Raw genomic sequence first — 60,000 nt, forward strand, 5'->3', positions numbered from 1 at the left:
GGCCCAAGGGGAGAGAGGGCCCTTGAAAAGTGGAATATGTTTTATTTTACCTGGGTTGAGGAACATGGGGGCCCGTCAGGACTGCCTATGCAGGGGCCCAGGGTCTTGTGCTACGCCCCTCCCAGTAGCATCATATCATTGAGCGTTTCGTGAGAGCGTTTCAGGTGAAACAGGGAGCTGAAGAGGGCTTGCTTGCATGGTGTCTCTAACGTGTGGCTTCCTATGCACCCTTGAATGCAATCTGAGGTTAATGGAATGGTTACATGGCTACCAATGGCAAAAATGAATCAATTATAGACTTCAGAGAGCATACACCTCATCTCCCTGTCTATCTGTGTGAGTGTGTGTGTGTGTATTTTGCATTGCATTGTGTGTGTGTGTGTGTGTGTGTGTGTGTGTGTGTGTGTGTGTGTGTGTGTGTGTGTGTGTGTGTGTGTGTGTGTGTATGAGTGAGCATTTATGTGTGTGTGTGTGTGTGTGTGTTTGTTTGTGTGCATTTATGTGTGTGTGTGTGTGTGTGTGTGTGTCTGTGCCATGTCAAGTTGGCTTTTCCCTAGCTGTTCCTGCAGCAGTTAATGTTTGGTTCAGCGAAACATCCAGTAAACCTGAGATTACACCCTGTGAGAAATGACAGACTCTCATTAGCTCAGCTCCGGCTCTCACTGGCAAAGCCAAGAACATTACAGCAAGAATGCGGCCAAATTACAGCTCCGGCTGGGGGGGTGGGGGGGGGGGCAAGACGACTCGTAACCCGGTTCTACATGCTCCAAATTACAGCACCCGCGCGCAGAACAACCCATAACCTCCTTCTGCATGCTCCCGCCAATTTACGAGCTGCCTGTTCTGGAGAGAGAACATGTTTCTCTGCTGTCTGAATTGTGTCGATTCTCCAGTGGGAACGGCCTTTCTCTCTTCAATTCCCATATGCTTTCTGTTTCTCATCATTTTACACCTCTCCCTATCCACCTCTCTCCCTCTCTCCCTATCCACCTCTCTCTCTCTCCCTATCCACCTCTCTCCCTCTCTCCCTTTCTCCACCTCTCTCTCCTCCTCTCTCCACCTCTCTCTCCTCCTCTCTCTCTCTCTCTCTCCCCCTTCGCTCTGACAGTGATAAATTGCTTCTCTCCATCTAGGTAATCTGTCTTCTAAAACCCCCAACCCGACTGCTTTGGTCTAAAAATGGTCTCCTTTATTTTTCCATTCCTCGTTCCTGAGACTCTCTCCACCTCAAGGTGACTGCGGCGGCTCAGGCTAGCCGGCAGCTAATTACCAGCAGCTACACGCTAGCGGGAGAGAGAGATAGCCTAGCAGGAGACTGGGTGGGTGGTCTGGATTTAAGGCAGGAATGAAGGTGTATTGAGGGGGGATCTGAAGGCACACTGAAGGGCTTCCTGAAAAGAGACTCAGCCCCCTCTTCTCCTTTCCATTAGATCTACGCTTAATCTCGGGCAGTTCACCTGAAGGAGCAGCGGTCCACTATTATAAATCTTTTCATCCATTCGTGATTGGGTTACTGAGAGATAGAGATTGCACACGCTACGCACGGAGGCCTTTTCAGCGCCTCTGATGGGTCCGAGCCTGCGGATGAAACATCGCCTTTCATCTTTTCAGGCTTTTATAGGAACTGGGCTGGGACAAAATTCATTTCATATATTTAACACACCACATATGTATGTACTGCTTTGCTGCATTACACACACATATTTCAAACGGTGCTTGTCACAACCACCACATACACTTCTGGTTAATGTTATCACCTGGTTAGCAGGTTATCTGCGGTCGTGTATCAGTGGGTTTGCTAATATCATCTTCAGCAGGCTGTATTATCTGCTGCCTGCCTGTCTTTGGTATAATGTTCAGGTAGAGTAGCTTCATATTCCTCTGTGCTTTAGTGCCCCATACACCATCTAGTTAACCTTGAGAAACACCTGCAGGATATAATTGTGTGTGTGTGTGTGTGTGTGTGTGTGTGTGTGTGTGTGTGTGTGTGTGTGTGTGTGTGTGTGTGTGTGTGATGAATGGCATATACTATGTACATGTACATGAATGTATAATTTGTGGGAAATGTGTGTGTGTTGGAACATTCTGCTTGCATATGCATGTGTGTATGCATTTATGCATGCATGTGTGCATCCATACATGGGTGTGTGTGTGTGTGTGTGTGTGTGTGTGTGAATGAGCTCTTTAAAAGCCTGGGCAGATTCCCCCTCCGCAGGCTCAGTGGTGCATGCAGTGGGCTGGGAATGGGGAAGGTGACTTTGCTCTGGTGGAGTCCCACAGAACACACTCTACATCATTCAGCTCTGCACCTGCACACAGCCCCACACACACCAACCTTTACACACACACACACACACACCCACACACACATGCACACACACACACACATGCACGCATGCACACCTACACTCACATACGCACACACACACACACACACACACACACTCATCCACAAGGCCCATATGCTGCAGCACACTTAATCTACTAGGAAGGTGAGCAGTGAGGCAGGTCTTACCTGTGGCCCATGGAGTCCACGTCATCACATGGTGAGGTGTGGTATAAGATGGAGGCAGAGGGTTTGGGGGAAGAGAAGAGAAGAGAAGAGAAGAGAGGAAAAGAGAAGAGGAGAGGAGAAGAAGAGAAGAGAAGAGAAGAGGAGAGAAGAGGAGAGAAGAGGAGAGAAGAGGAGAGAAGAGAAGAGGAGAGAAGAGAGAGAGAAGAGGAGAGAAGAGAAGAGAAGAGGAGAGAAGAGAAGAGGAGAGAAGAGAAGAGAAGAGAAGAGAAGAGGAGAGAAGAGAAAGGAGGAGAAGAGAGGAGAAGAGAGGAAAAGAGAAGAGGAGAGAAGAGAAGAGAAGAGAGAAGAGAAGAGAGGAGAAGAGAGGAAAAGAGAAGAGGAGAGGAGAAGAAGAGAAGAGAGAAGAGAGAAGAGGAGAGAGAAGAGAGAAGAGGAAAAGAACAGAAGAGGAAAGAAGAGAAGAGGAGAGAAGAGAAGGGAAGAGAGAAGAGAAGAGAAGAGAAGAGAAGAGGAGAGAAGAGGAGAGAAGAGGAGAGAAGAGAAAAGAAGGGAAGAGGAGAGAAGAGAAGGGAAGAGGAGAGAAGAGAAGAGGAGAGAAGAGAAGAGAAGAGGAGAGAAGAGGAGAGAAGAGAAGAGAAGGAAGAGGAGAGAAGAGAAGGGAAGAGAGAAGAGAAGAGGAGAGAAGAGAAGAGAAGAGAAGAGAAGAGGAGAGGAGAGGAGAGAAGAGAAGAGAAAAGAAGGGAAGAGGAGAGAAGGGAAGAGGAGAGAAAGAGAAGAGAAGAGAAAAGAAGAGAAAAGAAGGGAAGAGGAGAGAAGGGAAGAGGAGAGAAAAGAAAGGAAGAGGAGAGAAGGAAGAGGAGAGAAAAGAAGGGAAGAGGAGAGAAGGGAAGAGGAGAGAAGAGAAGAGGAGAGGAGAGAAGAGAAGAGAAGAGGAGAGAAGAGAGAAGAGAAGAGAAGAGAAGAGGAGAGAAGAGAAGAGGAGAGAAGAGAAGAGAAGAGAAGAGAAGAGGAGAGAAGAGGAGAGAAGGAAGAGGAGAGAAGAGAAGAGGAGAGGAGAGAAGAGAAGAGAAGAGGAGAGAAGAGAAGAGGAGAGAAGAGAAGAGAGAAGAGGAGAGAAGAGAAGAGAAGGAAGAGGAGAGAAGAGAAGAGAAGAGGAGAGAAGGGAAGAGAAGAGAAGAGAAGAGAAGAGAAAGAAGAGGAGAGAAGAGAAGAGGAGGAGAAGAGAAGAGGAGAGAAGAGAAGAGAAGAGAAGAGAAGAGAAGAGAGGAGAAGAGAGGAAAAGAGAAGAGGAGAGAAGAGAAGAGGAGAGAAGAGGAGAGAAGAGAAGAGAAGAGGAGAGAAGAGAAGAGAAGAGAAGAGAAGGGGAAAAAGACAGAAGACATGTCAGTGAGCTCAAGTGTACCCATGTTTACGTTTATGCATTTGACATATTCTTTTATCCAAGCCGTGTACACGTTACCATGCAGACATTTAATCTATTCTACAACATACACCCAAACCTAATCAAATCTTGAATTTCCCCTTGGGGATCAATAAAGTATCTATCTATCTATCTATCTATCTATCTATCTATCTATCTATCTATCTATCTCATATACAAATCATGTTATACTATAGAGTCAATCAAACACACACACACACACACACACACACACACACACACACACACACACACACACAGTCATGGAGGATGCATGTTGTCCTCGTTTCAAACTCATACCTTGCACTCTCAGAACACACACACACACACACACACACACACACATAATCAGTGAGGAGGGTGTGAGGGTCTGCCAAACACAGAGCTTTATTTGGGAGATGATTAACTCTCCCGCCAAGCCCATTTCCTCGCTCTAATCGATTCTCGTCGTAATGGGAAAGTCTGCCATTAGAGATTAAATAAGGGCGTATGACAGAAAAAAAACTCAATTTTGTCATCTCGCAACAAGAAATTGAAAAACTTTTTGGGAAAGTCGAGTAGCTTGTTGACTGCAGTCACCTCATGTGGCAAGTCATGACAACATTTTCTCTCTGCTCAGGCCAGCCACACTATCCCACTCGCTTTCCCAATGAACTGAACCCCGAAGGGTACAAGGGACAGACGTGTCATATGTCTGTCTGCGGGATTAAGACATTATTGATTAAATTGATGGATTATGGATTACCTTTCACAATATTTAGCCTGGGGTCAGGGGGGACAAACTAACACATCAAATCCCCCCTGCTCACTTTCTGCTGTTAATGTTATGTGTTGGATTTGTAGCTCAAAACATTCAAAAATGACCTAGAAACAGCAACAGAATGTGTACAAATAATAATTGTTGATGTAATGTCACAAACGCCTACGCCCCGTATTGCCCAGATATCCACTGAAGTTAGCACGCTAACTTGCTAGCCTTAGATCGTGCTCTCATGTTGTCTCCCTTTACCTCTAACGGTGCTGTATCAAACACGTGCAAGTCAGTGGACAACTGCCATCAATGGACGTAAAGGTGTGTTCAAGACAACTCAGAACTAAGAACTAACCTCTTTAAAGGACCCTGTATGGAAGCCAAGGGGGGGGGGGGGTTCTCCACAGGCGGGGGCAGGGTCCTGTAAACTCTATATCGGCCCATCTGCCCATCTGTCACGTACCCTGAATGTCCTTTTGTTGCTTCCTGCCGTTCCTCTCTGCCCTGCACTCCTCCCCTCCCCTCCCCTCCGCACACAGACGGTCATTAACCTGGCCTGGCCTGCCCCTCCACTGCATCTGCCGATAGGCCAGTTCTAATGGTTCTGTGTTATATCGGGCCATCTGTGGGCCAGTTCTGATGGTTCTGTAGTAGATCCCTTATAAGTACTAGTTCCAGTGGTTCTGGGTTTACCAAGTCCAGTGGACCAAGTCCAGTAGCTGTCTGGTACTGTGCCACAGTGTGTGTGTATATGTGTGTGTGTGTGTGTGTGTGTGCGTGCGTGCGTGTGTGTGTGTGTGTTTATGCGTGTGTGTGTGTGTGTGTGTGTGTGTGTGTGGTGTGATAGCGCGCGTGTGTGCGCAGGCGTGTGTGTGTGCAGTGCGTGTGCGTGTGTGTGGATGCGATGCGGCGCGCGCGTGGGTGTGTGTGTGTGTGTGTGTGTGTGTGTGTGTGTGTTTATGCGTGTGTGCTTGTGTGTGTGTGTGTGCGTGTGCGTGTGCGTGTGCGTGTGCGTGTGCGTGTGCGTGTGCGTGTGCATGTGCGTGTGTGTGTGTGTGTGTGTGTGCGCGCTCTGAACCCTGCTGATTCAGGGCAGGAATGCACTTAAACGACTCGTAAAACATGGCATTTGGAAGTGAGTGAATGACTCCGTCTGCCGCGCCCCCAACCCCACACACACACACACACACACACTTCCCTCCACTCCTCTACCTTAAAAGGTGTGCTTGTGCCCCTGACCGCACCAGAGTGCGGCACCGAGGTTCCGTTTCAGCTGCGCTCCTCTGGGCAGCCGCCTCGGCCCGAGCGAGATCGCAGCCGAGATTACATTCCTCGCGGCCCGCTCTGTCCACTTTGAGTTTGCAGAAGGAGGCCATTTGGGTCTGATTTATATGGACTTGGCCTCCTCACGTCGGTCTCAGGCAGGACAGGGCAGGACAGCCAGAGCATAAAGGCTCGTAGTGTTGAATTTTAAAGAGCCAGAGTGGAAAATGGCCGACTGCATTCACTTCAGGGAAATCCATGATGTGTCATCATAAATGGGCTCTATAAATACCGGTACTGCCCAGAGATAACACACTGTGGACCTTCCTCTTAGCCAACTGTATTTGGGTCACGCAGCTAGCTATGGCCTAACTAAGGCAAATATTTGTGTTGAACGGATGCAGTATTGATGGTATATCATACATCATACATAAGTCTTACTGATCCTAGCACTCACCAGCCGTTAAACTGACAAGTAACTGTTTAAATACAGCACTCACCGACGCACTTATTCTTACTGTACTCTAATGTGTTTTTTTTAAACTGTCCTAAAATTGTGAGAATTGTTCTAAAACGTACTGTTTACCATGTTGTTAGTCGCTTTGGTTAAAAAAGCGTCAGACAAATGTAATGTAATGTAATGTAATGTAATGTAACATCCCTCACACTGAGTCAATGAGAACCTCATGTTTTGGCAACAAAACACACACACACACACACACACACACACACACACAGACACACACACACACACACACACACACACACACACACACACACACACACACACACACACACACTGTGAGTGTGAGTGTGTGTGTGCCTGTGAAGTGTTGTCCCAATCAGAGCTTGGACAAGGAACATTCCGTCTTGCACTACTTCAAAGCACAGAGGTCTGGAACAACAGGACCCATCCTCAGAGGGATGGCCAATCTGACTGTGTGCTGAGGAGGCAATTACTCAAACAACAGGATCAGCGTGTGTGTGTGTGTGTGTGTGTGTGTGTGTGTGTGTGTGTGTGTGTGTGTGTGTGTGATGAGGAGGCCTGAGAAGAGGTGGCCCCATGAGAGGGTCAGCTAAAAACACACACAGACACACACACACACACAGGAACACACCAGGGAAGAGGTTCAGCTCAAACACACACACACACACACACACACACACACACACACACACACACACGCACACACACACACACACACACAGGAACACACCAGGGAAGATGTTCAGCTCAAACACACACACACACACACACACACAGGAGACCACCAGGGATGAGGTTCAGCTCAAAACACACACACATAGGAGCACATCAGGGAGGAGGTTCGGCTCACACACACACACACACACACACACACAGACACACACACACACACACACACACACACACACACACACACAGGACACCAGGGAGATAAACAGAGGCAGATGCAGAGGAGCCATTACAGTAATCCCCTGCGCTATTACTCTACGGACACACAGGCTGCTTTTTCATAACACTGTGTCTGAAACTCTGAAATCAACACACACATAAGTTACACTCTTATCCTCATTCATGACACACTTCAAACCAAACATGTCCCGACTCCCCCCAAGCCAAATGTGGAGAATTTCTCTTATGTGGAGCTTGTAAAGTGGAACACAGTCATGATCTTACACAATCTGCCATCAAGCACCATTCTAGATCTTTTTGTTTACAGTCCTTTTGTTCTGTTCTAGAATATTCTGCTTGTTCCAGTTGTGTGTGCTCTCTCTCTCTCTATAGCTGCTTTCAGACATAGGGATAAGTAAGGTATACGTATATATATATCATATAACATATCCTGACATTTGGCACTCTGAACTCTTACACTACTCCCCTCCTAGTATTTCCGATGGACATTATGTAAATGAGCTCATGTCTGAACGAAGCGAGGAACAGGAGTTTCTGTTGATGTGCGTATTCAACCACGCAGAGATTCTGTTCATGTGCGTCGGTGTTCACACATGTCCGCATTTTAGCATCATATCTGAATCACCCGAAGGGTCGGACATCCGTTAGACAAAGCTCCGCATGGGGCACGTGTCTGAAAACAGTTTCTGTTGTCTGGAGAAAGTCCTAATCATGGACTACTACAGTATGGAGCCACAGACGGCTGTTAAAGTCTGGCTCAAGTGTTTCCTTACACACTGGAGGATTGAAACCTCATATCAACGAGGTGCTGAAACAAACTCACAGCCAACACCGTACACGACCAATAAGAGGCAAAAACACTTTGTGTCACTTGACCAATAAACATTACTCTATAAATATCAACACAAGCCAAACAGACCCCAAGACAAATACCTGGCTCTTAAACAGACTACATTCATGGGCAAAAAGAGATCTGTTTTCTCACTTAATGAGCAATTAAATAAATTGCTCATGGAAATATGAGGAGCTGCCGTGCCAAAATGAAATTATCCTGATGTATTAATGTGTTGTAATTGTGTAACTTGCGCAACAAGAGCAATAAAAATAACCAGTCTAGGTTGGCCAGCCTCTGAGAACCTATTACATGGCTTACTATGTTCCTTATGTCCCTCCTCTCTTGCTGTATTCTAGTGGCTCTACACTCTACAATACCAGCAGGCATAACTGGCTTGCGAGGTTTGGAGAATCTGCCTGTGCTATTTCATGTGTGTGTGTGTGTGTGTGTGTGTGTGTGTGGATGTTCACGGCAGTCCAGCGTTTGGCCAAGCGGAGCGGAGAGCAAGGTGACCCATCAGTGCCACGGCGCCGCTAGACCTTGAACGCATCTCCTCGTGGCTTTGATCATAAGAGTTCCAATCAGCTGAGGTTCAGCAACCCCCCCCCCACCCACCCACCGTGTCATTGATTCGCCTGCACTCACCAGCACTGCAGAGGAGCCCAACGTTCCCCTCAACATCACACAAGGTCGAGATTATAGCCCTTCACACTCCAAGGGGCCACAACACACACTCGCATGCATGAGCATGTGCACACACACACACACACACACACACACACACACACACACACAACAGCTACATAACATCCTGGACATTGGACCCACAATGGCCGCCTGCACTACTCCACTTGCACACTTGAACACTTGCACACTTGTACACTTTACAACTTGGTGTTGTTGTCCTGAAAACACAACACTTCTGCTGCTCTTACATAACTTGCACCACTATGCCACTTTCTTTATTACTTAGGTCAAACAGAACTACCCAAGCCTTTTATTGGCCTGACTTTGCACTAGTATTTTATTGACTGTCTATGCACAATTTCAACCAAATTTTGCTGCTCTTATTTTTTTCATTATTATATGTGCCCTCTTATTTACTTATTTACTTACTTTTTTGTTTACTTGAATGTTATGTTTGTCTGTGGACTTAAATTGGTAAAATATGTCTTGTCTTCACCGTGGGATAGTGAGAAACGTAATTTCGATCTCTTTGTATGTCTGGAACATGTGAAGAAATTGACAATAAAGCTGACTTTGACTTTGACTTCGATTTTGACACAAACACACGCACACACACACACGCACACACGAGTTGGGAGTGATTACTCTCCAAGAGTCTGAGGTTCCTGTCTGGCCCCAAACACACACTAAACATGAAGCCAGGCGGCATAAAGGGATGAGTGTGGTTAGAGGTTCAGTCTTTAGTTTTACTGGCCGACAGAGGGGACTAAACATGGGGCTCATCTGAGCCTCCTCATCAACCAAAACCTTTACAGAAAACTCCTCGAACAGATGCAATTGAACTCCATACTAAAGGTATTTCAGTCAAATAACAGTCTCGACTTCTCTAATCGGGCTAGAATGTCATCAGCCCTGTCATTCAATCACCCTGCTAATGACATGGTGTCACAATAGTGTGCTTGGAATGCAGCCCCAGAAAATGAGACTCCTGTGATTTGCTGGAGCCTTGACAAAGTGGGAATTATTTCTGCTGCTGTGATCAATATGTAATTTCCTGTATGGTGACATCACATCCTGCCTGTTGATTCCATCTGGTGTCTATAAACGTTGCACCGCACTGCTTAACTTGCCGTGAGTGTCTAAAGACCAGCTGACTCAGAAACAGTTCTGTCCCGCATCCAATCCAGATCTGGTTTTTATTTGATCCAGATCTGGCGCAGTGACAAGCGTTGTGCAGGCACCTCCTCTCCTCTCCTCTCCTCCTCTCCCCTCCTCTATTCTCCTCCCCTCTCCTCTCTTCTCCTCTCCTCTCCTGCCCTCCTCTCCTGGGCTTATCAGAGGGATTCAGGATTTGGGGGCTTTACCGTTACCTGCTGAGAGACTCCTGCAGGCATTACAGACAGGAAAAGAGAAAAGAAAATCAATTTTTTCCTCTAATTCCCCTTTTATTTATTGAACTATCTTGGCTCAGGCAGCGGGGCATGTGAACACTGATGGTGAGGCGAGAGGGAAGTTTTCTCAACAGCAGACAAAGTGACCTGAGAAGAGATGAGTCCGCTCACGGAACAGCTGTTGTGTGTAACACCAATAGTCTGCTCTAATGGAGATTATGAGTCCTGCAACACCTGTAGATTGGAGATGAAATTGCTTATCAGGCACACAAGCCTCATCTGTATCAGTAGTATATAGTACGCAAACACACACACACACACACACACACACACACACACACACACTCACAACCTCACTGTTACTTTCCCTCTCTTCAACACACAAGCCTCATCAGTATCAGTAGCATATGGTACACAAATACACACACACAAACAGACACACACCTAACATGTGTGTACCATATATACCATATAGGGTGAGGTGCTGATACGAGCTGATCAGATGCTGCTCAGGTTGTGTATTTGGATTGTGGGCTTGATGTTATTTTAGATGCGCTCCCCAGATTAAAGAGAACTCTCATTATGCATTCCTGTGCGCCACTTCCTGGCTCTGCCCGAGCTTCCCTTCTCCTACAGTACCTGCAGGCGCTGCCAACATGCCAGCCTGCCGATTTAAGCTGAAAGTGTGTGTGTGTGTGTGTGTGTGTGTGTGTGTGTGTGTGTGTGTGTGTGTGTGTGTGTGTGTGTGCCAGGCAGCCGATTTAACAGCTGACAGTGTGTTTGTGTGTGTGTTTGTGTGTGTGTGTTTGTGTGTGTGTTTGTGTGTGTGTGTGTGTGTGTGTGTGTGTGTGTGTGTGTGTGTGTGTGTGTGTGCCAGGCAGCCGATTTAACAGCTGAAGGTCACCACTGGCCAAATTGGGTTTAACAAGGACACGTCTCGCTGGAGGTCCTCGTGCCGATCACACGTCGAGGCAGTGCGAAGACGACAATAACCACATCTGGGCAGGGTGGGCCTCGGGGCTGCCTGAGCAGAAATCACTCCAAAAATTATCCCCAAAAAATGTGCACTGTACAGATTTAATTTATGTCATGAAACATTAACCGCACACGGAGTTGGAATTCTCCGTGAAAGTAGGTCAAGAAGTTAGTGAACCAAACAAGGATAGTCCGCATTCATTGGCGACAGCATTGGCCATGGGAAGCAGAGCCAACAGCAGAATGGTAATTAGGGGTCTGTTATCAAACATTTGGGCTCGGCCAGTAAACACACGTTTAGCAAAACAACTTTACACTTCATCCTCACGGGCACAAGTGTAACCACAGCGCCAGTCAGATCTGGCACACCACTCGCTGGCTGCCATCCTGATGAAACCAGCAACCATGAAACCAGCCCTGATCACACACACTGGTCACACACACTGGTCACACACTGGACTGGTCAACCATACCATTCTGCTGTAGCGCTAATGCAGATCTGGACCAAGTGTTAAAGGTTGTATCAGCGATGGCGGGGTAACGTCAATTCTGTTGATGTTCAAAGAAAACAGAGAACTAGCTCGCTACTCCCTCCCTCCCCTCCCGTGCAAATTGAAACTCTCCTAAACGCGCATCTTGTCAGTTATTGGTTAGAACACTTTATTTAGCTTTTGAGTGGTTGAAAACACTTGTTGTTAGCAATTGTTTTTGTGTACAGATCTCGGAGCCTAGGCTGTCTACAGAGACACGTTTTTTTAACGGCCTGCTTATGGGGCAGGCAGCTAGCGGATCATTAGGAAAGATTAGATGAATGTGATCATTTATGTTTGGGCCTTTTTTGGGCCTGAAATCGCTGATACAACCTTTAATTCCCAACCTGGCTCATTCAATTTGGCCCCCTGACCATCCCCAGTGTAATTGGCTCATTCATTCATTCATTCCCCAGTGTAATTGACTCATTCATTCATTCATACCCTCACTCTCCATCTCAAGCTGGTGTATAGTGAATGCTCTGGTACTAAACGCATATACAGTATCCTATAGAATACCAAAACTGTGTACTTTAAATTGTAATACCTATACCGCTGAAATTCCTCTGATATCAATTTATAATTTATTTCTCTCATGTTAAATGAGCATATGGCAACCATCATTGTCCCAAAACATTGGATGGATTTAAACAATCCTCCCTACACTCACCAAGTGAATGTTGTTTTCCAACAGTCCAGCATGTATCAAACACAGACAGTGATTGATTAACCTGCGATTGCCACTCTCTTAGACAATACTGAGCAATTATGATGAGATCATGGGTCGCCTCCCTGATCTTCAGATGTTTTTGTTCTCTCTCATTATCTCATTATTGCTGGTTAATGGATCATGGACGCTCAGATAATTACTGGGGAACCCGATCTCATGGCCTGGGAGTTAAAGGGAGTTCACATTCTAGTGCAGACCCACATCTGTGGTGCTCTTTGATTGTGTGCATGCTACAAGGTAACAAGGCCACATGTTTCCCATAAACTAAGAGAAGGCAGAAATAACCTCGGGACAACACCTCGAAATGATTTCGTGCCTTTTTCAGGTCCTTGTTGCATTGCCTGTTTCTCCAAAGAGCAATTATCTCTCCCTCGGTTTCCCAAGCACCATCATTCTTGACAAAACATCTCAGAGTGTCTGCCAAACCACTCCCTAACCACCAAACGTCCGTAAAAGCAGACAGACATTCTGACAGGCTCGTAAGCTCCCTGAGCCAGACATTATCACTCATCTTTAAGCTGGCCAATAGCCTATGGTTCACTTCCAATGTATAAAAATGCACAGATATGCATCAGCAGTCTGTAGACTGGTCCAATTTGGTGAGGATCTAGCACTGGTATTATCTTATTAGATATCAGCATTCACAGGAAAGCTTCCATGTGACTAAACATACCTGGTAGTATCTGATTCGAGTATAGATTTAAGGTTAGTATTCACCTTAGGTTTAAGCAGAGGCCGATTCTGCATAAACATATAGCCAATCAAAATGTACAGCGCATTGGAGAATAGCTGAGATTATATTGGATTTTGTTTAATGTTTAATGACCGATGAAAAAAATCATGACTATTCATAAGGTTTGCATATCTGCATTTATAAAACCTCCATATATTTCAGACTAGTTGCTGGATTGCACAGTGCAAATTCACCCTCATTCACACATAATTACTCCAACTGTAAAAAAGTCTCTCGCTCTGCACTGGGTCTCCTAGCTTAGCACTGGCAGCCTCTGGCCCTGGTGGTTGACAGAGTGCAGTGGAGATGTGTAGTCGTGTGACACAGGCCTGTCCACTATGCTAGTATGAGACAGTCAGCCCTGACCACTGCACTAGAGAGAGACAGCTCCAGAGGCCACAGTGTGTGTGTTTAATGAAGATCCTTTATCAGACCCATTTCTCATCTCCTGGTGTTAAGCCTGCCGTTCTTTTCTTCCTCTCACACAGACAACCACACTGCCACTCTGCCTCTCTCAAGTGCACACACACACACACACACACACACACACACACACACACACACACATACACACACACACAGACACACACACACACACACACACACACACACACACACACACACACACACACACACACACACATACCCACACACACACACAGACACACACCCCTACATACACACACACACACACACACACACACACACACACTCCTACACACACACACACACACACACACACACACATACACATACACACACACACACACACACACACACACACACAGACACACCTACACACACACACACACACACAGACACACCTACACACACACACACCTACACACACACACACACACACACACACTACAAAGCCCAGGAGCGTGTGGCCTTTACGTGGCGCGCTCCCCTGAATTACGCCTGCGTCAGCAGTCTCTTCCCCCGTCTCCTGCCATCTCCCGGCACACACACGAGACGAGGCGAGGCGAGGCGAGGCGAGGCGCCCTCTTTATATGATAATGCCTTTTCCACCTGAGAGCTATGAGACGAGGCATTAAACGTGAAATACGGACACGTCCCGTGCCGTCCCGTGCCGTCCCGTGGCAACGACAAAAGCAACAGTAACGGCGCAGCAGCGACGGTGGAGACGAAACGCCGGCGCCTACGTGTGCATGAGCCGCTCCAAACCTCCGCAGCTCCTCCTCGGGTTTCTAAAGACAAACTCCGTCAGCCAGGCTTTCTCCACTCCGCTCCGCTCAGCTCAGCTCGGCCTGAGCCCTTTACCATATGGAGAGTCAGGCCCTGGGGCTGCGGTCAGACAAAAAAAAAAAAGAGCTCAGGAGGATTTATGTGTCTAATAACGCAGCCCTCGCACTGTGGACAGTGTCCACCCAACCGTGACACCCCATGACTCAAAGTGAGCGTTACGACATCAACAAAAACAACATTTCAAAGCGCTGAGATAAACAAATGTAAACACCGCCCCCTCCCCCTCAGCACCGGACCGGACGGACAGCATGCACTCAAGTATAGTATTTTTACCATGGGCCCGGGGACACAGAGACACTGATTCCTTTAGACTGGTTCAGTACTCAGTGGTGCAAAGCAGCGCTTTCCTCTCCGCAGATCTCTCTCCGTGTGTGTGTGGGGGGCTGGACATCACTCATACACATTGGCCAGGGGCAAAGGGAAACAGAGGTATACAGTACTAAGCCACTCTTCATGCTTCTCCTATCCACATAGGTGTGTGCGCTTCACACAAGAACTACGTGGTCAGCATATTGTGCTTAAGCCACTGGTGAGCATGAACACAGTAAAGGTAGTTTTTCTTTAGTGCAATATGAAGCACCTTGATACAAAGACCACTGTTAGCACACGCAAGACTATTCACATTTTGACTGTACATGTCATCTTTGTCGGCATGTATGTCGGCACCACCAGAAGGTAACAAACAGGAATATGGTCTACGTTTAATGCACTGCAAACAGAAACAAGACTGATACATCGTACCCATCCAGTCTTTGTGTCTTTGTGTTGTTTAGCCAAGACCCCTGAAAAACATCTGACCCACACAAGTCATGTGTAGTTCACTCTGGAGAAAGACTGGAGTGCAGGTACTCACTCCTTTATCTGTAGTGTGTGTGTGTGTGTGTGGTGGAGGGGTTGGGGTAGGGGTGTTCTTTAACTAGGAGAGACTGGAGTCCTTTAGTCCCCACTTTTCCAAGAAAATGGAAAATATTCAATATATTCAAGATATCCAGAGAAAATAAAATGTCCTCTCCATGTTTCTATAGCTCCGTTATCTTCACCAATAGAACACAATGAGGACACAAATGCACAGGAATATTCCTTCCTCTATCCTCTCCTAAGTGCGCTGATTGTATAGTAATCACAAAGACAGCATACAGTGCCCTGCAGTAACAAAGATGAAAAACAAAAGGGTGCATTTGTGCATTTGCAGTGTAATTTGCATAGCAATAATGGTCATCGGTCCTCTCAGCAAAGTAAAACACTTGGTAATTACAGACATAATGGAAACCATATGCTGGTGTCGCACAGAGTTTAGGCGCAGAATTTTTGCGGTAATTACCTAAGTGTGTTCTAACAGAGGTCAAAACAATATGGCAGTCCAAATCCGATTAAAGACATACATTTCCTAATCTAACACAAAAGTACTAATTTCTTTAACCTAAATACCAAAGAAATTGTCCATGGTTGTCATCAGTCATCAACCCTTTTACTCTACAGCAAGCAACCCCTCCGTATGCAGACTGCCGATGGAAACATTATAAACATCTACACAGATGTTGACTCCCCGTGATGTATTTCTCAGTGGAATGAAATTGAGTCCACCCCTGAATTGTACAAATACACTGGTACATAATGCATGGTGACCACAACATGATCTTAGTCGCCTGAATATTTCAAATAACTTCCGTTGTGTTTAGGAAAGTTAAATCTTATTGTTTACTTTCCCTAAAACGTCAACCATTCAGGTTTTAATTTCATTCCAAGTGTGCCCCAGCTAGTGTAGGCCTACGGGGGTGCCAAGGCTACACCATTTACTGTAACTCCAACCAATGATGCTTCAGGGCTACAATGTCGCAGCACTTGCTACACAGCGCCCCCTCTCAAAAAAACACAGAACTGCCGCCTGGTTGTCCCACAGCCTTCATGACCTGCTCTCCTGACCTAGAGTCCCACTTAAGTCTAGTGTCCCGGCCTGCACGGTCAATCTCACGACACCTCCACACTCCTGAAGACTCGGTTCTGCTACAATGATAACTCAGTAATGTGGGCTATGTCTCTCCATCCGAGCAGGATAGCCAGCACAGCCCTCTGCCCTGATAAGAAGGCGCCGACAGGGACGTGCAATGGGACAGACCTCTACAGGATGAAGCAATTAGCCGAATGCAATGCGTTACAGCTTTAATAATTGCGGTTCTAAAACCCTGCACAACCCCCCTTAGGCGCTCTTAACGATGCTCTTTTACAGCATTCCATTTACTGACATAATGACGCACTTCCACTTTTGGGGTTGTTTTACAGTACACGGTAAGTGCAGGGCAAAGAACCTTTGTTTGTCGCCAATTAACTTGACCCCCCTGTGGTTAATTTCGTCATCAGGCTTGACTCCACACTGCCCACTGAGAAAATCAGGGCGCCCCCGCGATCTGCAACACGTTGAAAAGGCTGAAAATCGCCTGCTCCTCACCCCACCCTGACGGAAAGCAAGTATTTTTTCTTGCACTAGCTGTTTTGCTGCAGATTAGCCTACTGTTGCTGCATGGGTTAAACGCAGCAACTACAAATCACACCACACGCATTTTGTTCAAAATGATCAGTTTCATTTCAGGTCGACACTACATGAAGTGGCATTTACTGTTTTAAACGATGACGCAATTTATTGTTGTTAAACAGATTGGCTACCTTTTTCTCTCTCAAAATTATTTGTAAATTGTATAGACTATAGCATAAAAGTCTAGGAAGACTTCTGGAAAATATAAAGCGTCCTGTGAGGCCCTCATCTTTTCAATTTTTTTCAAGTGGATTTCTGGTTTTCAAATGTCCCCTGAGCAATGACACCATATCACATAAACTTCAGTAATGATCTAAACATATTGCAGTATAGACGACCAAACCACCATCAGATAACTATGCGTAATATACTCATATCAAGTGTTGAATGTCCGCTCCTGAACAGTTTGTGGACTCCAGCGTTAAAGCGTGCAGATGTGCGTAACGCGCCAGATCGGTCGCGCCTACCTTGCTGGAATACGGTCCAGGGATAAGCAGCTTCAGAGCTTGTCGCTTCAGCTCCACCAGCCGCGCATTGCAGTTTTCGCACCATATTCCGCGATCCGAACCCGGTGAGCTTCCACTTCCAGAACCCGGGGACCCAGTGCCGAATCCTGGGGATCCGCCCAAAGAGCCCGGCGAACCGGTCCCGATTCCTGGGGATATGGTGCCCGGTGAGCCCGAGAAAGACCCGGGAGAGGATGTACCAGATCCAGGCGAAGGTGTTCCAGACGAACCGGGCATTGAGCCCGCTCCCTCAGGGGCCGGGCGGCTCCCGGTCCTCGACTCCTCGTACGCTTTCCGGTACCAGGTCTCCGGAGAAAAAGATGCAGATTTGGTCGGGGAGGTATCTGTCATCTGTTGAAAACACAATGCAGACATTTAACAGTTGCTCCATAAATCTACAATGTGTCGAAAGCCTCAAATATATATCCTAAACCTCAAATTGGTACCCTAAACCTCAAACCGGTATATCCTACAGTGCATGATGCAGAAACACTGTGACCTGGCATTAAAATAACCTATTTGCAGGCTATCTGTACCAAAGTGTCGCAGTAATTATTACCCATACTACGAAACCTGTAGGCTGTCAAACATAGCTGACATAGCTTATCCTTGTGGCTTACAGCCAAGTTATTGTATGTTCCAACTACAATGCTTGACCTACATTTTCTTTCAATTGATTAGCCTCTATACAAATACCTACCCCATATTTGCGACTCCTAGTCCCAGACTTCTCTTTGTGCCCAGAGAGAGAAGTCATGTTGAAGGTTAGGGAGAGGGAAAGGGGAAAGTAAAGCTATGAATAATCTGTTACATCCAAGTGGGCAAAATCAGTGTTCCGTAAATTCCACAATCTTCTCCCTTCCAAGTTTAGTTTCGCGGATAAGAATTGTGCAGTAGACTATCCATAGAGCGGCTGCAACAGCTGCAATCAGTAATTCCACTTGCACTAGTTGGAGATCTGTGGGATTCCGACTTCCTCTGCCTACGGTGACTTCTGATATCCAAGCAGCGTGCGCACTGCTTTGGTTTTCCGACCAAGCCAAGGCAGCATTGCAAGCAGGGGCGCAGAGCCGAAATGCCCGGAGACTGCAGGCTACGTGGTGGCGAGACCAGGAGCAGGACGCGCTTTGCCACAGCCAGACTGTCAGCTGCGCTATCCTCGCAGAGAAAACTGCCTGTCTGTCGTTCTGGGAGCGCCTACAGCCCACGGGAGAGTGAAGTGCCCGTGAGTCATTTAAAAGCACAGAAACACATCTGTCTCTGGTTGGAGTTCGACTGCCCCCTTTCTCCTTGCTCGACCAATGGAATATCGGTGTGCTCTTGAGTGACAGGTGGGCGTCCATTTTCTTCCAGAGGGTAGAAAGTTTTCTGTAGGTAACAAGAGGGATGCTCAAAAGTATCTTCTAGGGAATCGGCCCTTTCACTTTGCAATTTAAGTTGGTGTTGCCAATTTTTCGGCACCTCGTGCAAATCAAAGAATGTTTATTTATAGCACATTTGACAACAGGAGTATACCCAAAGTGACTTATACGTTACTAAAATCAGTCCAGTTTAGCTCCAATAACACTTTACACAAAAGATTTATAGGCTACTAGGTCTACCCTCTGAAACCATTCCGCTATAATAATAATTGCATTCTTAATTACATAACTTGATAACACGATTTGTAAGGGGTCTTAGGATCAATCGCTTCTCGTTATAATCAAGTTCTCTGTTTAATAATCATACATCACTGTACCGAATCTGTAATAACATTTTGAAAGGACAGCCGGAATGTACCGAAAGCTTGTTGAGGAAATGAGCTGAGGTGAATGCGTTTAATTTTAGACTAGGCACTACCTAACGCGGACAACTAGCGCCATCTGCTGATGAGGATAACTCCATAACTCCACAGCACGAGGTAACTGCTGGCAACAGTTTGTTCTATGGCGACTGAGACAATACATGGATGGGTGGATTCTGATAACATTCAGAGTTTTGCGGTGTGGAATGTGATGAAGTGAACATGTTTGATGTAGTGAGTGAACATGAATAATCGCCATGGCAGCCGTGGCCTACTGGTTAGCACTTCGGACCTGTAACCGGAGGGTTGCCGGTTCGAACCCCGACCAAGGCACCTAACCCCTTGCATCCCCCTCTGGAACACAGAAGATGGTGGGAGCAGAAGGCTAATTTGTGTTAAATTATTACTGAGGAAGCCTCCTGAGCCGGTGTGCCTCACGCCAGCCAGCCAGCCTTCCTGTGTGAGCCTGGCTAATGAAGTCAGGCACAAGCGCTGGCACTGGCAACAGGACTGCCACCCCTCGCCCATCAGTACTGAGAGCCCCACTCAGCGTCATGCTCTGCTCCGCTCAGTGGCTGTGGGGATTCCCTCCCTCGCCTCGCCAATAAAAAATAATGAAGAGCAAATTCAACTCCCCTCACCAACACACACACACACACACACTCTCTCACAAACACACATACTCACACACACATCTTGCACACACAGACACACATATATCTCTCACACACACACACATTGCACACATACTCACACACACATTACACACATGCTCACTCTCACACACACACACAAATTACACACATACTCACACACACACACACACTGCTCTCTGAGTCATTAAAAGGCATATCTCTCCACAAGTATAGACCTCCTGGGTTCAGAGGAGTATGGCTGGTTTATTACATTTCAGGTTGTACATAAATCCTAACCCAATAAAACAGCAGGCTTTTTCAAACAACAAGTAAACACATACAAATCTAGCAAACACTATTTGCAGTGAATTGAGTAAAATTATATTAGCTTTGGAGAAATAGAACCAATAATAAAGGATTTGTGGGAATACCTTCTGTATTTCTCTGGAGACTCTTAAGGAGAACAGAGAACACGTAATTAAAGAAAGACTTAGCTTTTTTAACGGAATATTATTATCATCCTCATTGACAGTAGAATGTAATGAGTCGATGGCGTTTTGTGTGTTGTTTGTTTTTTTGTTTTTTGTTTTTTATCCCACCACCAACCCCCATCATTGGAGGACTTTTTTCCTTTTTTTTTCTTTTTTCTCTCTTTGTTTTGTCTGGCAATCACAATACAGTATAATTTGTGATTGAATCAAAGGAAAGACAAGGAATAGACATTACAGTAAAAAAGGAAAGAACACCATATCTATGTATATAAATAAATAAGGAAAAGAAAAGAAAAAGATTTTGTTTTTAATTACCATCCTCTTCCTAAGCCCTCATCCCATTTTCATTTTGTGTTTTAACCCTTTTTTTTTTAACCCAGCCTGGACTGGAAATAGGTTCGGGGCCTGGACCACTCCCCAGTCAGCCACTGTTTGGGTTCGGACCTTGCGGTCACTGAGCATCGTCGATGACCATCATGCTCACAAAGTCCTTGTAGGCAATGACATTCTTCTCGGGGTCGAGGGCAGCTGAGAGCATCTCTTCCATCTCCTCTTGGGTGAAGGGTTCCCCTGTAGAGCACGACAATATAGGGTCAACATTGAACGGACTCTCAAATAAGATTGGATTGATGTGATGGCTGCCTAAGACCACCAGGTGGCACCATGACCAAACATAGCTATGAGGAGTATCATAAATATGGCTCATGGGTTATTATGCTCAGAGAGAGAGAGAAAGGGAGAAAGAGAGAGAGAGAGAAATACCTAAAATTCCTCTTACCTTCCAGAGTCATATACTTTGTTAATTCTTCTGCTTCTAAATAGCCTTTATTCTGTTGATCCAAAACCTACCAAACAACAAGTGTTACAGTGTTACACTTAAGTCATTGGCCAATTAAATATTGCTGTGTGTGTGTGTGTGTGTGTGTGTGTGTGTGTGTGTGTGTGTGTGTGTGTGTGTGTGTGCGCGCGCGTGTGTGTGTGTATGTGCTTGCATCTCTGTGTTAGCAAGGTGTGTGTGTGTGTGCGTGAGAGAGAGAGAAAAAAGGCAATGAAACATCATAGTGTTTTAACCAAAAATATGCGTAACACTGTCTAACAAGAATTGGAGAATGACACACAGAGTGACCTTTGAGCCAAATAAAACATAAACAAACAAACAAACAAACCAATAAATAAATAAATAGTTGCAGAGATACTGTAGAGATACTGACCTCAAACGCCTGGAGCAGCAGATCCTCTGTGATGGGCCGGAACCTGCAGGAGTAGGAGGCGGAGCCGTGAGTGTCACACCTGTACAACCGCTCACCATAGGTCAGAACGTTTATTCATATACGGTAGTCTTACAGCAACGCATGCCCTGATCTTACACACCTGTACAACCACTCACCATAGGTCAGAACGTTTATTCATATACGCTAGTCTTACAGCTTTGCATGTCCTGATCTTACACATTTTTTGTTTTAATCTTGATTATTCTACGATTATTACGGTTTACAGCTAGAATCTAGAATCTCAAAAATATTGACCTGAAATGAGCTCTAATCTTTACAATTAACTTACTTAATAATTAAATCAAAACACCAGAAATGGTTACCTGAGCCTTTAATGTCTCTGTATGGGCAGGGCAATGGACTTTTCCATGATATTCTATTTTTTTTTTTTTTTCTTTTAAATGCACATGTAGATGTGTGTTGTAACACTTGGAGTAGGTCAGGGCAATCTCATGTCTTGTCTTACAACCGAGCCCGTTCTGTGTTTATATAGCACATAGATGTGATAGTAATGTAGGATGCTTTGAGGTAAATAACACATGGGTGCTTGCTGAAAGGTCACATCTGCATACTGTGCATTAAAATAATAAATACATGAGTTGAACAGAAATAGGAAATATGAAGAGTTAAAACGAAGCAAAAATGTTAGAGAACAGAACATGATGATAGACAACTATCTGATTTATTTAACACTTTAATTACTAATTACTAAAGGGACCACATTTCCGATACAATGTTAGAGTTCGTAGGTCTCTTTAGACTCGCTCTGACAGGCTGGGAGACGTGTGACGACTTCAGGGTTTTCTGAAAACCAGCATTCCACCAGCTGGAATTTTACTGTGGCACCTCCTCACCCATCATGTATTTTTCCTTTACCCATAATCCCTCAGGTGGTACGATCAACGCCTGGATCACATTTCAACCTCTCAACACGTCCGCAGGCCAAAGACCTACTGTGAACTCGTTATAAACAGTTGTTAAACCAGTACATTAATTCATATTAATTAAAAAAAAACTGTAGACTAAAGTATGCATATCTCCTGTCTTCATCTCTCATCTGTGCTTCTCTTATGTGTTGAATGGGGGTTTTTTTGTTGTTGTTGTTTTCCCTTTATTTAACCAGGCAGATCATTAAAAACAAGTTCTTATTTACAGTGATGGCCTGACAAGAAGCACAAGCTGTATGTATTTTCTCTCATGGACGATGCACAAAACAACGTCCATTCTGACTAAGATTCTGTTATTCTGTGTTCTGCACCAGATTTCTCTAGCAGTTCCTTTCCCTCTATAGTTTCTGCGCCTGTGTGCCATCAGCAGCAGGCACTTTGTCTCTTTGTTTACTGTTCCTACAAAGGTCTTCAATCAAACAGCAGGCCAGGTAGGTAGGCAGAGCCAAGAGAGAGGGTGTCAAACTACGAGGTAGCACTTCCTAATGAACCAACTTTTCAAGTTCTATAAGGATTCCTAGACAGATACACAAACACAGCATGACAGTCGTGTGCAGGTAGGTCTGCTCCAAGTCTCTCCCTCTCTCACTGTCACTATACCTCTGCTTTGCTATAGAATGCAGAGGTAGCAAGTATAAGTAAGTATAAGTATAAGTATAAGTATATATACTCTTTTGATCCCGTGAGGGAAATTTGGTCTCTGCATTTTATTCCAATCCGTGAATTAGTGAAACACACACAGCACACAGTGTACACACAGTGAGGTGAAGCACACACTAATCCTGGCCAAAGTCCTTTTAGGCAAGTCCCTCCACTCGGTGGCCATTTGACAATGCTTTTTGGGCACTCATCGGGCACATCAATCTTGCTCCAGCGGCGAGATCACAACACATGATTGGCACAATGTCTTCACAACACACCATATGATTGGCTCAATGTATTCACATCACACCACACGATTGGCTAAATGTATTCACATGTCGATGTTTTGTCGAGGAAGGGGTGGGACATGTGTAGACAATGGCCATATTGGCGTTACAAACTAACCCCATGCATTTCTATGGAGCATTTTTTGAGTGCTGTGTCTCCACTCCATTAGAAAGTCTCTGACCCGGCGCAGTGAGCTGCCTGCATCAACAGCGGCGCTCGGGGAGCAGTGAGGGGTTAGGTGCCTTGATCAAGGGCACTTCAGCCGTGCCTACTGGTCGGGGTTTGAACCGGCAACCCTCCGGTTACAGGTCCAAAGTGCTAACCAATAGGCTAGGCTGCCCCAAACACATACAGCATATGCATACAGCTCCTCTACAGTCATGCTTGGCAGGCTGCACTTTACCATTATTACTGTAATACCATCATTCTGTTCAAAGCAATTCAATACAGTCAAGTGGCAGATAATAGGTCTGTGCTTGATCAGGTTCTGAATATAGCGTGTATCTCAATTTATGGCACAAAGTATATAACCTAATATATGCTCTAATATACAATGAACATGTAGACCTGCATCAAGACTGAATTTGTTGACCTTGTGTATTCAATGTGTGGAATAATCATGTGCAGATAGTAATCTAACTGATTTTGACATTTTATATACATTTTACCCAGTATTCTTTACTCTTTCTAGTAAGTCTTGGATGTCTGGCAAAAGAGAGCCTTACTAACACATAAGCCTCTTTGGACATTTCTTCCAGATATGCATCAAGGAAATGATAGATTGTGACCCTATAGACCAATTTATATTAAACATCTGCTTGAGTTTGACCGGAGTTTTCCCCTTGTCTCTTCATCACAAATCTTAACTGTGAGGCAGTTTAAGGATTTGAGCATGTCTGTGCATTTGAAACAGCTAACAATAACACATGTCTAAATCCTCAAAGAAGTAGCAGCAGTTCAGCAAGGGGTTAGTTAAAACAGACAGAGGGGGAACCAGTTCCTCCAGAGTAAATTTGTCAAAATCCTGATTCTGCAATTTGCTCATAACTTTCATTCTATTTTGTTGCAGTGAATGCATGCTAGAATCTGATATATTTTACAAGAAATATAAACATAGAGAAGCCAGGCAACGTCCTCTAGTAATGGTATTGATTGGTGCAGTATTAATTCCTACCTAAGGTCTCCTCTGCACTGTGGCTTTAACGTTATTCCTCATTTTTGTCACTTTGGATAAGTGTTTGCCTAGCTCAAGCTCTTCCTCATCCCAATCCTGCCATTCCAAACCCTATCTCTCTTACTTGCGCTCCATCAGGACCCTCGTCATGACTGGAAGGAACCTCTCAAAGCGAATGTATCCCATTGGCTCCTCATCTTCAGCCTGCAGAAATCAGTTGGCGGTATATTACTGTAAAGACACTCAGTAACTCAACGAGACCATGTCTTCTCATGAAGACATTCTTCTAATCTCCAAGAACAGGCAGACTGTTGCGACCACAATGCTGCTGCTGCCACCGTATCTGGTAATTTTAAGGTACCCCACATTCACATTATCAAAGCAATAAAAAAATACTATTAACAAATATGTGTGTGTGTGTATGTGTATGTGTTTGTGTGTGAGAGGGAGAGAGAGAGAGAGAGAGAGAGAGAGAGAGGGACAGAGGGAGGGAGAGATGGAGGGAGGGTGAGAGAGAGAGACAGAGACAGAGGGAGAGAGAGATGGAGGGGGGGTAAGAGAGAGAGAGGGAGAGGGAGGGAGGGAGGAAGAGATGGAGAGAGAGACAGAGAGAGGGTGAGAGAGAGAGAGAGAGAGAGAGAGAGGGAGGAAGAGATGGAGAGAGAGACAGAGGGGGGAGAGAGAGAGAGAGAGAGAGAGAGAGAGAGAGAGAGACATAGAGACTTACTTCAGTAATGACATCATGTAACTCTACCTCTGATGGAAAACATCCCAGTGACCGTATTATGGTTCCAATTTCCCTTTAAAAAAACACACATCAGATAGATCCACCATCACAGGGATCCACTTATTCCACCAGTTGAGTTGACACACTAGTAAATTCCAAGTAGGAATGCAAAAGTAGGCCTAGGTCCCCTATAATCATTTATCGGGTAGACTATTGACACATGTGCTTTAATAGCTTTTAAATAATTCTTTCTTACCTGACATCTACTGTTTTGTTGAACTCATGGTCAAATAGATCAAAGGCATCGCTGATCTTCTTGTGAACCTCTGAGAGGATGGCCTCTAATATTATGATATAAAGCAAGTAGTTCAGTGGTAAACTGAACTACTTGCTATTATGATGTAAATAAAAACTTTATATTATGATATAAAGCAAGTAGTTCAGTGGTAAAATGAACAGTAGAAAATTAGGCTACATGGGAAAATGCTCAGCTGCACACATAGTTCACTAGCCTAGAAATCTAGACACGCCCCTCGTCAGGCTAATAGTTCACGTCTCTCAAACATTAAAGCTTCCTTTGTCATAAAGATACTCTGTTCAACTGAAGGAGTCAACTCTCATTTCAGAGACTGATGTGTCAGTTGAATTCACTGAAGTCCAAAACACTGACAGGATTTTCCATATATAACCTTGGCTACATAACCTTGTCATGAATTTTAAGTTTTTATTCTCGCTTGATGCTGGTTCATGCCCACAGAGAATGTTTCCAACACCAGCTTCCTGTCATTCAGGAAATTCACACATCGACATGCCTGACCTCTGTCAGTTTAAATTTAGAGAATGCATGCAATGTTTCAAATCGTGAGCAACCCATTTACGCCGTTCTAACCGTCCCGGTTAAATGTTTAAACAAGACACTCAACTGTATGTCAGCTGTCCTTATGAAATCTAGAACTACACGGTCTGTAGGCTACAAAATGACTACAATATCTGGTAGAAGTGCTATTTGTCCACTCAACTTTCTTGATTTACGTTAACGGTTAACCGTGTTTGAAGACAAGACTGTGAGACAACAGGAAAAGACTGCGGGCTACTAACATTAGGCTACAACACATTCCTAGAAGATACGTGAATCTTTGCACACAAGTTTACTTCGGAACAGCACACTTTTACCTGCATTATCCTTATCATCCGCCATGTTTCATTATGTTTGCGTGATGTAGTTGCTAGGATACTGTGCCCTGTGCCCCTCCCCTCTTCTTTCAACCAAAGATTCTAGAGTGGGTCAAGAATCTTTACTTTCAACCAAAGATTTTGTCTAAGATCTTTGCTTTTAACGGCGCCTCTAAATGTATCTCTTCTATCCTGGCCAATTTACAATATTAGAAATAACAACGACCGACTAGTCAGACTACTGTTCAGCTAGTATCACCCTATTTGATCTCGCAAATGGTATCAAATTGTTGTCTCTTTTGTAGTGTGCAGCAGGATTGTGTAGCCAATGGTGTATAAAAGTTGGAGAACCTACAAGGATACAAGGAACTTTATTGTCACATGCATATAGTTACTGGATGTAAGAAATGCAGTAAAAATTATGTCTGGTGTCAGCCTATTTGTGCATTTATGGGGGGGCAAGTGGCAAGGGCTGCATAAGCAAGGTGGGGTAGGGTTGGGACCAACAAGGAGCACCCAAGAGCAACAGGGGCAAGGAAAAACTCCCTGTGGAAAAACCTGTGGCCTAATACAATATTGGTGGTTGCAGGGTAGATTTGAAGTGAAATGGGTCGCGATGGTCTGTCATTTAAAAAAAAAAGTGGGTCCCCAGAAAAAAAGTTTGGGAAACACTGATCTAGAAAGATTAAGGGTCTGGCAAAGAGCCCAACTCTTAATGTAATGGCCCAACTCGAGGGGCGGCAACAAGCATGCATTTAAAAATCTCACTGCTTGCAATTGGATAACACTAGACCATGTTTACTCTGAATGATTTCGGACTTCGACGCAATCAGGATAACACTACAACTCGAGCTAAATTTGTCTCAATAATATTTGTATATGCGCAGAGGGGGATCCACAAATATTTCTTGATTTGCATGCTTGTTTTGATATCTACAAATAAAAAAATCATATTTGTAACTCTTATATTGATTTTTACAAATATAGATTTAGCATTTGTAAATAAAATGCCATTTGTAAAACCGAAAATTTCATTTGTGAAATGTGATTCTGCATTTGTGGATCACCAGCACACGCATTCTTCGCTTTCCAAAGTTACATGTTTTTGAGACGTTCTTTGCATGAAAGTCACACAAATCCACACGTAAATAGGCCTACTTTAATTCACCAGCACACAGAAATTACAATCGAGTAGATGGCGACATCCACAAATATTTCTTGACTTGCATTTGTGTTTTGATATCCATAAATAAAAAAATCATATTTGTAACTTGTAAATTGGTTTTCACAATTGTAGATGTGTATTTGTAAATGAAATTGCATTTGCAAAACTGAAAATTGCTTTTGTGAAATCTAATTTTGCATAAGTGGATCACCAGCACACGCAGTTTTGGTTTTTGCATTTGTGGATCAGCACGATCAGCACACGTGTTTTTGAGACAATCTTTGCGGCAGTAGATGGCAGTGTTGTTCTATTAGCTCAGAACGGCTATGCTTAAGCTTCACTTGACCAGACTTTCATCGAATCATTCAAATACAATTCAACCATGGCCGAAAAGGAGCATAACGAACAGCTACCGCCACCATCCTCTGCAAGTACAATTCCCTCGAACCAAATCATGGTAGTTCAGAGACTTCTCCCTATTTTTCGTATGTGTTTTTTTCTGACGGTATTCAGAGTGAGAGCGATATGGTAACACTCAAAATAGATTAAGTATAGCTAGATCAAGTAGAACTAGCAAAGTAGTACTGGATAGGCTAAAATCCACAACCCACAAAAAACGTTTACACATTACACATACTCATCCTTTGTTGTGGATAGCATTGGAATTAAGCCTAATGCATGTGTGCATGTGTTATCTTGCTCGCCAGTAGTTAGCATTAGTCCGCTATCAACTTGCTAGTCTAGCTAGCTAGCCTAGTTCATGCTTCTTAGATCAAGGTGAAATAAACTTTATTGGGTTCTATTCAGTAAGATATTGGTGGGTCGGACATTGAATTGAAATTTAACTGAATACTGTATAGACTTCACAGTTCGATATGTAAGGGATAATGTAAAGAACGCAGGTCATTATGTAAGGGATAATGGCTGCCTAGGTGTGCTGTTAAGGAATTAACATGAGGGCGAGGGGCAAAGAACTCCCCTGATGCGCATCGGAGTTGCCTCCACCCAAGTATAAAGCCCCTGATCCACTAGCATGCGATGCGAACACCGCGACGCAGTATCCCTATTCATTTCTATGAGAAGCGAATTCCGCACCCGCATAGGTTACTGGGTATGCGGTGCGACAAGTGCTGTGGCTGCAGCGCAATCCCCAACTTTATGCAAATGAATCCGTCCATCGCGAGGCGAGTATCCAATAGTAGAGCAAAACGCAGGGGAGGTCCATCATCACGTAGCCTAAACAAAACCTAATTTTCCGGTAGTGTGGTTACGGCCAATGTACAGAAACATGTCAGATGAGGGGGAAAAATCATAGCAGTATCTAAATTTCCGTGTTTGTATGATGTGTGGCTAGAATCCTACAGGGACAACTTCATGATTGAAATGACCGCCCAACAGTGGTGGAATGTAACGAAGTACAAATACTTCGTTACTGTACTTAAGTAAATTTTCCACGTATTTGTACTTTACTTAAGTAAAATTTATAGTGCATTTTTTGACTTTTTACTTCGTTACATTTTACAGCAATTATCTGTACTTTTACTCCGCTACATTTCTACAACACCATCGTTCCTTTTACAATACATTTTATGATCAGTTTTTTTTTTCTCTCTGACAAACACATTTGTTTTACCGGGGGGTTGCTACCAAAGATTCTGGAGCGCTAAGTGCATTCTTAGAAACATAAGCTTCTAGTCTAGACCAGGCAAAGCGTGAGCTTGTAGCCATCTGCATTCGGTAGGCTATATTCAACAGACCCATGGCTACACTGTACATGCAACTGTGTTCTGTGCCTTTCTCTGTCTGTTATCTGCAGCGTTAGGGCCTCCTCTCCGATGAGATTGCTATCCGCGGATCAGCAGCGGTTACAGGCTATGCCCATGCTTCTGTCACACGCCTGATCATTTGCGGCACAAAATGAATGGTAGACTATTAATGAACCGGTGGTCGGAAAAAAAACGTAACATTTTCCAGATTAGGAAATATTCCTTAATTGTGTGTGATTAAATAAAGATGCATAGCCTACAATTGGGGGTAGTAACGTGAGCTCATTCAATGTCTATGCGTCTGCGCAAGTGAAACTGAACTTAATCATAAAGACACCTTTCTCAGCAACTTTTCTGTTCAATCAGCATAATTGGCATTACGATCCACCCGACGTTTCCCTTGTCTACCCTGTTAAACGTCAGGCTCTCGTGTTTTGCTGAATGATATTACTCAGCAGATCACCCTAGTAGATAACCAGAATTACAGTCTCTAGAATTGTAGGTCAGAATGTAAACTGGGCCACAGATGGTAAGCACAATTGCATTAACTTAAAACTATCTAGTCGAGTATAACCTAAAACTAGCTTAATTAAAATGCCACAGCCCATACTGGTTTTTCCTTTTAGAATATAGATATTATAGAGAATAAATCATTATGCAAATACTTTTACTTTTAATACTTAAAGTACATTTAAAAGCAGGTACTTTTTACTTTTACTAAAGTAGGGTTGTCATTGTGGTACTTTTACTTTTACTAAAGTAAATATTTCTCTGTGTATTTGTACTTTTACTTAAGTACTGAGGTTCAGTACTTCCTCCACCACTGCCGCCCAACTTGCAAACTAATTTATAGATAGTGACTTTCCCTTGGTAATTTCAAAATAGTGGAGGGAAACATTTTGTTTGGTTGTTTACTAGGCTACCTGCTCTTGCCCTGCCGTTTCCACACATCTACAAAAGGGGACGCCCATCAAAGCGTCTTCATGGAGGGTAGCGTCTCGATTTGGGGAATTCACATCGCGTGCTAGTGGATCAGGGGCGTAACTGGACACGCCTCGAAGGCCGTTATCCCGCTTATCACCTGGTTGCCACTGTAAAGCCATGCCTTCATAGCACACAAAGGAAACACGCGGTTCCGTTTAAAAAGAAGCCCACTAGTTCAGCTTGTTTTACAACTTTCGTGGGCCCTATAAATAACAGCGGTAGCATGGACACTTGTTTACAGTTGATTCCAATGTCATCCTACTATGGTTGTTCATAAGCATTGATATGGAACAGCGATTACACTTTTTTACCAGATCTACTTCATGGGTGTCACGTTATTCAGAATTAAAAGCCACCCTGCCAGCCAATCAGTAAAGAGTATTCCTTCTCTCCAGGTGATGGTTATAAAAAAAGGCTAAAATCTTCTATTCGTGTTCCTTTTCTCTGTCCTGCGCCTGAGATCGGTCATAATGTAGGCGGTGGTAGTGTAGTGGTTAAGGAGCTGGGCTAGCGTGCAGTAGCCTGAAAGTTATCGGTTCAATTCCCAGCTTCCACCGTTGTGCCCTTGAGCAAGGCACTTAACCCCAAGTTGCTCCGGGGACAATGTGATCCCTTGTAATATAGCTGACATATGTAAGTCACTTTGGTCAAGAAGTGTCTGCTAAATGTAATGTAATGTAAATAATGGTGGCCTATTCACAGAAGAGAACTTCTGACGGCAAATTTGAGGAAAAGTTGGTAAACTACGCTTCTTACCTAATTTGAGGGTGCTGATTCTGAATATTTTGTTTACCAAGCTCAATTCTGAGTTCTAAGCCGCATAATCAGCATTTTTTTTTGCTTATTTTTCCCTAAATTGGGTTGATTTCAAAAATAATCACTAAAACCAAATAAAAGTGTTCTCTAAATACATGTTTGAGCATTAAAGAAACCATACTATAGTTTATTAACGTATTCAATGGGAACATGATTACAGTTAACATGTAATAAACTCGGAAATTCTAATCAAAACACAACCATATTTTTATTGCTAACATGGTGAGTCACTCATGTGGTGTTTAATGCATTTCATCACAATAACAAGTTGCGCACAGATAACCTTCAACTCAGAATATATCCTACAGTACATATGAACTTAGATAGCGGGAATAAGCCTAATGCAGAACTGCATCTACCGTCAGCAACAATTGACAAGTAAAAAACATTTTACTTCTAGTAACACTGGATTTGGTATGTGTGCTTGCCTCCATACTAGAGCTTGATAATGTGCTCTTCTAATATGCCTTTGAGCAGCATCACTTGTTGGTGGTAGAGCCTCTGATCCTCGACACCTAGAAAACAGAGTGGCTCTGGCGGTCACGATACCAAAATTGTGACTTCGATACAATACCTGCCATAAATATATTGATACTCGATACTGAAACGATATCCAAATCCTAAAATATCTGGAAAAGAAAGGACGCAGGCCTCCTCCAAGTGTATTGAGTCATTTGTGTTGAATTTGGTGCACTTTTGGTGCACGTTTTAAACTTCTAAACTTCCTACATAATTATTATTTTTGTAGTCAGTAAAATAGTAGTTTGTGTGTGATTAAGTCCTTTATTGTTTGTTATAGCTCATTTATATTGTGTGGTGTATTGGCAATAAATTACCATTAAATAGCCAAAGTAGGCTAGATCAAGGTCAGTGTTCAAATTACTGCATGCAAATCACTTAATGCTATGCAGAAGAGCCTAATCTTTAGGTCATCTGATGTAGGCTACCCTAGGCCTTCCTGTGCTTATGGGATTTCTCAGGTCTTAATCAGATAGGCCTACACCATATCTGTTGCAATATCTGTGTGCATTCCTACATTAGGTCTATTTCTTTGATAGTTAACATAATTTGCTACCACATAACAAATAACAATACAAAAGTTTCTTACAAACTTTCCTGCATACTTCTTATGTGCTGCAGTCAGATGGGTGTCCTAAAGACATAACTAGATCTTGAGCATCTATTACCAGTGTTGAATGAGCAGTTTTTGCAGTGATCACTACTGGACATTCCACACTGCTAGACAGCACTTGAGTGAGGATGACTTATTTCCACTTTACAAATAACCATCGCTATCTGCAATAGCTACAGTACAGGGACAATAATAAGTTCATAGCTGAGGATTTGTCCTAGATCCACTTCCCTTTCAGCATCAGTAATGATGCACTGGAGAATGTTTCTTTTTGTTGCACTATAAAGGATATCTTGTCTAAATGTTTTGCGAATAATCTCCATAGCACTCTTCAGCACTCCTCAAACATGCACACTCTTCCATTTTTCTGCATGGCTGGAATTTGAATAATAGGAAAGAGCACCAGTGAGATGTTTTAACAGTTTCACTTATTTTTCTCAATTCCTATGATATCTGATGGCAAAACCAAAAAGTATGTGAATTATGCTAATTATGCAAATTAGCAAGCTTAAAACTCAAAATTGAGCTTGGTAAACAACATATTTGAATTCAGCACCCTCAAATTGTGTGAAATAGCCCCTTTACCGACTTTTCCCTTAAATTTGCCAACAGGACTTTTTCTGAACGTTTGTTAGCTATCTGCTCTCCCTCTAGTGTAGGGGCACCGACCTTCCAGGTTTGCGCTCTCCAAGTGTTTTTCTAGTTTCTAGAACTATATGTTTTAAAGGTGTGAGCATTACCATGTTCACACTACCATGGTACTGTAATTCCAGTGGAAAAACAACTTTCTAGTCAGTTAATCAATCCTTCACAATGATGATTAAAATTAGACAGTACTCACTAATGAGTATATGTGTTTTTTATAGGAAATTATAACATAACTTTTTGAATTACAGAGAATGATCAAGACCATGGCCAATGCGCTAATAGGTGCACTTTCCAGGGCTAATCAGGTGTCCCAAAGCTCCACTCCAACTATTCCTACCCCCATCACTCCTACCTTTGTCCCCACCCCCACTGACACCCCTGCGACCTTCAGTACTCGTGTCAATAATGGTGTGAAAAGGTATGCCACAACAACCTTAGAAATTGTTGTTCTTGTGAAAATTTTATGAATGATACTGACAGTTCCCTTGTGAATTGTTTTGTGTTTCCCACTTAATAGACAGTTTCCTGGAATGTTTCAGCCACGAGAGGTGGCTGAAAGGAACCCTGCTCCTGTAAAGAAGTTGGACATAACATTCTACGTGTTACCCGGCCCTGCTACTTTAACGCCTAAGGGATCCAGAGACCTGGAGTTGGGCTGTGCGGGCCTTGGAAGAAAAGTATTATCTATATCTGAGGACTGCAACCATTCAGAGGTTTTTATTTTTGATTACTGATCAATTTATATATTTCCCTTGAAAGTGCTACTTATCAGCCCTTTATAACTTTTGACTTTTGTCTGTGTAGATTTTGTAACTTCTGGAGAAAGACTTCGCAAAACTCCAACCTTTAAATGGGCGCTGGATGTTTTACAAGGCAGCAGGTACTGATCACAAAATCAATATTGTAGGATATTCCATTGAAAATGTCCTTACTGAGGCCATATGATTCCTACAGCTGATATGATTTGCTTCACTTTTCCACTCATCTCACATCCATTTCTGATTTAGGAGGCAGTGGCCAACGTAAATTGACAGTGGTACCGCTGGAGGCAGAGGGTTACTCTGGCAGGCAGCTAAAAACTGCCTCGAACAATGGAAAAAATACCCTTTTTCTGGTTCCAATACAGGAGGAGCTAGACACCGAGGCTCTACCTTATAATTCGGTTGAATTTGCCAGGATGCCACAGGTGGCTTGCCACATGTGCAAGGCCACTGTTCCCCTGCAAATGTTGGCATTGCGTGCCGAGGACTGCCAACCAACGAAAGTTGTAAGCGCTATACTTATGTGTTTATGTTTATGTACTTGGCAGATGCTTTTATCCAAACCGACTTTATACTTAATTTGACTTCATGATAGAAATAGGTTAGTCCAGTGGTGGTTAAACTAAGGCCCGGGGGCCACATGCGGCCCATTGGGATATTTAATCCGGCCCGTGGAGCCTTCACAAAATAGGACAATTTCACATTAAGACAAAATGAACTAGATTATAGGCCTGATTTGTCGAATTTGTTGAATTCATGAAATGCAAATCCCCCCTTTTAACCCTGCATGTTAGCATGCCCTCTCAATAAAATGGGGCTACTGGTTTGAGATTTCCCAATTTACCGGCATCAACCCCCATCTACCGGTACTAGTAATACCCGGCCCGTTGGTCAATATCTAAAAGCCAATGTGGCCCTTCAGCCAAAATGACTGCCCACCCCTGGATTGGTCTAATGGATCAGACACTTTCACTTTGTGCAAAACATCTGAACACCATACTGATAGCCACCTGAACATCTGATAGCCATACTTTAACCTCATTGTGAGTGGCCATTTTCTTTGAACAGAAACTATCAATTCTGCCTACCCTAAGGTTGTACTGTAGTTAAATTTAACATTGTGCAAAGGTACGCTTGCCTGGCTAAGAAGTTATGGCATACAACCCAATAATTTGCATGTGTGCACACTAACTTTGTTGCCATATTATCCACACAAAATGTGCTGGCACATCAGATGAGCAAGGGGTAATTGTAAATAAGTGTCTTTTAAAGAAAGTGGGGGTGGATTTGATTTTTGTTGATGTTTTTACATTTTCTGTGTTCACATCTTTTGCTTCAATTATATGTGATGATAAAGTAATAGTTTTTTGTTCTTGATATTCTGTTTTGTACAGGTGTGTCCTGTATGTTATCAAAAATTCCTCCTTTCTGACCTGCCACATCATGCCAGCCTGTGTGCAGAAAGGTAAATCAAGTAATCGTAAAAGTTATAGTCCATGAGCCACAAGTGTGTGTGGGGGGTGGGATTATGTTGACCAGAGCACAAATTATCACAGGGTTGCCAACTCTCACACAATTTGGCGTGACACTCATGCATTCAGCCTCAACCTCACGCTCAAGAACAAAATCTCACATCAAATTTTTTATCAAAATCCTGCAACTCAAGCCATCATTCCTCAAAAACTTCCGATTTCAGAGGTGCATCTATCCTTGTTAAGTGTTTGATCTGGCGACAAACAGACAGACACGCACACGCGCGTGCAAAGAAGAACCCCTTCACGGTGGCTCCCTTCACTCTCTCATTCCCTCTTAAAGCAACACCAAAGAACTTTTCCTTTGTCGCATGCACGCTATTTGTTTATCCAGCTCCGGCTTTGCAAATAACGATCTCCGCAGACAAGGTAGAATTTATGAAAGTATGATGTATTGCGACATCATGCAAGTGAAATTTGTAGTTTCTTATGTCTCATTCGATCGAACCACAGATCCGCTACCCGATCTGGCAAACTTACGTAGTGCGGTTATAGCCAATAGAGGGCCGCAAAGCGAATGCAGAAGTGCCGTTCACCCTGTTACGAGTTGATGAACCACTGAAACAATTTTGGAAACATTATTTTAAGGTACAAAAAACTCTTTGGTGTTGCTTTAAAACTTTGACACGACCCATGCGCTGTTCTTGGCAACTCATTCCATCTGGATGAGCTTTTAGTATGCTTAACACATTTTTATTTTTTTTACATGGCGTGACAACAAGCATGAAGAATTAGATTCAATATCCTGCAATGTGTCAGTGTAGCCTACTTTCTTCTATTGAGCCTGTTTAGTGTCTTCCTTCCAAATTGTTAACGATAACGCCTATCAGCAAAGATTCTTAAGTTGCTCCTTCTACCCTCTCTGCTATTAGACAGGTAGGCTACCCATTTCAGTTAGGTACATGCATGTGAATATCATGTAGCTATGATGTCAAGTCACAAGGCCTCTTATGTAGCCTGTTTCTTGCAACATTTTGCATATGTTTACTATAAATCACTTTATTTTCATACAGAATCCCAAATTAAACATGCACACAAAATACCCATGGATTACTGAATGGGGACAGGGGCCCAAGGGGTCAGATGGTATTGGCCATCCCCAAAATGCAGCAGAATAGAGGAAATCACATCTGTCAAATTCCAAATTTTCTGGGGCCTGTGGCCGGTTGCGCAAAGCACCTTAAGTTAGGTTTTTCCCTTAAAATCTGATTTAAGGGTCCCTTAAAATAAAAACGGTTGCACAAACACCCTTAAGTTTTCTCCTTAAGGGTTCCTTAACATTTTCCCTTAGTATTTAAGGGTTTGTCCTTATCTTGTAAGAAATCCCTTAAACTGTTGCACAAAAGACCTTAGTAGTCTAACTAAGGGGAAAATCCTAAGGGACATCTGACTCTACCTTAACCATATTATTAACTGAATTGATGCTGATAAATGAAGTTTATTAACTACTTTTGACCGTTCAAAACAATAAAAAAATATGCTTCCTCTGTCAAATAGATAGGCCTATCAGAAACATGCCGTATTGTTATTGTTTGGTTAGGCTAATGTTAACAATTCATGTGGATGTCTTGTTAGCCTATGAGCTTTGGTTCGCTAGGCAAAACGTTGGTGCACTGATGACAGTCAGGATAATTTCTAACTTGCCAACTAGTATTGTTCAGTTCATGTATATAACATGTTTTACTTGCTACCTGGATAATTTCTGCTAATATTATTAAGGTAAGATGAATGATAAGATATAAGCACTGTGTTCGGTGGGTTAACTAACGGCATCGTGGCAAAGGCAGTTAGCTAGGCTACAGCTGTTGAACAATCTCCGTGGAAACTATAGAATTTTCATGCCGGAAAATCCCTTTCAGTGCAGTAAATCCCTTGACGTTTCTCCTTAACTAAGGAAACATTTTAAGGTATTCTGTGCAACACCCTTAAGTAAATCCCTTACCTGAGGAGAAATTAAGTGTTAAGGGTCATACTTAAGGGAAAAAACTTAAGGTGCTTTGTGCAACCGGCCACAGACCCTCAGACCCCCCTTCACCTTTGTCTTGTACATCAAACTGTAGGGTCAATCAATTCCAATTGGCACATCACTTAGGATCCAGCACCCTACATTGAGAACCATCTATTAAAAATACAAAAAATGCATGTTTTTTTTTTGTTTTTTTAATGTTGGCAACCCTGTTATCATGTCCTAGTACTATCTGCTTTTCTGCTTTTGGTTGAAATTCTCACTATGCTACAGTATGTATTTTTGAAGTATGTTTTTGTATGATAGCAAGTTGGATCTTGTAGCCTTGTGATTTTAACAGCCCCTCAAGTAGCCTTCCCATTAAAAAATAATAGGATTGTATGGTTTCAGATGAAAGAAGTGCTCCTACAGTAATGCCCCAGACAGTAATGCCCCAGAGCCTAACATGGAGCTCCCAGGACCATCAAGAGCCTTGTGTGCAGCAGCAGGTAACAAAGCAACACATGAATACGCAACTTGTGAATGGGGAAGACAGTGAAGCTTTCTCTTTTTGCGATCAACTTTTTATTAACACCATCCTCGTTATAGACACATGCAAAAATAGCAAGCATGACACTTCATACATGACACTTATCAGATGGTGTACAAAACATACCCTCTATTCCGCCCTCCTCCTCGCCATTGACCCATCACTACCCTCCCACTGCCCCCATTACATACACTTGAAGTACAAACCCCAATCCCCACCCCTGACCCCTGCCTGCGGTCTCAGAAACAAACAAAACAACAAAAAAAACAAGTAAAACTAGAAAATGTGAACTGTCCTCCAACGTTGCAGCGCTGTCTTCATCAGTTTAGCTGGTTCCCCGAAATGCAAGGGGAAAAAGTAACGTGCATCATTGCTCTTTGCCAGAGTGTCTGGTAGAGACAATTCCATTGTACTCTCGCGAGAACTCTGGAATCTGAAATATCATTAGGGCACGTTATTTAGAATATACGGTGATGACGATCACCGCCCCGCACACACAGCTATTTGAATATTTACGGTAGGTTTAAATACAGCTTCATTTGTCACATCCACGACTACTGCTGCCAGTTGTAGTGGGTCATCGGTACTGGCTGTTGGGGCTTGGCGCAGTGAAAATTCCAGGCGGCTACACTGTCAACCTTGTCGCCTTTCGACAGCTTCCTCGTCATTTCTTTTCTTTTTTTCGAGGCTGTTTTAAATTACAGGTTGCGTGAGACATTGCATAGACGTCGAATTTTCTCAAGCTTCCACAATGAGTTCTATAAACGTCAAGAAACTGAAGGTAAATGAGCTGAAGGACGAGCTGAAAAAGAGGCAGCTGTCCGACAAGGGACTGAAGGCCGAATTAATGGACCGGCTGCAGGCCGCTCTGGACCAAGAGGCCCAAGGCGGAGGCGGTTTCGTTCCTTCGGAGAGAGAAGCCAATGGTGCTGACGACGACGATGGAAGTGGCCTGAACTTAATGGGAGACGAGGATTTGGAGGATGATCTGGTCGGAGAGAGCATGGAGGCTGATGACGACGAGGAAGATGGAGAGGGGGGCGACGCTAACGTTGATTTTTCTGCTGATGTTGTCGGCGAGCAGCAAGATGATGATATGGGGGAGGAGGAGGAGGATGCCGGTGTAGAAATGGATAAGTCGGACGAAGACGAAGATGCTCTTCTCAAAGAGGATGATGAAGAGATGGACAAATTCGATGATGACGACGCGGGGTTGGGATCTCTGCCCGGGGATGGTAAGCTCCCATTGACCAGATAACCCTTCAGCATCGATGGAAAGGGTTTGGAGGTTGTCAGTCAGCAAAATTATCAGATGTATGAGTAGCGTTACAGGATAGTCAGTGAGTCTTGAATAGATGTATCGCTCAAGCTAAGGTGGATATAGATGATTTGAGTGAATGAGCTAACGTTCGTAGCTGGTCTCAGACAATGACCAGGCAGATGCAACTAGCCGAGCTATGCTTAACGCAGCTAATGCTATTTAGCCTCCTTTGACAGTGGACCAGCGGACTGTCACATCATTTGTGTGGTATTGTATGTTGGACATAAGCGGATGCCGCGGCTGTAGAGCAAGGGAATGAAGCTACGAGGCTGTAATGTTTGAGCAGTAAGTAGTTGTGATGATCTGGGTTTATGCATTAAGTAGTTATAGAGGTCCTGCGCTTTTGAAATGAGGATAGTTTGCTAGCCGAAGTAGACAAAGCGGCTCTCGGGGGGTGCTGAAACGCTCTGAAGACCCATGGGTGTAGAGAACACAGATTCCAGTAAAGTGGCTCCTCGCCGTGGCGACAGGGGAAGTGGCATCTCAAGGAAGTCAGTTCCTAGCAGAATGCATTCAAACGAGGCAGTCTTTCATAACAAGATATAACATGTTTCTGTTGTAGCCTAAATAACATAAATTGCGATTACAGTTTGCGTGTTCTTGCGCTACTCCCGTGAGCACCATTTTGTTATCTATTCTAACGTTCCCGTTTTACCTTTGAAGTAGGCTAATGCAAGCAGCGGTAAAGCATACCATAAATGTTAACCCTTCCCTTTCCTTTAGCAAGGAAATGTAATGTGAAAATGTGTGTTGCTTGGCCCCACATTGATGTGAAATGTTGTAAAAAACCAAAGCCAGTATTTGCTGGCGGGTACCATTTCCCTCTGATGGAGATGTTGTCACTGAGATTCCCTTTCTGATTACCCAGAAAAGAACCGACCGGCATGACCCACATAGCCAACGAATCTTTTCCTGACATGAAAACCCCCGCAGTGTAAATCAATTCTTATACAGAAGACGCCATGAAATGCCAGTCATGCATTGTAACTCATGCATACCTGATTGCACTGTACAGTACAGTACAGTACATCTGAGTCGACTAGTGTGGGCCGTCCAGCAAGGCCAACACAGAGGCATGCCTCATTACTTCTGTTTTATTTCCAAAGGGGATGCGGACAAAGACAAGAGAGATGAACAGAAGAATAAGAAGGGGGTTAAGAGACGCCGGGAAGAACATGGAAGGGGCTACTTTGAATTTATTGAAGAAAGCAAATACAGCCGGTAAGGTTTGTGCAGAAAGACCTCAGGTACTCCTGAGAAATCACTGCACATTCAAGGTTTTTAATGGACTGGTGTTGGCAGTAAAATAGCCAATACTGTCCGTACAGTTATTTTGCCTCTCTAGTGCAAAGAAACACACATTTTACCATCGGCTAAAATAGCCTTTGTTATAGTGTTAGTGGCCAATACAAAGCATTTTATTTCCTTCACAGTCTGTATTTCGACAATTTTCCGTGATATGTAGTCGGTACTACTAGGTTAAGTAGTTGGTATCATGTTGGGAAAGCAAGTGTATATGTTGTAGTAGTCACATACAACCATGGACGCCCGGACTTCAACATCTGTGAATGAATGACTTGTATGAGTTTTCTTCCTATTTTCCTTCTTATATCAATGCTATGTTTTAAAAATGTTCTTAATTCTTCCATTCCATTTTATTCTGTCATTTTGGTTACAGTGTTTCACTTGCTGGTGAAAGTGCAATTTTAAATATGTAGTTTCTCGTCTGAAAATGTCAAAATATAATATCAAATTCTGTGCTAAATTGTTTTAAAACACGATGATGTCATCTTTCCTCTGTACTCTAATGAGTTTAACTGCTGTTTAACATGTAGGTTGCACAAGCATTGTGCACCCATAACATGAAGGGTTATTTTTTGCACACCTTTTAGTGCTTTTTCAGTCAAGCAGTGAAGAAGCAGCAACTTGGTTTCAGTGCCACAGATCAGTCCACATGGGTAATGTCTTAAAGCCAAGCACCATTCAACACACTTCAGCAGCTGCTGACACAGACAACTCCCTGAACTATATCCTAAGTTACATTGCAGTTACATTACATAAGCAACACAATAATGACTAGTCTATATGCATATTGTTAATACCAATTTGACTTCATTATCCACTCCTTTTTTTGGAGTTTTGACTTGGCATTATCCACTTTATTTTTGAAGTTTTGGTCAGGCATTGTGTAGTACGCCAGTGGACCCAGTAAAGCTGACAGCATGACGTAACACTGAAATAGGATGTCAGGTATCACACCCCATATGCACCACCAATGAATAATACAGCCACCTGCCCACAGAGAAACACAGGCTGCGAATTGTCTGGCCCAGATCCAGCCCAGTTGAGGCAAACTGGTGCCAGATCAGGGCCAGTCGTGGGCCAGGTGTGTCTGAGTGAGATGCTACCTGAGTAAGACGTGGGAGCGTGTGTGCTGTCAGGCTCCGTGGCGAGTGATCCTCTGTGAGGGCCTGGCAGTGAGGTGGAGAAGAGAATCGGGTGTTTGGGACGGTCCATCTGATACCTTTCTCTGTTCACAGAGCCAAGTCCCCCCAGCCCCCTCTCGAGGAAGAGGATGAGGAGTTTGATGACACCACTGTATGTCTGGACACATGTGAGCACCTTCAAATCCACAGATTTAGCTATTCATTTCTAAAGCATGCGCTGAGGTGCCCTTAATCAATGTTTAATCAGACCATTGTTTGTTCCTGCATTGATAGGTGATGTCTTTAGTCCTGTCCTGTCCTGACCTGTTAACAGAATCAGAATTCATTGCCAAGTATGTTGACACACTCAAGGGATTGCAACATACTTGGCAATAAAGCACGTTTCTGATTTATTATAAATCAAATAAATCAGTAAATATGTCAAATGTAAAAACAGTTGTTGTGGTGCAGGACAGAGTAAATGGGCTAGTTCCATATAAAGTCTGTTTGCTGCCTGCATTTAAACAGCCAGATCTCCCTGAGGAGGTGTGAGAGAACGAGGAAACAGCTCATTAAATTCCACCACTTCACATGGCTGTTTACCTCCCATCTCTTTAAGAAGAAAATACCTTAAAGGGTGCCTTCATTATGTTGAGCTCACCTAATCAGCTCTCAAGTTTTGGGTTTTCTTCTGACATTGACGTTAATTTGTTCTGATCATGACACTGTCTTTAGATTTGTAATTTGTAATAAGAAGACACCCAGTTGTTTCTGAAATTGTGTGCTTACATTTCACATTCTTGTGCCTTTGTCAGCACATAAATCAGACAGATATTTGAAATACAGCTGAATAATCTTAAACATACTAATGCAACTAATTAATCTCATGGGAATGTTCTGTTGTAGCTCATGGGGATGTACTGTATCTGTGTGGTGCTAATGCACTGTATATTTTAATCCCCAGAGATGACATGCTTTATTATTTGTAATGACCTGGTTTGTGCGTTGCAGACAACAGTGACCTGCACTTCAAGGTGTCACGGGATCGCTACAGCGCCTCCTCCCTCACCATGGAGAGCTTCGCCTACCTGTGGGCCGGGGGTCGCGCTTCCTATGGGCTGGCCAAAGGGAAGGCCTGCTTCGAGATGAAGGTGAGGTGATCTCTCTCTCTATCTCTCTTTCTTTCTTTCTCTCGCTCTCTCTCTTTCTCTTTCTCTCTCTTTCTCTGTCTGTCTGTGTGTGTGAGTCCATCTACATATTTATGAATCTAGGTGTGTCTGTTTGTGTATATCTGTTACAGAGGCCATACTGTTTCATCTGTATGTCATTTTGAGAAAGTAGATCACCCAAATTAAGTTTGACTGTGTTTCCATTTTTATCTATTTTACTGGGTTATGACATTGTTATAACTTAAGCCCTGAAACTGCATGCCATCCTGTTTTTTTCAAACACTTCTCATCGGCTGATTTCCTGTCCTTAGATTATTGAGAAGATCCCGGTGAAACACATTTCCAGCAAGGGCATCGAGATCCACGAGGTTCTGGTGGGATGGTCTCTGCCCAGCGGTACTCTGCTTCTGGGTAAGGAACAGGGTTTTAGCCCAAAGAACCTCTTCTGTAGGAGCTCTAGAACCTCTTCTTTATAACTCACAAACCTCTTCTGTAGGAGCTCTAGAACCTCTTCTTTATAACTCACAAACCTCTTCTGTAGGAGCTCAAGAACCTCTTCTTTATAACTCACAAACCTCTTCTTTAGATGCTTAGGCACCAATGAAATGGTAACCATGTTAAAACATTATTTTCGTGCTATGGTTCCACATTACATTTCGCTCCAGATCCCCTTCATCTGATGTTATATTAAATTATATATAGACCTATTATTTGTCACTTGCATATTTGCTCAGAAACAAAAAGCAGCGATACATTAACAACCCCTTTGTTTGTGTGTGTTTGTGTTGTTTTGAGTGTATGGTTTTATTGTCAATAAAGACACACATTAAATACTTTTCTTCTGTTTATGGAGTCCCATCTGCCATGTCTCTATTCCCCACTTTGAGAATGGCTGTTCTAGGCTCAGTTCTTAAGGAACTTCGCTGTCAAACGCTACCAATCATGACTCAAGATATAAGTGTAAATACCAAGAAATAATTAACACCCCTAGTCATTACTGTAGTAGTATACCTTCTTATAGTGTTTTTTTTTTCTTTCTGGAGGGCCCGATTTTTTACAGCAGAGAGCAGGAATGGGACTCGACGCTTTTCTTGTCTGTATTTACATTTTGGTTCTAAAAGATGTGATGTTTGATGTGCCTTGGGTTCTAAGTGCAGTTTTCTCCCCCTGCAGGTGAAGAGGAGCACTCTTATGCCTTTTCTACAAAGGGCAAGAAGACCACAAACTGCAAGACGGAGGACTATGGAGAGTCGTTTGATGAAAATGATGTAGTCGGATGCTTCATCGTGAGTATGACAGTGGAGATTTAGAAAGCCTTTTCATCTCTAGCCAATCTAGCCTAGGTTTAGTAAGCAATACAACAACTGATCTGTGTGTGTGTGTGTGTGTGTGTGTGTGTGTGTGTGTGTGTGTGTGTGTGTGTGCATGTGTGCGTGCGTGCGTGCGTGCGTGCGTGCGTGCGTGTTTGTGTGTGTGCGTGCGTGCGTGCGTGTGTATGTGCGTGTGTGTGTGTGTGTGTGCCCTACAGAACTTTGATGGTGCAGAGGTGGAGCTCTCTTTCTCCAAGAACGGTAAAGACCTGGGCGTGGCGTTCACGGTCAGCAAGGAGAGCCTGGCCGATCAGTCCCTGTTCCCACACGTCCTGTGCCACAACTGCGCCGTGGAGTTCAACTTCGGCCAGCAGGAGGCGCCCTTCTTCCCCAAGCCCGACGGCTTCACATTCCTGCAGCAGATCCCCGTGACGGAGCGCGTCAGGGGCCCCAAAGGACCCGACACCAAAGAGGAATGCGAGGTCAGCTTGTTGTGTCTTCTACAAAAAAAACGAAAACATTTTGAGGCACAGAAATGAGTGTCATATAGAGATTTATGTGGCTGTGTATGTGTCCCTGCACGCCTTTAGTGCGTTTGTCAGTCACACGTCACAGCTGCCGCTGAAGGGTGTGGTGGTGTTCTTAACTGTGAAAAAATATATACAGTAATGTCCGCAACACTGCTTTAGACTCCCATATAATTAATGTACAAAGGCAACGTTTCGATCCTGCTGCAAAATGCAGTGTTGTGGACATAATATATTTTTTCTCTTGAGTAGGATTTTTTGTCCTGCACCTGCCTGGGATGTGCACACAATAACTTTGTTGAACGGTGTTCTTAACTGTACCTGGAGACTGTGCCTGGGGCCCTGCTGGCTGTTTGTGTAGGGAGTCAAATGGCGTTGTAAAGTGGTGTGAATTAGAGACAGCTGCTCCGTTCTGTGTGTAAGATTTGCTCAAGAGCGGACACACTCACATTTACTCTCTTCATCGTCCACAGAGTGAGACAGGCTGGGGAAGAGTAAGGTGTTGGTACTCTGATGATCTGAATGACTGTGGACGTTTTATGCAGGTCATTGTCATGGTGGGACTTCCGGGCGCGGGCAAGACCTCGTGGGTCACCAAACACACCAAGGAGAACCCTGGGAAGTACAACATCCTGGGAACCAACACCATCCTGGAGAAGATGATGGTAAGCAAGCAAACCTCTTCTCCTCTCTTCTCCTCAGAGCTGTCATACTCTAGTGCTCCTCAGTCCATTAAGAGACGGGCAAATCTGGATTGATCTGAAATTAATCTGGATTACATCTCGGTGAATCTGGCTCTGATCAATCATAGCATGGTTCCACTGTATCTGGGTCAGATCCACATCACTGCTACATGTCTTTGACATGAAATCATTGCAGGTCACAGTTTTACTGGGAAGGAATGACAACATTATCCACATTATGTTTACTTTAAACACCACCTCATTACATTACATTACATTACATTTACCTCATGAGCACAGATGTAATTTTGGTATGTTAGTGGCACAGCACGGTCTCCTCGCTGATCCTGCTAATCTAGCCAGAGGGTTTAGTGTATAGTGTGGGATGTAGTGTGCAGACAGTGCAGCGGAATGCTGAGGGCGTAGTGTGTGCGCTTGTGCACGCATGTGTGTGTTTGTGCATGTGCGTGTTTGTGCTTGTGTGTGTGTGTGTGTGTGTAGGTGCCTGTGTGCGCGTGCGTGTGCAGTGTGCGTGTGTGTGTGTCTGTGTGTGAGTGTGTATGTGTGGGTGTGTGGATTTGTGCGGTGCAGCGAGGTGCTAGCAGAGTCACGGGGTCACGCCCCATGTGCTAAGCCCGGCCATCCCCGGCAACCTCGTCCTAATCTGTGCTAATCCGGATCCCAGATTGCCAGCCTGAAGCGTCAGATGAAGGACGTGACAAAACTGACCGCCATCTCTCAGCGAGCCCCGCTCTTCCTGGGGAAGTTCATCGAGATTGCCGCCCGCAAAAAGAGGAACTACATCCTGGACCAGGTACAGTCCAGGGCAGACTGAACACAGAAACATCAGTTGTGATAGTTTGGACCAGTGATCTGAGAAAAAAACAGTGTTTTGGTTAACACTTTAATTTGTTTATTTGTAAAATCATTCATTATGAAATGTTGAAATAAATGTCAATATATATGCACTCTAAATCACATAATATTTCCAGAACTCTCATAGCTGTATTGAGATTTAAGATCGTTCTTTATTCAAATAATTATATATAAAAAATAATAATACATTATATAAATAATAAAGACAGAGAAAATATAAACCGTTGATAAGCACAGATAAGTCCCCCTGCACATTTGCTGCGTCCTGTTTAACTGCCCAGTACTTCCCTGCTTGCTGAGGAGTTATTATCTCTCTTTAGACTATTCAGAGATGGAAGGATAATTCCTCTGATCTGCAAATCAGACGATATGTACAGAACATCCTCCTTATCCCTCTGATGAGAGTGGGACGTCTGCATGCAACTCTGTCTCAGCTCAGTGCAGATAAATGAAGCAGCTATTTTGTTCTCCATCTCTCTCTCCCTCCCTCACTCTCTCTCTCTCCCTACCACTCTCTCTCTCTCTCCCTGTCTCTCTCTCTCCTTCCCCGTCCGCAGACCAACGTCTCAGCTCCGGCCCAGCGGAGGAAAATGTGTCTGTTCGCCGGCTTCCAGCGCAAGGCCGTGGTGGTCTGCCCCTCGGACGACGACTACAAGCTGAGGACACAGAAGAAGGCTGAGACAGACGGGAAAGACGTCCCTGAGCACGCTGTCCTGAAGATGAAGGGTGAGTGTGGGAACACGGAGAGGATTACACACTAACAGTTACAGTAGTAACCGTAGTAACAGTAATAACGGAAGGGTAAACACAGGGGGACACAGATATGATTAGACTTGGTAGTAACAGTAGTGACAGTTACAGTAGTAACCGTAGTAACAGTAATAACTGAAGGGTAAACACAGGGGGACACAGATATGATTAGACTTGGTAGTAACAGTAGTGACAGTTACCGTAGTAACCGTAGTAACAGTAATAACTGAAGGGTAAACACAGGGGGACACAGATATGATTAGACTTGGTAGTAACAGTAGTGACAGTTACCGTAGTAACCGTAGTAACAGTAATAACTAAATGTGACAGTTAGTAGTAACAGTAAAAACTGAAGGGTGTGTGTGTTCCTCCGCAGGCATCTACACCCTGCCTGAGGAGGGTGACTACTTCACTGGGGTGAGCTACGTAGAGCTGCAGAAGGACGAGGCCACCAAGCTGCTGGAGCAGTACAAGGAGGAGAGCAAGACCTCGCTGCCCCCGGAGAAGAAACCCAACCAGGGGGGAGCGCCGCCCAAGAGAGGGGGCAACAGGAGCAGGGGGGGCAAGAACCAGTTCAGCAGGGGCGGAGGAGGGCAGGGGCAGCGAGGAGGACGAGGGGGCTTCCAGAACAGAGGCAACTTCAGAGGAGGTGTGTGTCTGTTTGTGCGTCTTTGTGTGTGTATGTGTGCATGCATACGCGTCCCATCTTACACTCCCACTTCCACAACATAATATTGATGGAAAACATACTTTAACCAACATCAAGTCCTGTACCAAATCCCGTCAGATAAAATTGTTGTGCTATTAGTGTTTTGACACACACACACACACAGACGTTAAATGGAGTATAGTTGCAGAACATGTGCATTTTTAGCCTGACGAGCCAGACCCACATTAAAATGTAGGGTCTGGGCACTCACCGTTCGCAGTGCTCAGTCCGAGGGGCGGGATAATCGGTTGTCTTTCAAATTCCCTCTGCACGCAATAGGACAGCGCTATGAGTTCCATGCGTTTCCCACCAGCGAAGCTAGTTGGCTAGTTCAAACTTTTGCCAACTTAATAAAAGCTTAACACTGTTACACGTGTAACACTGTTCGCCAACAGCAAAATCCATCTGATTTGTTTTCAAGTAGGGAATTCAAGCCAAACCGTTGCAACTCTGACAGCAATCATTATGTTAAGCCCACCTAACGACTCTATACACGATTTGATTGGCCTGATAGAAGTTTAATTTTTCGAGCTCACAAGCCAGTGGAGAGTTGCTAGACTAGCCCTAGCCCACTAGAGTTCTAGGCTAGTGCATTTTACCTGTGTGCCGTGATTGCAGCTGATGCAGACTTTTTTACATGTTGTGTGCGTGTGTGTGTGTGTGTGTGTGCGTGTGTGCGTGTGTGTGTGTGTTGTTCACGTGTGTTTGTTGTGATTCCCCAGCGCCGGGTCCCCGTGGCGGTTTCAACCGGCCACCTCGAGGCTTCCTGCCCCCCCCTGCCTTCCGAGGGGGCTTCCCCAACCGCGGGGGCTTCAACAACCGGGGCGGCGGCATGCCCAACAGGGGCGGGGCACCCCGGGGGGGCCCTGGCAGGGGCAACATGGGGAACATGGGCAACCGCGGAGGCGCCATGCACAGGGGTAACATGGGAAACCGCGGCGGAGGCAACAGAGGCAACTTTAACCAGGTAAAATAACCAATTAAACTCACCTGATTGATTGATTGATTGATGGATTTGATTGATGGATTGATTGATTGATTGATTGATGGATTGATTGATGGATTGATTGATTGATTGATGGATTTGATTGGTTGACGAACTATCATACCCGCTTCCATCATGATTCACTTTCATCACTTTTTTTTTTTTACAAGATGATATTATCTATTCTGTTTTCTATGCTATGGGGCTTTTTGTGGGTCTGAAATAAGGATTCAGTTGAATTGACTTGAATTATTATTTACTTTATGTAGAAGGTCTCAAAATAACTTTGATATTTTGATTATTTGTAGTTATTTGTATTATTTGCATTGTTATTATTTGTGTATTTATAATTATTTGTATTACAGGTACTCCAGTGAGTAGTCCTCAAAGTAGCCTACATAAAAAGGTATCATAGAGATGGCAACTGTTGCAACTGAATTAGATTATTTTTGTTCTGTTCCTAAATGCTTATTTGAAGCGCTCTTCGGGAGGTAGCATAGCCAGACTCACCAGTCAGAGCTAGAGGAACCACTCCAGAATCTGTTTGGGTTGCATCTCTTATAATCTCTACAGAAATTCCGCGGACGAGGAGGCAACAACCGGGGTTTCAAGAACGGCAACTTTGGCATGAACAAGGCCCAGGCTTTCAACCAGAGCTGGCAGCAGGGGGTAAGGACTGAACTGGACTAGGCATGGGTTAAGGTTAGGGTTAGGGTTGGGGTTAGGTTTAGGATTAGGTGCCTTTAAGTCAGCGGTGGCAGCGCTGCCTGGAAGATGACGTTGGGGGGCATAAAACACCATCGAGCCATACACACTGGCCTGTGACCGTTCCCCAATAGACCTCTGAAGTTCGCCTCCCCAAAAAGCTGCCATCTTTGCCCATATAAGGAGATCCAGAAAGAGATCCGGATCTCCTTATATGGGTAAAGATGGCAGCATTGGGTCATGTTTGTAGGCGAACTTCAGAGGTCTTTACCCCTCCTGAAATGTCTCTGTTATTATGATACCTTTTTTCTGTAATCAACTGCTGCTGTGGTTACGATTTTTTTTTAAACCATCCACTGAAGTCTTGTGGGTGCAGATATTTCAGACGATGTCCATAGCCCTTAAACACCAAAGCTGATCCTGAATGGCCCAGTTCACTCCAAAGCATTCGCTCTGCAGTCAGTGATGTCCGCATGAGTGGCACGGCATGTCATTGTGTTAAGTCGTTGGTGCTCTCTTTAAAGCGTAATTTGCAGAGATGCCACTTGGGGCGCACTGAGGGAATCTTACCTCTTTATTGATAGCCCTGGACATATCTACATCTCAGAAAGAACGGGCTATGATCATGCTAATTAAAACAAAGTGTGCATAAATGTACAATATATATGTCTACATGAATATTGAAATCTATCTATCACTTTAAAGTTTCACTTTGTCAAAAATGTCCTAAAGTATTGATTGGAATTGAATGTAGGTGTGCAAGTTCCCTTCTTTAATCAGCTCTCTCCTGTTCCTGTTCGTCTGTCTATAGTTCTGGAACCAGAAACCGTGGAGCCAGCAGTACCACCCAGGATACTACTAAAGACCACACAGAGAGAGTGAAAGATAGAGAGTGAAGGAGAGAAAACAACATCACTCCATCCTCCTGTCAAGCGCTAAGGGCCTCCGTCTGTAGAACATGTCCGCTTTGATCACCTCAGTGTTGGTTCGGTTCTGTTTTTGTTGCTTTTTGAAGACACTCAAGACATTCCACAGCTGAGGGTATGTCACCAGAGGGGACCAATATCTCTCTGAGTCACCTGTTGTCCTAGGTTCTTTTTATTTCTTTAACGTTTTTATTTTCATTTTCGTAATATACTACAAAATTTGTTTTTGTTTTGGCCACCTGTTTCACAGCTTGGAGAAGCGTCAGCGTTAAAATCAGGGTGGGATGGTTTTTGAAGCTTTCAGGGCTCTGCTTTCTACTTGTAAATGTACTTTTTACTACAGATATCAGTAAGGTTTTAAGTTTTTCGTTTGTTGTATACATCGTCATGAGTCCATTATTATCAGTAGGAAACAGAACTCATTCTAGGAGCATGAAGCAGCTTTGAGTATTTGTATCTGCAGGCTCGCTTGCAACCGTATACAATATAATACTGGTTGAATACTAATGCCTAAAGATGTTGAATTGGCCTGAAAATTGTTTAAAAACAACAGTGACTATTGAAGCAGATGCCAGAAAAAACTATGTTTAACCAGCTCATTTATCAGGAAATAAGTTGTAGAATCCTGAGAATCTACATAATAATCTTTTTTTAAGTTTTAATGAAATTTCAGGTTTTTAAACCTAATGCTGGTTAAATAGAGTTTTCACTAGCAATAGGTCCAATAGCCACTGTTCTAAAAAAAAAGTTTAAGCCACTTAAAAAAAAAAAAAAGAAGTTATAACAACACTAAATGGTCAATGTCCATATTTGTAGATATCAATAATTAAAAGTGTAAGATATTTCAATCAGAGCAGTCAAAGATACATGTGGTGTGAAAATGATAACGTCATGGCTTTGCCTATTTTTGATTGGAGTATACATATATATTAAAAATAGCAACACTTGTTTGTTCACAAATTAACAGATACAGTAAGCTTTGAAGTTAGTTGTTGCAGTAGTCATTTAGGATTTACCAAGGTATTAAATTGAGGCATATATTGCCCAGGTTTTAGGAGTGTAAATATTGATGGTTCCAGTCCTTTAGTCCTTGCTGTCATTATAGACATTGTCGTGGGTCTTTGGTTTCTCTCCGCTGGCAGGACACTCTGGGTATGCCAGTGAGGATCGTAGTTTTTTTTTTTTCTTGTATGCTTTTATTTTTTTATCATGTCAAATGTCATCGACTTGCATCAGTACTTTTTTTTTTGCAAACATTAGACTGGTTTTGGGTGTGTAGGTGTGTTTGCGCAATCATGTTCTGACACCCCCTCTGAAATGTTTACATGGTTTTATCGGCCACACTGTGTTTTAGCATGACATGCACAATAGGACGGAATAGACCACAATGTGTTCGAGTTAAGAGATGGAGTCTGAATTTAAGCATTGGTAGTTGGATTTGACCAGGTCAGTGGAGGTTGACGTTTGCACTGAAATAACAACAACCTGAATCATCAGCGAAGACCACAGAAGCACATTCATTGTAATCAATGTAAACAGTTCATGTTCTCTTACAATCCTCCAGACCCATGGTAAGGAGAGGAAGATAATACACCCCTCCGTTCATAACAAAGGCACATATAATGTTGTTACTAGTAAGTTATTATGCCATATTTTTATTTCCCATTGTTTGTGCATTAAGTATAAATTATAACTATAGTACAACTGATTAGGTTAGTAGAAAAGTGATGTGTTTGTGATTTACATTTCATATTTGAATTACACTATTGTTTTAGATTTGTTACAGTATAGACCATTTTCTTCTGTTAATATTGTGAAATTTTCTTCATTCTTATGGAGTCATAATACAGTATTTGTTGACTCTCTTTGTGAGTGGTTATATTCACAAAGTCGTCTGATGCAAGACCAACCATTTATTTTATTATTTAAGATGAAAATTGCTTTTCAAAGCAAATTTTATTGCAGATATACCATATATATATATAGAATCCGAGTGTTTTATACAAAGTAACAAAATTATGTGGTTAACAATGGCATGCACTGTAAGAAGAAACTAGTTTGCAGTTGGTTTGAAGTGGCGCTTGCTTGTCATAGTGTTTGTTAGTGTACAAGTATTTGGTCAGGTGATGTGTATTGTTCTCGGATAATGTTAACATTTTGTAAGATAGACTTTATTTGTTTGTTTCTTTCTTTTTTTATACCTTGCTATGTTTTGTATTTTGCTATTTTAAGACTTAAAACTCAAAAGAAAAAAAAAACACTGACCAAATAGTTTATTTATTCCGGTTCCACTTACTCTTCACGAGTAAAGAAATTATGTCTTTTTTGAAATTATAATAAAGTGGCAATTATGAGCCTCAAATTCTCTATGTAGTCATAGATCTTTTGCTTCATTCCAGTCAATGGTATTTGCATGATGATGCACATGTAGTCAGAGTGGTCACTTATATATACACTTATATACATAGACTATATATATATACCTGTGTGTGTGTGTGTTTATGTATGAATGGACAGTTAGTCGTTCAGAACACTTTTATTCGGAGTAACATCAACAACAAAAAGCACTGAAAGTAAGATAACAATGTTTTTCTCAATATAAGATGTAAGTGCCAAACTAGAAAGAAACAAGGATTTGTGTGTGTGTGTAGGCCGAATGACTGTATTCTGTTTTGGACCCCAGAATGTGTCACATTTGTGTGCACTGAACAATACTTCCCACCACATTCATCCCAGAGATATCAGCCAACTTTCCTCATCATTTCACTGTCCTAAGGGGGAATTCAGCCAACCTACTGAGTGGTCTGATTGAGCTTGTTAGTATAGCTCACACTTGTTCTAACATGTTGTATCTTCTCAGTCTTATACTAGACACAGTAATGACACAGTATAATGCAATATGTTCTCATTGTGTGGGTTTCTAAATAATGTATTCCATCCCATGATTAGTGGAGCTAGTGAAGGGTTACAGATACTTTGTTTTTTAGTTTTCTGCTGCAGACAAAAGAATTGTTTCTCTTTGTGACTACCATATAACACTTGTCGCAAGGGGGCATTAGTGAGCTTACTTTCCATTCGCCTTGCCTTTTCAAACAAGACAATAACGCCGACTTTTTAACTCTTTATTTATATACCTGATGGACTCATCCGCGTATGCTAGATAGGATAACTATGCAGCTAACGCGCAATCCTGCCATCTGTAATAATATTGTAGAATTTACCTTGCTGAGTTTAAAATCCTAAATCTGGCACAATTTCACTTCCGCTTTGTTGCCACTCCCCCTTCCGCCAATCCACTTATGCTTATTTGTTGCAACTTGCGGCGCGTCGTGTGTGTTCGGTTCGGTCTGTGTGGGTGTTGTTTTATCGGGGAGTTTCATCCCTATTAGCCAGCTATTAGCTAGTGGAGAATTAGCCTCGCTAGGTCGTTTTTTTTTCCAGTGCCACCCTACTTGATGATAGAGTTAACGTCAGCTTGATCGTTTAGTGAGCTCAGTCTCGTAGACTATTTGGCAATGGCGACCGGGTCCTCATTCATGAAATATGGAACCATCACGTCTCTCTTGGTGGTTCTCCTAGCATACTGGTTTAGATCTCCCTTTCATGGTCCGGGGTTAGACGAAAGACTTGATGTCGTTTTGTCATCACTGCTTCGTGCAGAAAGCAAAGTGGGAGTGAATAATGTCGCGAGACCGAAGGTTGCCATAGGTAAGACATTTCTATCATTCCTTGGTTGGCTATCCAGGTACGACAATGTTAGGTTCTCTTGCTATTTTCTTAGGGCACTTTGGCTGTTCACATCGACAACTTACTATGTATTACTACTATACTACAACTTACTATTACTACAACTTACTAATACTACTTAGCCAGTGAAATAGTGCATGAATCATGACCAAGGTAGCCTAACAAAAGAGTTGCACACCATTCATCTCAAAAGAACTGGTCTGATATTTTATGCTGTGTCAGCGTGACATTATAGCCTGGGTTCAAAGATTAAGTCATGCGAGAAGAGGGTTCCACCTCACTCCTAGATAAAACTCCATCCATAGCACCTCATGTTGCAGCAGTTATCAGGACGTCAGCTCATTTCCATGGCCAGTAACATCTACAACGGCCCCATCTCTGCACAATGTGGTATTTAACATCCTCCCATGGTCTATAATTACCTTTACTACTGACCTATATTGACCTCCCATCAGAAATAGGTTGAGAAAAAGGTGGCTGAGACAGAGAAGGGAATTTTGAAATCCTCAGGTGTGAGATTCCATGGCCTCATTCCCTGTTTGTCTCCTGTCTGTCAGGTTTTGGGGGTTGTGTGGACATCATTGTGGACAGCGTGGCACTGCTGAACAAGATTGGCCTGCCGCCCACTGACCAGCCCCTGCATCACGACTACATCGAGAATGCGGAGCAGCTGGCCCAGAGTTTCGGCTACTTCTTCGCCCCGGGGGCAGCTTCAGAGTGAGTGGTCATGAGAGAGAGAGAGAGAGAGAGAGAGAGAGCAGGAAGTTCCTGAAGAACTTTAAGGAGATTGTGTCAATTGGAAACAGAAAAGTTCTAGAACATTACTTAATTAACCTACTGATCTTAATCCTCTTCCTCCCAGTCAGCTCAGAACACCAGAGAGAGAGACGCTAGAATTCTAGATTGTGTTTGTGGGCAACAGAACAGGTCTGGAATTCTGCAGCGGTGGGAGAGGCATGCACCAGATAGTGTGTCCCGTGTTTTTACAAGCTGGAGAGGGGACATAACGTGTTAGTGCAGTGGCTAAAGAGCGGTTTGGCATGAGTTCAGCCACTGGTGCTGAAGAGCCCGATCGACTCCAACACCCAGGGGTTACAGTTTAACCCCAGCAGCCGAGAGGCCCGAGGATCTTTTCCCTTCACAAGCATGTTTATTTTAACTGCCTCCTCACTGTTCAAACATCTCTCTCTATAGGTCTGGATGCAAAGGGATCTTGAGTCAGGTTACAGTCAGATGACCTAACTGACATCCAGCGCTTTGCTAATCAGTCTGTAGCTTTGGTGTGCCTGAGGTTTCTCTGAAAGATACGGATGTATTCAAGAGAAGTTATTTCCATCCTTTAAGGCCATGTGAACCTGCATATTTTCATAGCTGCTGAGATGATCGCTTCTGTAAAAGGAGATCCTGTGTCATCAGAAATCCGCAGCGTCAGCCATTTTAAAATCAATGAGCTGGGCTGAGTATTTTGAGATGGGCTGTCCCAGCCTAGTCCAAAACACCTGGTGACACGTGATCCAAAGAAACCCATACCAGCGTCCAGCTCAAGTGTTTGGGGATTGACTTGTTGCATGTAAGCAACAGGCTGGTGTGTATCTGGGCAAAACTGTCTACAGCAGACTTGGCTGTAAACAACTCTGAAGCTCAATGGTGTTTTAAGTCCCCCAACGTCGTCTTCCAGGCAGCGCTGCCACCGTCTACTTAAAGTCACCTAATCCTAAACTTAACCCCAACCTTAACCCATGCCTAACCCTAGCGCCTTCCAGGCAGCGCTGCCTTGAAGACAACATTGGGGGCATAACACACCAAGAAACAATGGGCAAGTCTAAGTGGGGTTTGACTAGTTTTCTGTGTGTACTAGACACTTTCCTTCACTAGGATAAACAGACACATCAGTTGTTATATCAGAGATGCTAAGGGTGTCTGTGTATCAATGTATTTCCAAGTAGGTGCGATGTTTGTAACGGTGTGCGCTCTAAGTTTAGCTGCTCGCAGTTGACCTCGTCCTCAACTCTGAGCTGAGTAGAGAGACCGAGAGATGCGCTGAGTAGAGAGACCGAGAGAAGTGAAGTGTGAGTAACACTCCTGTGGCTCTCCTGTCTCCTCTCTCTCTGTCTGTCTCTCTCTCTCTCTCTCTCTCTCTCTCTCTCTCACCCTCTCCCTCTCTTCTATCTCTCTCTTCCACCCCTTCCCTCTCTTCTCTCTCTCTCTCTCCCCACCCCTTCCCTCTCTTCTCTCTCCCTCCCTCCCTCTTCTCTCTCCCACCCCTTCCCTCTTCTCTCTCTCTCTCTCCCCACCCCTTCCCTCTCTTCTCTCTCTCTCTCTCTCCCCACCCCTTCCCTCTCTTCTCTCTCCCTCCCTCTTCTCTCTCCCACCCCTTCCCTCTCTTCTCTCTCCCTCTCTCTATGCCTTTCCCTTTCCCTCGCTTTCTCTCTCTCTCTCTCTGCCTCTTCTCTCTTTCTCTCTCTTTCTCTCCTTCTCCTTCTCTTCCTCTCCCCTCTTCTCTCTCCCTCTCTGTATGCCTTTCCCTTTCCCTCGCTTTCTCTCTCTCTCTCTCTCTCTCTCTCTCTCTCTCTCTCTCTGCCTCTTCTCTCTCTTTCTCTCTCTTTCTCTCCCTCTCCTTCTCTTCCTCCCCCTCTCTCTCCCTCCTGTCTCTGTGCTTCCACAGGAGATACGTGATGAATGAAACCCTCTTCAGTCAGCTCGTCGAGGCCTCTCGCGAGTTGCCAGGCAACCGGTGGGCCGTGGGAGGCAACGCACCGGTGATGGCGGGCAGGATGGCGATCGAGGGTTGCGACGTGTTGCTAGGCGGCAGCTTCAGCACGGACTTCAACGACGTGCTCCCAGAACACATCACAGGTAAAGCGATGACCTCATCAGTGTGTGTGTGTGTATGTGAAAGAGTGTGAGAGGTCATGTGTGTTTTAAAACATGCTGATGAAGGGGAAGTGCTGAAAAGGAAGTTCTTCTAAGCTCACCCCCTCAGTAACACACAAAAACATGTCTTTGTTGGAGTCAGACTTTTGGCCACGTGTGCCCATAAGGCTTTGCTGATCATGAGGCCTCTGTGGTATCTCCTTCACTGCTAGAGGCTAACATGACAGCCTTGTTTGCTGTTGACTGACTCATAGACCCTATATACATTTGTTTTTAAAATGTACCTTGTCCTTGGGTGATCAGATCACAAGTGGTTAGTTCTAAATACAAGTCATTGAGACTCATTGTGATCCGATCACTCAAACTACTTGCTGAGATAGTCAGAGACGCATTTGACAACGTATCTTTGTAGTGTAAACACGAAGGCATTCTGATGCGTCCCGGACAATGGGAGTTCTAATGACTGTGACGTTGGCAATAACAGATTACTAAACACAAGTGATCAGCGACGTCTCTGATATGCATGTGTAAACAGCGATGTGTCTCGGCTGACCACTTGTGATCGCAACATCATTGTAAAAAAAAAATCCATAAGCATCAGTGTACATCTGTGTCAGACCTTGTCCCCTAACTCAAACTCTCTTTCTCTATCTCTCTCTCTCTCTCTCTTTCTTTCTGTCTGTCTGTCTGTCTGTCTGTCTCTGTCTGTCTCTGTCTGTCTCTCTCTCTCTCTCTCTCTCTCTCTCTCTGTGACCCTCGGCCTGTTCAGTGGCAGGCAGTGCCGTGGAAGAGCCGGACATTCACCTGATCATGGAGTATCCCTCTGGCGCCAACTGGGGACCCTACACCTCAAGAAGAGCCAACAGGTCAGTCTGGGCAGAGTCTCTGGAGACTGTAAAGAAATACTGTTTTTATTTGAATTTATCCCCCGGACAATACTCTTTTCTGATTGGCTGGTAGTGGGCTATTCATTTATATATATTATATAAGTGGGAAAACGGCCATGGAAGTGTCCAAGTATACAAAATGAAGGGACTCGATGGGGTAAACTTGTGGAGTTTTTTGCCTCTGCCTTGTCCATTAATTCCATATTCACCTTATTCCGCGTGCAAACATGGGGGGCGCTAGCTTTGCCCACATTGTCTCCGAACTTCCGATTGAGCAGTACATCCATTGCGATTCAGTGAGATAGCTAGAGCTCTATCAAGATGACTGGCATCATATGTTATGGGTCATCCTAAAGTTAGGAACGTTTTTTTATAATTTTGGTGACCTAAGACATTTCTGTTATACACCTTTCCTATCTGAAGTTAGGAAAACACTGACTTTGGAGCGGCTGTTCTGTAATGACTTTCTAAACTAGTTACCATAGTTACTAAACAGATAAGGATTTGCGAGTTTCTCCATACGATACAGCGGCCACTGCCAAGATATCGCCTACCCACCCGTGGGGCTGAATAGCCTTGGGCATGGTACAATATTGCAGTCTGACCTCCTGATGGCATTTGTCGTTTTCCTCCCAAGTTAGCCTCTCTATCCTCTTCTGCCGTGTTATCCCAATGAAGCTAACTAGACGTAGCTAGCCGACCGGAAGTTTAAAGACAACGTGGAATTTTAAAAAATGGGCGGGGCTGAATAAGGCGAATATGGAGACCTCGGCAGGCGTTATCCCTTAGGATCATGTCATGTGACTGCTGTCCACTTTGTCCACTGACACCCTTCATACATGTCCTTCAGAGGTAATAATTAATGCATCGTTGGCACGTGTGTCACCTGCAGGTATATAGTCCACAGTGATGACCACAACCCCTACCTGGACTCCATGGAGGAGTTTGAGAAGCAGCTGAAGGACTTCCATCCAGACCTGCTGGTGGTGGGGGGCCTGCAGATGATGGACAATTTCCCCTTCAAGCAGGGTGAGGATCGCCTCTGGGGGGATGATGGGTAACATGGTCCCAACCAGGCTACAGTTACTGTTACCACCGACTTGTTTAAAACACAGGATTCTTCACAACTATTCACATACATACATATACACACACATTTACTCACATACACACATATACACACATCCACTCACATACACACTCAAACACACACACACACACATATACACAAACATACACACATATACATACACACACAGCTGTGGGGCAGCCGTGGCCTACTGGTTAGCGCTTCAGACTTGTAACCGGAGGGTTGCCGGTTCGAACCCTGACCAGTAGGCACGGCTGAAATGCCCTTGAGCAAGGCACCTAACCCCTCACTGCTCCCCGAGCGCCGCTGTTGATGCAGGGATTAGTGTGTGCTTCACTGTGTGTTCACTGTGTGCAGTGTGTTTACTAATTCACGGATTGGGATAAATGCAGAGACCAAATTTCTCTCACGGGATCAAAAGAGTATATATACTTATAGTTACACATACACACATATACATACACACATATACACACATATACACACATATACACACATACAGCTCTGGAAAAAATTAAGAGACCACTGCAGATTTTTTCTGAAGTCTTCCTACGGTTGCTGAGTCACATTCAAATGAGTTGACGGTCATATTCAAAATTAAGAGACCACTCTAAATTTTAATATGACCGTCAACCAGTTTAATATTCTGATACCATCCTAGCCACATTCAGGATGTGGTTAACATGGTATCCAGGATGTTGCTAGGGGACGGTATCCAGGATGTGGTTAGGGTGGTATCAGAATCTTAATCTGGTGACATTTCACCTGAGACAGGTGAAACAGCGCAGTATTCAAGTGGTTTTGCCTTCACCGTGTGATGGGTGTACAAACAGCATTCAAACATTCAGAGAATCCAGAGAAATCTTTGCAAACAAGGGACAGAGCTGAAAAGCAACATTGGATGGCTGTGGTCTTTTGGACATCAGATGTCACTGCATTAAAACCAGACCTGTTTCTGTAATGAAAATCATTGTATTGGCTCAGGTAAACCTCTTATAACTATTGTCTATGAGCACAGTTTGATACTCAATTTACAAATGCTAGTGTAAACTTT

General features: G+C 43.8%; 4 protein-coding genes and 1 long non-coding RNA gene across 5 annotated transcripts in view; 3 read left to right on the top strand and 2 right to left on the bottom strand.

Annotated features, from left to right (window-relative positions):
* Positions 1–15,514: 15,514 nt before the first annotated feature.
* On the bottom strand, positions 15,515–18,745 carry LOC125284370 (kinesin-like protein KIF26B). Its single transcript, XM_048228288.1, has 3 exons — positions 18,232–18,745; positions 17,493–17,882; positions 15,515–15,529 (listed from the first exon to the last, which is right to left on the bottom strand). Exons 1-3 carry the CDS (start codon positions 18,286–18,288, stop codon positions 15,515–15,517), a joined length of 462 nt encoding a protein of 153 aa, XP_048084245.1. The 5' UTR covers positions 18,289–18,745.
* Positions 18,746–20,731: 1,986 nt separating this feature from the next.
* Positions 20,732–26,739, bottom strand: efcab2 (EF-hand calcium binding domain 2). Its single transcript, XM_048227991.1, has 7 exons — positions 26,663–26,739; positions 25,746–25,830; positions 25,490–25,562; positions 24,887–24,966; positions 21,652–21,694; positions 21,219–21,285; positions 20,732–21,010 (listed from the first exon to the last, which is right to left on the bottom strand). The coding sequence occupies exons 1-7, from the start codon at positions 26,685–26,687 to the stop codon at positions 20,892–20,894; spliced, it is 492 nt and encodes a 163-aa protein (XP_048083948.1). The 5' UTR covers positions 26,688–26,739; the 3' UTR covers positions 20,732–20,891.
* Positions 26,740–28,214: 1,475 nt separating this feature from the next.
* Positions 28,215–33,811, top strand: LOC125312350. Its single transcript, XR_007196606.1, has 3 exons — positions 28,215–28,284; positions 33,422–33,591; positions 33,691–33,811. It is a non-coding gene; the product is annotated as an uncharacterized LOC125312350 (long non-coding RNA).
* A 4,684-nt stretch (positions 33,812–38,495) lies between these two features.
* hnrnpua (heterogeneous nuclear ribonucleoprotein Ua) lies at positions 38,496–52,713 on the top strand. Its single transcript, XM_048227792.1, has 14 exons — positions 38,496–39,196; positions 40,389–40,503; positions 41,823–41,896; positions 42,720–42,859; positions 43,189–43,288; positions 44,051–44,163; positions 44,406–44,669; positions 45,260–45,379; positions 46,083–46,211; positions 46,831–46,999; positions 47,400–47,672; positions 48,455–48,699; positions 49,291–49,386; positions 50,234–52,713. Exons 1-14 carry the CDS (start codon positions 38,713–38,715, stop codon positions 50,282–50,284), a joined length of 2,373 nt encoding a protein of 790 aa, XP_048083749.1. The 5' UTR covers positions 38,496–38,712; the 3' UTR covers positions 50,285–52,713.
* Positions 52,714–53,630: 917 nt separating this feature from the next.
* The window catches only part of adpgk2 (ADP-dependent glucokinase 2), a 12,634-nt gene continuing 6,264 nt past the window's right edge, over positions 53,631–60,000 (top strand). The window contains exons 1-5 of the mRNA XM_048227794.1: positions 53,631–54,056; positions 54,653–54,812; positions 56,761–56,951; positions 57,739–57,835; positions 58,749–58,885. Coding sequence (XP_048083751.1) covers positions 53,864–54,056; positions 54,653–54,812; positions 56,761–56,951; positions 57,739–57,835; positions 58,749–58,885 — 778 coding nt within the window. The 5' untranslated portion in view covers positions 53,631–53,863. The remainder of the gene's footprint in view (positions 54,057–54,652; positions 54,813–56,760; positions 56,952–57,738; positions 57,836–58,748; positions 58,886–60,000) is intronic.

Source organism: Alosa alosa, chromosome 19, assembly GCF_017589495.1.
Source record: "Alosa alosa isolate M-15738 ecotype Scorff River chromosome 19, AALO_Geno_1.1, whole genome shotgun sequence".
NCBI lineage: Eukaryota > Metazoa > Chordata > Actinopteri > Clupeiformes > Clupeidae > Alosa > Alosa alosa.

Bases quoted from the DNA above. Each gene is read 5' to 3' on its own strand.
- LOC125284370 (XM_048228288.1), bottom strand. From the start codon at position 18,288: ATGACTTCTCTCTCTGGGCACAAAGAGAAGTCTGGGACTAGGAGTCGC. The intron at 17,883-18,231 runs GTAGGTATTTGT...TGTTTTCAACAG, and splicing joins CTAGGAGTCGCAAATATGGG to ATGACAGATACCTCCCCGAC.
- hnrnpua (XM_048227792.1), top strand. From the start codon at position 38,713: ATGAGTTCTATAAACGTCAAGAAACTGAAGGTAAATGAGCTGAAGGAC. The intron at 39,197-40,388 runs GTAAGCTCCCAT...TTATTTCCAAAG, and splicing joins GGGATCTCTGCCCGGGGATG to GGGATGCGGACAAAGACAAG. The intron at 45,380-46,082 runs GTAAGCAAGCAA...TCCGGATCCCAG, and splicing joins CCATCCTGGAGAAGATGATG to ATTGCCAGCCTGAAGCGTCA.
- efcab2 (XM_048227991.1), bottom strand. From the start codon at position 26,687: ATGGCGGATGATAAGGATAATGCAG. The intron at 25,831-26,662 runs GTAAAAGTGTGC...TCATAATATTAG, and splicing joins GGATGATAAGGATAATGCAG to AGGCCATCCTCTCAGAGGTT. The intron at 24,967-25,489 runs GTAAGTCTCTAT...TGATTTCTGCAG, and splicing joins TACATGATGTCATTACTGAA to GCTGAAGATGAGGAGCCAAT.